General features: G+C 38.1%; 6 protein-coding genes across 10 annotated transcripts; 3 read left to right on the top strand and 3 right to left on the bottom strand.

Moving 5' to 3' along the window:
• Positions 1–8,894: 8,894 nt before the first annotated feature.
• LOC128858887 (uncharacterized) lies at positions 8,895–34,013 on the top strand. Its single transcript, XM_054095443.1, has 5 exons — positions 8,895–10,138; positions 18,191–18,782; positions 21,825–22,087; positions 33,032–33,859; positions 33,924–34,013. Exons 1-4 carry the CDS (start codon positions 9,064–9,066, stop codon positions 33,796–33,798), a joined length of 2,697 nt encoding a protein of 898 aa, XP_053951418.1. The 5' UTR covers positions 8,895–9,063; the 3' UTR covers positions 33,799–33,859; positions 33,924–34,013.
• Positions 34,014–39,112: 5,099 nt separating this feature from the next.
• Positions 39,113–41,614, top strand: LOC128858883 (histone deacetylase 8-like). Its single transcript, XM_054095437.1, has 4 exons — positions 39,113–39,328; positions 39,383–40,122; positions 40,176–40,555; positions 41,461–41,614. Exons 1-4 carry the CDS (start codon positions 39,248–39,250, stop codon positions 41,493–41,495), a joined length of 1,236 nt encoding a protein of 411 aa, XP_053951412.1. The 5' UTR covers positions 39,113–39,247; the 3' UTR covers positions 41,496–41,614.
• Positions 41,615–41,677: 63 nt separating this feature from the next.
• Positions 41,678–44,586, bottom strand: LOC128858884 (host cell factor-like). Of its 4 annotated transcripts, none has more exons than XM_054095438.1 (2): positions 44,257–44,586; positions 41,678–42,887 (listed from the first exon to the last, which is right to left on the bottom strand). In XM_054095438.1, the coding sequence occupies exons 1-2, from the start codon at positions 44,269–44,271 to the stop codon at positions 41,754–41,756; spliced, it is 1,149 nt and encodes a 382-aa protein (XP_053951413.1). In that variant the 5' UTR covers positions 44,272–44,586; the 3' UTR covers positions 41,678–41,753. The 4 variants fall into 4 exon arrangements, with proteins under 4 accessions (XP_053951413.1, XP_053951414.1, XP_053951415.1 ...); XM_054095439.1 differs by lacking the exon at positions 44,257–44,586 and adding an exon at positions 42,943–43,153; XM_054095440.1 differs by lacking the exon at positions 44,257–44,586 and adding an exon at positions 42,986–43,153.
• An 875-nt stretch (positions 44,587–45,461) lies between these two features.
• Positions 45,462–47,881, top strand: LOC128858882 (pH-sensitive chloride channel 2). The gene is made up of 3 exons (XM_054095436.1): positions 45,462–46,249; positions 46,332–46,838; positions 46,903–47,881. The coding sequence occupies exons 1-3, from the start codon at positions 45,826–45,828 to the stop codon at positions 47,466–47,468; spliced, it is 1,497 nt and encodes a 498-aa protein (XP_053951411.1). The 5' UTR covers positions 45,462–45,825; the 3' UTR covers positions 47,469–47,881.
• LOC128858885 (protein canopy 4) lies at positions 47,590–49,016 on the bottom strand. Its single transcript, XM_054095442.1, has 2 exons — positions 48,712–49,016; positions 47,590–48,642 (listed from the first exon to the last, which is right to left on the bottom strand). The coding sequence occupies exons 1-2, from the start codon at positions 48,882–48,884 to the stop codon at positions 48,096–48,098; spliced, it is 720 nt and encodes a 239-aa protein (XP_053951417.1). The 5' UTR covers positions 48,885–49,016; the 3' UTR covers positions 47,590–48,095.
• A 7,343-nt stretch (positions 49,017–56,359) lies between these two features.
• Positions 56,360–69,655, bottom strand: LOC128858881 (homeobox protein 5). 2 transcript variants are annotated; one of them, XM_054095433.1, is made up of 3 exons: positions 69,493–69,655; positions 57,379–58,024; positions 56,360–57,215 (listed from the first exon to the last, which is right to left on the bottom strand). In XM_054095433.1, the coding sequence occupies exons 1-3, from the start codon at positions 69,614–69,616 to the stop codon at positions 56,831–56,833; spliced, it is 1,155 nt and encodes a 384-aa protein (XP_053951408.1). In that variant the 5' UTR covers positions 69,617–69,655; the 3' UTR covers positions 56,360–56,830. The 2 variants fall into 2 exon arrangements, with proteins under 2 accessions (XP_053951408.1, XP_053951410.1); XM_054095435.1 differs by having other exon boundaries at positions 69,508–69,655.
• Positions 69,656–71,098: the final 1,443 nt, after the last annotated feature.

Raw genomic sequence — 71,098 nt, 5'->3', positions numbered from 1 at the left:
TCAGTCAAAAATAGGCAACAATCGCCATGTAAAAAATATATTTCATATAAAAAATGTAAAGTTAGTTGCAATATAATATGTGAACGCACCAAAATTTGGCGTAACCAATTTTGTTCCATCAACCAGTCTTGTTCAGTTAGCGCAGCTGCGGTGCGCAGTGTTGCATGTGGAAGCATCATATGTGGCTCAATCTCGCTGTTAGGGCAGTCAAGCGTTACGGACGCCAAATACATGCACAACCAGATTGCGGCTAAAAAAGGGTTCTGCATGATGTGTATGTGTATGAGTGTTTTTTTTTTGTTTTTTTTTTTTTTTGTTTTTCGTTTTTTGCTTTTTGTTTTTATAAGCATGGCGTCATTTGAACTCTGACACTCAGTGTTGCAATTTCCGCTGTGGCGCATATTTTTCAGCCGTCGGATATGCAACGAAAAACCAATCGAGTTCAAATCGCAAAATAAATGGCAAAAGTTTTACTAAAAATAATAACAGCGATTGCCACGCTACGAGTTAGCCGCTACTTTTGTCAGTTGTGGTGGATTTTTTTTTTTTTTTTGTTTTTGAGCTTTATATTTGATGGAGGCAAAGTATAAAGCACACATTTCATGGAAGAAAATGTATATGGAAAACGTGATTTAAAATATCGGCAATACCCTGTGGCCGCCAATGGGTGTTAGTTCGAAAGCTGTGGAATTGACAAAAATTGTTTGGCGTAGATATTTTCTCATAGTCTATGCTATGGCGATTGGCAATATCCACCCGTGGAGGAATTTTTGGCAAGTTAGTATAAAAAACTGGAAACGATATAAAATTTGCAGATTACATCTATTTGTGGAGAAAATGGATGTGGCTTATATTAGAAAAAAAACTCCACTCAAACTTGTTAAGGATACTTGCATCTTACCATATTTTTTGTTTTTATTAGCAGCCACGGATATTCATCAAATATTAGAGGTACAATAAGATAGCGGCTTAATCGATTCTCTAAAAACTAGCGTAGTTCTCTTCAGTAGAAGGAGGAGCGCTGATGGTTTAATTCTACCTGTGTTCCAAGGTGTTATGGAACATAGAGCATTTTCGGCGTTTTTTCTGGGGAATGAATGAAACGAAGTTTTTCTGAAGGTTTTGGTGGTTTATAGCAAAGTACTTTCTCAGTTTTCTTCAATTGATGATTTTAGGACTTTTTTGTTCATTTTGTAGTTGCATTGAAATCAATTTTAATTTTCTTAAATACATCTCCGCAGCAGAGGAGGAAGGATTATTTTAGTGGCCACACCACTCGACGCAGTAGACGACGGTCGCTGTGAATGCGAAGGCATTTTGAGCCCCACCTCACCCATCAAAAAATAAAAAAACAAAAACATAAAAAAAAATCACCAACCAAAAAATTAAACAAAAACTTAGTCACTGAACTAGAAAAACCGAGAAAATATTTTTCTATTGTATATACTCGTACAATCCAAACATTCAGAAAAATGTGGTTTCATCCATTCCCCAACTGGCTGCCGAACAGTGTTTTAGGAACCTCTAATGAGCCTATGCATTTAGGGATTAATCGGTTGAAAAATATCCCTTCCATGCAGAAAAACTCACCTTTTCAGGAGTATAAAGTAAGGACGCCAATATAAGTGACAGTTGTCAATCCGAAGAATTAAGCAAATTATAAAATTGTTTATTCAATCCCGAAATAGCGAGTTTGGCTTTGGAATTTTCCGGGAAATTTCCAAAACTTATATGAAAAATAACATTGCATCAGTGGCGCCAGCAAGAGGAAGCGGGCAATCACGGTAATAGCGCAGACACACCAAATTTAGCCAAGTCATCAACCATCTGTGTGATCCTTCTGGCAGAAAAATGTGAAACACAGATGGCGCTCCAAACCAGCAAGAAGGCGTTGCTCCTAAGCAACGACTGTTGGGCATTCCCACTATATAGGACTAGTAGCGGCGGACTAGTCACTTATCCTGCCAGAAAGCAAAATATATTAATGAAACCAACGCAAGACTGAGTCTTGTTGAGGCCCTATGCTCCCGAGTGGAGTGAACAAGAAAAAAAAAAGAAAAGAATATATAAAAAATGAAATGAACAACATATTTTTCACAATTAGAAATGAATAAATACTCATTCGCCCTCTTCTAAAATCATTAAATCGCTACGAACAAAGAAAGTTTCGTGCACAACAAAGAAAGGTCGAATCCCAGCTGGTAATGAGTATAATATGAGGATGCCAATAGATGAAAGTGATAATTAACAATTCCGAGTAATCGGTAATTTTTTCATGCAGTCCCGAAACATCGGGACTGGTTTCGTATTTCAATTCTCTCAAGGATGCAATTAAGTGATTATTGTCAATTCTGTGAATTCGTTAAATTTTTTAATTGAATCCCGAAAGAAATATTATAAGGAAAAGTCGGATCCGAAATGGTCAGTTATAATCCGTGGTACGAATATAATTAATAATTATCAATCTCGATTAATCGATTAAATTTTTCAGACAATCCCGAAGTATCGGGACTGAATATGAGGTGCCAATATACAATATGTAAGTCATAACTATCAATCCCGAGACATCGGTAATTTTTTTTGGCAATACCGAAATATCGGCACTGGTTTCGGGATTGCATATTCTCAAATTTATATAAAAGAAATAAAACGAACAATGGATTTTACACAATTAGCGTAATAAATAAACACTCATTTGCCCTCCTAAGAAATTATTAAATCTCTTAGATCAACGGAAGTGCCTTTTACCACAAAGAAAAGTCGAGTCCGAGATGGTCAAGAGTTTAATATAACGGTGCAAATAAGGGATAATTATAAATCCCGAATAATCGGTAATTTCTTTTATGTAGTCCCGAAATTTCGGGGATTGGTTTCGGGATTGAAATTTCCCAAATTTATATAAAAAATGCAATGAACAACGTGTGTTTCACAATTAAAATAAAAAAATCTTTAAATCTCAATTTATTATATAAGTACAACGGCAGTTCCATGTACCTCAAACAAAAGACGAATCCGATATGGTCATGTGAATACCAATTTATGTAAATAATTGGTCATTTTTTCATGTAGCCCAGAAATATCGGTGTTGGATCCGGGTTAGAATTATCTCAAAGTCGCAAATAAATGCTTGCTTTCAATCCCGAGTGATCGGTAACCTTTTTTATGCAATCTCGAAATAACGGAACGAACTTCGGGTTTGAATTATCTCGAGATTGCAAGTAAATGAGTATTCTGAATCCCGAGAATTCGTTAAATTTTTTCATTCAATACCGAAAAAAAATATATAATATTTATCACTCCTGAAAGTAAGCAGCCAAAGGTAAAGTTGGTACTACGAATTTAAATTTGTTTATCCAAAATTTTAACTGAACTCTCAAAAACTCCGCGAAAGCTACCACAATAAAATAGAAATGCAGCGCGGAAACTCAACTAGCAGTTGTAGCTTTTAGAATTTTTAGCGCCATTTATTTTTTTTTTTTTTCAAAAACACACATTTCACCGCATGCAATTAGGCGCCTGGCCGCATTTGAACAACTCCATAAAGCAGCAAAAACCCCAAACCATTTTTTATTTGCTGCTGTCTGCCCGAGCCAGAATGGAATCCTTTCGAATGTGCACTTGAACACCACTTTTAGTTGCCAGAACAATGCACAATATCAGTTGAAACTTTCACGACGCGACGACGTTGTTGTTGTTATGTCGCCGCATTATTGTTGTGCACCGAAATATATGCGACATATTTGCAACTTGTTTTGTTATAGTAGTTCAAGGACTTTACTTTTTGGTAAAGTGCAATTTCAGTGTAACAAAATACCTGCTGCTATCGCTGCGCCCGCTGCGCCTGCTGCTACTGCTGTCAACAACAGTCCAAGCATTTGGCACGAGTTGGCGGCGGTTAGCAACCACACAAGTGGTTGGCAACGCTAAACGTCGTCTACACACACAGCAATACCTACTCACCTCTTCGCTGTGTTCACGTACAAAGTTCGTCAACATTGTGGTGGAAATTTTTTTTATACAAACAATTTTGCTAACGCACAAAGGAACATAAAGCGAAAAAATATAAGCCAACATTTTTGGATTTAATTAAATGTGCATAACAAACTATAGAGTGAGCGCGCGTCTAAAAGCAGACTTGCACACAATCACAGTTACAAGCATTTGCTTTTGACTGGATTACATTTGCGCATACCTCGGCAAACATACGTACATACATACCTGCAAGTACGTGCACATTTGTATTACTATGTATGTGCGCCGTTGCGATGCGTGTCACGAAATGTTTGCTTTTCACTTAAATTCCATATACACAAATTAAATAGAGTTTGTGTAAAAAGAATGAGCGAATATATTTATTTATTTACTTGTTTATTTACTTTTTTCTTTTACTCATTTTTACGTGTTTGCTACTGAGCTGGGTCAGCGAAGGTTAGAAGGTCTGCTGTAGCTGGTTGTCAAGACAAAGTTGTAAGAAGAAATTGCTAGAGTGGAAGACATATTCAGTTACTGGAATCTGAAGAATTTTCAGGCTTTTGGCCCAGCCAGCGAGCGCAAATAAAGGGTTTTCCAATAAGAGGTGTTATTTTGATATTCAAAGAAAAATGCTATTTTGCAATATAAATGATCGGATGTGTATTTCATTATAAAGAGGAAGGTATGCCGTTAATAGTGGAAAATAACATCAGGCAAATGACCACCACGACCACGCTTACAGCAGAATATCCTTTTCATGAAATTTTCCATAACCGGATTGCAAAGTGGCTGCCCTATTTCCTCGATAGCCTCACGAGCTCCCTCTTTGAGGTTTTGAATCGACCCTGGGCTGTTGGCGTAGACCTTCTCTTTCATGTAGCCCCAAAGAAAAAAGTCACAGGGTGTTAAATCACAAGATCTCGGTGGCCAATTGTGATCACCTCTTCGAGAGATAACATGGTCCGGAAACTTTTCCCGTAAAGATCAATGGTTTCGTTGCTTGTGTGGCACGTAGCACCGTCTTGTTGAAAATAAACATTGTCCAGATCAATACCATCCAATTTCGGCCATAAAAAATCGTTAATCATCTATTTTCTATTCAAAATAACACCTGTTATTGGAAACCCCTTTATATATCAGCATTAATCTACGCTCATATAAATATGTACTTCGTGGTGTGGCCGGTGGCATCTTTGTAATAAAGTGCTTTGGTATATTGAAACCCTGTCTGACAGGTATGTATGCAGATTTTGAAGCATGTGCGCAGCGATATGTGACCCATGGAGTGAAATTGAGCTGAAGCGGCATAAATATGCGCAAAGAAAACTGTTCGTGGCATAACTTAAGAAAGTTGCAATTTATTTGGAATGCCTGAGTGCACAAACTCTTTACAGTATGGTATAAGCATTTTAGTGCTTGGCTTTATAAGTGGGCAGCAGGGTACAACATACTCGTGCCAATGACTGTTCAGCCAGAAATTGTACAACATATGAGGGGGAGCTTGACATCTAAGTAATGGAAAGATGCGCGAAACTGCGAGTGATTAGTCCATTTCCCGCTGACGAGCAATGGAGTGAAAGGAATGGAACAAAGGGTAACATCAAGGGGAGAAGAAAAAAAATCGCTTAGCACATGGGACTAAAATCTCCTTGATATAAAAAATTTGCAGAGCCGTAGTAGCAATTGTGCGTTTCTCTTGCATTTCTACTACCAAAGTTCTTGCACAATAAATGATCGACGAGAGCATCATCCACAAAATGTCTTACATTCAATCCGGTACACGTGAGAGTAACCAGCAATCAATGAATCGCAGACAATATCTGAATCTTAACATTACGCGAACTTTCGTCCATAGGCTGACCAAAGAGAAGCAAGCAGAAAGATTGTATGTAGTTTCAACTTTAGTGGCGAGCTCGAAGTTAGTGAATTCAGCCGCTGCATGGAGAAGGAAAGGAATTTTTTGTCCACCACTGCTGAACTCAGTCCACACAAGAAATGAATGTCAGAGTGAACGTTAGCCTATTCTTAACCGATAGAGGATGACTGTTTTATATAATAACTTACAGAATAAGCCAGCCGAAAACGAACCATAAAAATAACTGTCTGTCTTTTAATCTTAATGCTCATATAGCTCTTGAACCCAACGTCGCTTATATAGGACCACATGGCGGTGCGGTCAGCATTCAAAAGTTAAAAAAAGTCTCAAAAAAGAGTCCAAAAAATATATGAGGCTTGGCTGATAAAATCGTTAGTCACATCATAGATGATAGGTGTCGTGAAAGGTGGCCCAGTATTTAGTCCGTACGGCAGAATTCATTATTTTATAATTTTAACAAATTTGGCTTCACTAGGAAACTCAATCATTTTTTTTATTTTCTATTATCTAAAACTAGGGAAATGCTAAATCTAATAAGGTGATGAGAGGAACAAAACATTTTCTTCACTTTCTAAAGGAATGCTGTGAACTTTTTCGAGGACCACAGTCTTAGTGGGCAGCTGGGCCACATAGGCAGGGTTGGAACGAAAATCTGCACCGAAACTGGTAGCTCTGTCTTCACTGACATCTCCAAGATGGGATCGGAAGTCGAAGTAGATGTTTTTTTCTGAATCAGCCAATTTATCTATCTCCTAAAAATAACCTCATACTGATAGTGTTTTCCAGGCAGAAGTCTTTGCGATCCTGCAGGCAAGTAAAATACTTAGGGAACGCGGGAAAGAGGGAGATATGAACATTTACTTCAGCCAAGCTGCGATTACAGTAGTACAGAATGCTTACAGTACTGGGGATCCCACGCCATTCTATTTCCAAATTTATACGGGTGTTCACCGGTCACTGAGTGATCGGAACTCATGGTGATTGATCCTGTAGGCATTTGAAATGCTTAAAGAAAGTGGAAGCAAGGGAGATATTAACATTTTATCCGATAGTCAAGGCGAGAGCAAGCCTCTGACGACGCCATAGTGCAGATCCAAGCTAGTCAACTCCTGTAAGGAGTAACTCAAATCTCTCGGGAGTGCAGGTAACATTTCTCTGATATGGGTTCAAAGCATAGGAACATAGACGGAAATGAAATTGCTTATGAGCGTGTCAAGAAGGGGACTGAATTGGTCTCAAAGACCTCCTACCCGGTCATCGGCATCCCACTGACTGTCGTTAAAATGGAATTGCACAACATATTTCTCAACAGATGGAGCTCAATTTCTTCGTGCGCTAGTTCGAAAACCGTTTGACCCCAGTACAATAGACACAGGATGCAGAAACTTCTTGGGACTCCACGCCATTCAATTTCTCGTAACTGTGTTCAGCGGTCATTGAACCATCACTGGCAGTGAAGTTTACCATTTAACCCCTATTGCAGAAGCTCTGGGTACCTTTCAGAGAAGGAAACTGTTAAGCACTTTCTCTGTAAATGTCTGGGTTTGGCAGCTAGACGATTACGGTCACTGGATGCTCATTTCTTCGACAGCCTGGGGCAGTGCGCCAACCTAAATCCGAGCAATCTTCTCCATTACATCAACAGCTCTAGCTGGCTGTAGATATCGCCCTGTACGAAGTCTCATAATGATATTAGAACTGCGCTTTCGTGCTACTTGGGGAGTGCCAGAGTGGTACTTCAACCTTTTCACATAGTGGACGAAGCAGAAAAAATTAATCAAAAGATACAGGGCTTAGTAAAATCTATCCTCTGCACCATAATGGCTCTCTACAAACACCAAATAAACTCTTTTTAAGTGTAGCTGCTCACAACTAACATAAACTTGCTGACAAGCTTCAACAATACTATGTTTAAGTGAATTAGATCGATTTGAGTAGTCCGCTATATCTTTAATAAAAATCCAAGGACTAAGGAATGGATGTCCGTTCTACTTAAAATCTGTAACTAAAAGTATAAGGTATGGATTGGAAAGACCAAGATGGACTGTGGAATATCATATGTTTAATTCCTTTTTGAGCTTTTCTGGCTCCTTGAGGAATCTGACAAGTTGGTACAGAAGGCAATACATCTGACTAAAAAAAGGGCCTTCTTTTCTCTTCAACGAAATGTCGGGAAAAAGCAAAGCAGGTGCTCTAAATTGTCATTCTCCTCTCCAAAGAAGACACAAATTGTGTTTCACATGATGCCTATGATAATTGTATTTCCTTTTGACCCCAGGCATTATGTCCCGCGATCAATCCAACAAGTAATCCTAACTCATTCCTTCGCTGCTTGATAAGGAATTCTGCTGCCATCCCATCAGCCTTTTTTCAAGCCTCATAGTTATTATACCAGTGTAGAGCCATCACCAGCGGTCTCTGTTTCTTTTGTGAAGAAGATCTTGGACTCACCTAAAGACTGCTGCAAAACCTGAACTGATAATTGCCATTGGTCCCATTTGGCGAACCACAAATTCATAGTTCGCCAATTCATCAGCACGTCGAATATCATAGTATTTGGGCTCCCAAGTCTACATTTTTCATCTACGTGATGGAGCTTAACCAGCTTACATTCTTGGATATTTTGTGACACCCACGAAAGTTTTTCACTGGCGTTAGCTGCCAATTCAGATTCTACTCCGGCATCTGTGATACATCCTCTCAATTATCCATTCCACTGCACCGAGTATTGCTAAAATCTCTGTTTGGAAACCCTCAGATATAACATTTCATTTTCTCAATAATTTCTTCTCCAAATGTTAATCAGAGCCCACTGTGCTTTCTAATAAAGAACTTGCCGCGATCTCATCAAATCCAAAACCTGATCAAAACCTTTAGCAAATGCCTGACTCCAACAGCGCTGAGATCTTCCAACTCACTAAAGCCCTCGAGTAAATTCTTTGAAATTCCAATTTTCATGTTACTTGATTTTTTAACTTTAATATATTCTGTATTCTATATGTATACGCTAAACCCCATTTTTTCGGTTCTTTTTCTTTACTTGCAGCTTTATCACAGTGTAGAAATTGAAGCATCGACTCGAAAATTTGTCCGCCTTGAAATTGACAATTCCCTCTGCGCACACTTCAACCATGTCAACCTGCGCTCTTAACCACGCCTCTGCCACCACAGAGCCAACAATCATTGCATAACAGGCGCAGACCTATAGCCACAACATGAATATCGATCAACAGAAATTCCCACCACCACCATCGGCAAGTTTGCTGTGCGACAGCGGCTATACCAATGGCTATGCCACTCCTAGCAACAGCAGCATTACAACGACTTCGGCGGACACTTCTGCGTCGTCGCCCGCCTCACAGACGACTACCTACGTGAATATACCGATAATACCACACGGGCAGCTGAACGCATCCGCATCCTCCACATCATCCGCGTCACCGCCACTACCGCCGCCGCCTCCTTCCGCTATTTCAATGATGGGCGGCGGCAATGCATCCAACAGCGGTGGCACAAGCACCTTCAAAACTCCCCTGCTACCCATGCCCACACTCGAGGACATCGAAGGCGGCTTACTGGTTGCCACATCTACTAATACGCCCGCCCCAATGCCCGTCGGTATACTCAAATATCCGAATGCCGCCTCTGCGGCAGCAGCAGCATCGGTGGCAACAACACCGCTCAGTCTGCCGCCGTCTACGTTGAGTATGTGTGGTGGCGGCATGGGTCCAGGACCACCAACGCATTCGCAATCACACGTGCTATCGTTGCCCACTTCTGCTGCGACTGGCGGTTATGAGTATGTGAGTGGTGTTCCAACTAGCTATCAATCAGCGTCACATGCACCTAAGCAACAACAACTACCACCTGCCACACTTTCGCTGGCCAGCGATATGTTGCAGCATGCAACGACGCCCATAACGGTGCTTTCACTGCAGCATACAACGCAGCAATCATTACCACCGCCGCCACCCCCTTCAGCGGGTTTACTTAGTAGCAACAACAGCGTTACGCTTGGTATAACCTCGAGCGGTAATGCCAGCGGAGGACATGGCAATCACCCGACAAACCCCGCTGGTGGTATGAGCAACTCCATAGGTACAGCTAGCAGTGGTGCGGACTCGAAGCGTTCATCGAAATGTTGCGCTTGTTTTGGCGGCAGTGGGAATTCCTCAACGGCAACGAAGTCACAGCAGAAAAAGCGACGCAAACAGAAGGCACAAACGATTTGGTCGGCACTATTGACGAATCTAGGAATTTGCGCTCTGCTGCTGGCCTACACGTTGTTGGGTGAGTATGAGTGGAACACAGAAAATGGGAAATTAAGTTAAGATCATTGAAAACTAATCTGCGCGAACCGCACTTCTCTTAGACTGGTCATTATGGCCACCACTGTTTCTTTCTCAGAGATCTCACAGCCTCACTATAATTAGGGCTCGTTGTTGGTGCGCTCGAAGTATGTCGACTTCTCGCTCACGACCACATACAAATACTTCGATAATAGACTCGTTTGGGTTTCTGATCACCGAAATATTGCGATAAACTGCTAGGCAAATGAGTTAGGTACAATAGGGAGCCTCGAGGTGGTTTCTCCGCGTAATGAGAGGATTGTGACTTTGTTAAAAAACTTGTGCTCTAGTCCTGGTAATGTGGACTGCATCGGCACACGAACTACGTTAGTACACAAACGTGTAAAGTCGCGGGGATTCTTCTGGTTACAGGTATATTAAATCCGCTCGAGGGAACTTTTAAGGCTAAGGAAGCCGCAGCTCTCGAATTTTGAGGATGTTCTTTCCAAATATTGTCTCTTATCCACGCAGTGTGACTTGACTTCGAGTCTTTTGTGCAGCAGCTGTCAGGAGAATGAGGTAAAATCATCTCAGCACCTTCACTCGGCTGTTCTGCTCTCGCTGTGCTAAGATGTAGATCATTTTTTTTTTTTTTTTGGTAGATGAGGTAGCGTTCATAATGTCTTCACACTTACAGCAACCGTCGTACACTGTGTAGAATGCTATGGCCACTAGAACAAACCCTCCACCTCTTCTGGGGAGACTCCCTTCGGGAAACTACTTTATGCATTACTTCAGAAGGGCCCAGAATGGCGTCCATTAAATGGACCCACGTCTGGGTTCACCACACTTGTAGCCAGCTTTATGCTATAGGCTCGTCTTCTAATATCTCTGTGGGGTCATACCAGTGGTATGTGGGGCATGCTCCCAGGATCCTCTCAATGGGCGTGTGGGGGTTATACGCTATCGATAGTTTATTTTGCACCTGCAGCAAAACAGAAATGTCGGAAGAGGTTGCGGTAGTATTATACCGTCTTACACCGTCGTGAACACTAATTTTTTTCCTACACCTGCTTATATTTGTGGAGCAACATCAAAGCGCGCGGCGTAAATAAGAGGAGGAGCTCGGCCAAACACCCAAAAATGGTGAAGCAGTTAGGTATGTAGGTAGCTTGGGTGGCTATCGCAATGACACACTTAGATCTTTCATAGTTCCAATGGTATCACAATTCTTACCCTATGGGTTCCTTTTCAAACCATCCGGTAGCTTTCATGAACGAGCAAAGCTTCGTTAGTTTTAGATGCGCTATGTCCGCTACATCAGTTAAAAATGCCATATCAAAAGTGCGGAGCCTCCTCGTCGCTAAGCTTTCACACTCACATAAATAAAAGGTGTTTGACTGTTGTTCTTCTTCTGTATTAAGAAAGCTTCAACAGAAATCGAAGTACGGGAGGAGAAGTAACCTTCTAGCGTGGCTGCCTATTAGACAATAACCAGTTAATACCCGTATCATTTTTTGTATAGCTTTTCTGTTAAATCCTAACAAGCTTTTTGATCGACCGTTGTTCCATTTCGCCATGTCTGTCTACTTAGCTCGCATGTTGAGAGGTTTTGCCAAGTTGTATTTACCTTATTGATGGTTTCCCTATCTATAAGTAGTTTACAATCGGCCATAGGCATGGGTATCAGCGTCTTATCCACGTGAAGCAGTTAACACGACCGTATGTTGCCACCTTTCGGTCTTTTCCATATCGCTTAATTATAACTTCATATAATTATCACTTATTTTCTGCATTTCTCCCTCTTATTCTCATACTTCAATGGCATCACAAGGTTCGCAATTTATGTTTGCTGTTACACATAACTTAGCATAGCCTAGCAACAAAATACTACTCGAATCGGTTGAATAAATTTTTGATTTGTTGTAGTTTGAATACAAATTTTGTGATTTTTCAACACATTTTGGCTTCTCGACACGCCTCTTTTTTAAGTTTATGCATTTTATTTCACCACAAACTTTCGAGGAAAGATACGCTTCAGCTTCAAAATGCAATGAACCCTGTGCATGTCGGAACATTCCATACAAAGTTATAAACTTACATATAAACATATTTTGGAACTTAGCGTTATAAAGGCAGAGATATAGGTATTAGCAACCCTCATGGCTCTGCTGTACAGTTTTGAAAATTAGCTCTCTATTCAAAACTTCAGGTCATTTTATGCATTCAAGCAGTAAATTATTTATTCAAATGCTAAATTAAAATATGAAATTAAAAAAAAAGTATACGGCATCTGTATGGGTCAGCCTGTGAATTCGTCTCAGCCTCTAGAAGAAATTACATTATCATATCCCCAGCGTAAAAGTACTCGTATTAAAATACTTAGTATTTCACTTTCTTACCGCTACCGCGGGCAGATCGTTATTGCAGCCAGAGCACGTAGAAAATTCCACAAATAAAACCATATCAGTTCGTATAAATCTCTCTTTAAGTACATTCGAGTACAGCGAATGGCCAGCACAGTTACAATTTATTCGGCCACACTCTGCGCACAAATCATCGCTTTCGCATACAAATTACTACTAATTGAGTATATCGTTCAGCTGCAGGAGCACTTTCACAATTACAAGTTCTTGTAATTGAAGTAACTTTGGCAAACTTAAGTGCGCAGCATTGAACAACAGGACAGCTATTAAGAGGAATACGTGACACTTGAAGTACAATTAAAGTGACGCTACGAAGTGTAAAAAATGCTTAATATTTTAAATGATGAAAAGTTCCAAACAAAAAAATTGAAAAAAATGAGTGCGGCATGTTTGACATTAGAAGGGCAAGTCAAATGTTTGGCTTACAACTACTGCGGCAAGCAGACAACCAGTCAACCCGGTTCGCAAGCTGGTCAGCTAGTCAATCTTTTGAGCAGTCAGCTAAAGCATTCTACAGTGTGGCCAACATTTATCCCACCAGCAATAATGATTATGTTGTCTCAAGGACTTGTGCTCGCTTTCGCACGCTTGCCGCGTTAATTAACACTTACAAGGACTTTAAACTTTATATGTATGTATGTGTATGTGAAAGCGTCAACGCAAGGTTGCTTCTTTTACTACTTCTTCCATTTTTAGTACTTCAACCACCGTTAGTCTTTGATTGTGTGGTGTATATTTTACGGAGTACAGGCATGCTTTAAAACTTAAGTGCGCTAGTGCATGCAGTTTGTGTAGTTACATAAATACATATACTTGAACGCATACTTATACATAGTTGTGTGATTTTTCTTAGCCCAACTTACAACAATTTCACCAGCAACGTCAGTGATTTCTGTGCAACTGCCAGTTTGTCAAACCACTCCCGAACGCTTGGCTTTGCAAATATGATAGTTGCCAGTGGAGAGTATTGTGGCAACGTCGCCGCCACCGTCGCCTGCGTGGTAACCCATCTTCGTAGTCTATTGTCGGTAGCTTCGTTTACTTTACAAATACAAAATTGTCTATGTTTATTTGTATGTCAGGGCGTATAAGTAACTCATCAACGTTTATCTGCTTGACAGCAGCTGGCATTTGTTTGCTGGTGGTTGGCCTTTGAAGTACAGTGTTTGCAGGACAATTAATTTGTGAATATTATATAATAATAATTAAATAACAGTATGAGCTATGATTGATGGCTCAAAGCTTGACGATAAAGTTTGCTTTGATGTCTAATGTAAGAAGCCAAAAGTAAGCGTTTCGGCTGATGCGGATTCCAGGCTAAATTCTAGCCATCAATGAGGTAGCTGTCTGGTAGGTAAGGCAAAAATTTGACTACCTTTATAGAAGTTTAGCCGAAGTGCTTGGCCGAGCTCCTCCTCCTATTTGTGGCGCGCGACTTGATTTTGTTCCACAATTGAAGCGACCTATGTTGAGCGGTTTTTTATGACAGAAATACACTCGGAGGTTTGCCATTACATACCAAAGGGCGACCGCTATTAGAAAAAACTTTTTTCAATTTTGGTGTTTCACCGAGCTTCGAACCCTAGTTCTCTCTTAATTCCAAATGGTTGTCACGCACCAACCCATTCGTCTACGGCGATTGCCGCTATTAAATCTCTTAGTGGAATTGCCACTAATTCTATCATTGCTCGCAAATGGCGGGCGTCTCAAAATGAGTTGGCGGAATATTTCCGCAACCATTTGATATGAGTGCCAGGGAATTGTGAAGGCAGACAAATTAGCGAGAGCGGGCACTAACACTCGCTTCCCTCTGGGTATGAAGATTATACGTTTACCCCTCTCAACCTACAAACTGCGTGGTGCAAGTAGCTTTTTCACTACAGCATCACTCGAGATGGGTTGATAGTTTAACAACGCTACAAAAATAGTTCGGTCAAAATGAGACGTCAGGCGCTCATAGGTGTTATTTAACCGGTGAAAGAAAAACGTATCTATATTTGTTACTTTGATCACGGGCCATTGTCTTCTAGGTCGACGTGTTCAAAGAATGAATGTACCTCATTTTGACTATTGCAGAAGCTGTACGGAGGAAGAGTCTGTCAGACATCATCTCTGTTACATTCCCGCATGGCATGGCACTAGGTTTAGATACTTTGGCTCATTGATCTTGAATGATACTGATGACTTTAGGGATATACTCGTAAGTAAAGGTCAGCCAAATCAGTGAATTTGCACTTAAAATAAAATTGTTTAACGAGGAGTGGTAGATAAACTGCTACTATGGTATCTCAATGGATCGGCAATGATCTAAACTGGTTTAGAGGCCGACTACCACTTCTACCTACCTACCTACCTACCTACCTACATACCTACAATGGCCCATGACCGCACAAGAGCTCTAAGTCGAGAAGCAAGTGGTTTACTGCGTTTGCCAAGCAGTGAACTAATTACACCAAGCAATAAAATATATTACAAAAAAAAATAAATTAAAAAAATAAAAATAAAATTAAAATAAAAAAAAATTAGAAAATTAAAAAATTTAAAAAAGTCAGTCTACAAGTATTTTTTCTTATACAAAATTAATGGCCCTAGCGAAAAATGTATAATTTTTGCAAATGACGTCGCACGTCAGTCATCAAACTGGACAGCTGCAGTATACAAACAGACGAGCAATAGAGCGCGTAAAGATCAAACAAAAAGTTCCATCGTGCAAAATTTATTTTTTATTCAGTATTTTTACTGTATGATTCAAAAACGAAATTGGATGATTAATTTTGCGCCAACTTGTACAATACTTTTTATCCCGCTACAAGTGACCTAAAGATTCCGTGCGCATTTTCTTGCACAGTCGGACTGGGTGAGTTCTAAAACGGACTTATTGCTCTTACGAGGGTGGTTCAATAAGTACCCATGATAGAAATGAAGGCACCATTTTTTTTTTTTTAATTTATTTTTAAACATAGTCCCGTTTAGAAAGATACACTTCTCCCAACCATTTTTTTAACCCCTCCGACCATTTTTTAACCCCTCCAAAAAATAGGATTTGTCGAACTCTCCAAAATACGTCTCTGTCTCGGCGTTGACTTCCTGGTTTGAACTAAATTTTTTTCTCGCGAGCCTTTTCTTCATGTTAGGGAACAAGAAAAAGTGAAAGGGAGTCAAATCGGGTGAATACGGGGTACGGGACGACAGCAATTCATAACGCTATTCATGCAGTTTGGCGACGACAACTTCAGATGAAAGTGCTGGTGCGTTATCGCACTTTCTTTACCTTAACTTCTTTTTCGAAACGTTTGACGGTGTCTCCTACAATTTTTTGTGAAAGTGATACAATAACTTACCGAAATATTATCCACTAATCGTTCTTCCTTTTTTCTAAATAATCCATGAGAATAACGCCGTTCCCATTCCAAAAAATCGTCGCTCTTTGACTTTTCCAGCCGATGAGACTGTCTTCACCTTCTTTGGAGCAGATTCACGGGGAGAAATCCATTGTTTTGATTGTTGCTTAGTGTCAGGTGTGTAATGATCAATCCAGGTTTCATCAACGGTGACAATTCGACGCAAAAATTCCTTCGGACCTCGCTTAAATTGCTCCAAACACTGCTTCGAAGTGAACAGTCACATCCACTTGTTGTCCATTGTGAGCAATCGCGGCACCCATCGGCCTGACAATTTCTTCATCGCCAACTTATCATACAAAATATTAATTGCTGTTCCGGTCGACACACCTATGGCCTCTATTATTTCGCGCACTTTCGTTCGTCGATCAGCGAGAATCACGTCGTGGACTTTTTGGATGATTTCCTCGGTAAACACATCTGCCGGGCATCCTGGTCGCTTCTCATGAAAAACGGATGTTCATCATCATCATTGTTGGCTGGACAACCCTGGTCGGGTCTTCGCCTGCTGCATCTCAGTTTCGTGCCTGTGTCCTCCATGCCCGAAATCCCAATAAGCGTGCGTCTTCTACACCGTCAATCCATATAAGCGGCGGGCGGCCCCTTCTTCTCTGTCTGTGGCATTTACCGAAGATTATTTGTTGAGGTGGGTAATCCATGTTAGCCCGCAATATGTAACCTGCCCATCTCAATGTGTGTATGATGATTGTAGTTATCACAGATGGGTTCATATATATCGCCTTATCGCCCAAAATGAATGTTCGCCCACGTTTAAATTCGTTACATCAATATCTGACTGTGGGGAAGATGGCGAAGCGTCTCCTTAAACAGCATCAAACTTTGCTTTTATCTCATCGCATTTTTCCCCATCCAAAAACATAAAGCGAATTACCGAATGGCATCCCGAGTGTTTGGTAACACAAAATTTACGTTTGAATATTCGAATTTCGTGTCCAACTTAGGTTAGGTTAGGTTGAAGCGGTTGTCCTATGGGACACACTCAGGCTCATAGCCCATTGGGATGCCGCGTGGGAAGCTTTGCCTGTTTCTCCTAAAACCAGTATGTGCTTTCCAAAAAATTAGAATATATCTGATTTCTGCAGAGCTGAGGTCTTTTAATTCATTAAAAAATTGTCTGCCTAGAATAGTCTGAGGAGAAATCTCCGTCTAGATAGAGTAGGACAATGGCACAGAAGGTGCACGATTGTCGCTTCTTCTTCCTCATCAAAACAACTTCTACAGAAGTCATGTGCTTTCACACCCATCCTTTGGGTGCTCCGTTATGACCGAAATCAGTGTGCTAAATCTGTGTTTATTTTGACTTTGCAGAGATTCTGCGCGTTAAGCATTGAGAGTCGGCCACAGTTGACGAGCGATTTTGCAGGGGGCTTCTTTACGACATCTATCGTTTGCGTTCCTTCCGATTTCTGCAAGGATGAGTAGCTTACATGTTTGTTAGGGTATACCTATGTCATTGCCTATGTACGCATCTATCAATTTGGTGGTGAGTCTCGTTAGTTCATCGGCTCTGCAGTTACCCTAAATGTCGAGATGGCCAGGAACCCATATTATACTGAAGCGAAATGACTCAGCCATCTCGGCATTTCATGGCTACCTTGGGAGTTGTCGACTGTTTTGTAAGGGATTTTGTGTCCAACTTAGCTTTTTGTTAAGTAAATCATATCTATCGCCTCTTAAAAAGCTTAGCAAATATTTAGCACACAATTTCATAGTCTGCAGCCCACTGTACGCTACAAAGACCCTCTTTAACAAGCATTAGAGCTTACTCGCACACAATTAAAGCCAACTACAAAATAATACAATAGTTGTTGGTGCGAGTAAGCAAGAATAAACCTGAGTTGCAAAAACAACAACAACAATAGTGACATCAGCAAAGACTACTACTACTTATACCAACCATTGGAGTGAATATCCCACTGCGTGCACTTAACCTACACACCACCACTTTACTTAACGCTTCCGTTTGGTGTCTCATTATCGTTGGGAATAGCTAAAGTCGCACGAACCCCTTACATTTCTTCACGATGGCATACTTACCCTGACACTTGGCGTTGGGTTGGTGGAAAAGTGGGAAAAGTGAGAAAATTTGTGTGCATACCTTAGTTATGCATACCGGGAATTCATCTTCATTTCCCGTATCATCAACAACAATAAAACACAACACTATTTTTCACATCTGCCTCTATTTTCTATTATCATTCCCAGGTTCATTCATATTTCTAACAATCGAGAGCGAAGACTCAACTTTCCTGCAACATCACTATCACCATCATAGTCATCATACACTGCTGCAGCGTCAACGTCAGCAACAGCAACAACAACAACACCAACAACAACAGCAGCAGCAACAACAGCAACGTACACTTGCCTCAACCAAACGTGGCAGTGGCGGTAATGTGGAAAATATTTATCACACTTCACCCGAACAAACGCATCTGGACAATGGCACCGCGTTATCGTCACTAACCGCATTCTCTTCGCTCGCCTCCTCCGCCGCTACCACTTCCTCGGCATCCGCATCTGCATCATTATCGGGCGCTGCTTATTCTGCTGCATCAAATGCTGGTGCTTCCATCGCAAATGCTATGCTGGAGGGCATTGTACCGTTGAGCGTTGAGCGCAGCGACACTGGCAGTACTGGGGACTTTAGCTACGGCGATGAGTTAGGCGGCGATGGCATCATCTCGGCTCAACTGGCGCTGTCGGCGGACACGCAGGAAGTGCGACAACGCACCATTGAGAATATCTGGGATATAACGGTGTCACTGAATATACTCTACAAGGAGAATTGGACAAAGTAAGTGAAGATGGAAGATTTATGATTTACGATTTACAATGAGTAGTTGGAAAATGTTGAGTGATATGTGTTTGATTTAGTAGGTATTTTGCTTATCGTAGTACTTGAAAAAATTCGCTATTTCATGTAGTTTAAAAAATTTTAAATTGGTTTTAGCTGAAAGCTACACTAATACCTAAAGTTCTGTTGACAATTTGTAAGCTGAAATCGACGAAACGGCAAAACCAATTATGACAAGATTTCTGTTGGTAAATATGAATAAAACTCACGGCTGATAGAATTACACGGTTTGCTCTTTGACTATGGTGAAAAAAAAAATTGTGGGAGGAACTTGGGCGCCCACGTCACTTGGGAGATTCGGCAGCCGAACTCCGACCGCTCATTTCACATGTATTCACACACTCGTTCAATCAGTCGTTGCTCAGACGGAAACAAAGTGTCATTGGTTGATTTTTTTTTCGTATGTTTTTTTACTGCACGATCAATTGTTTTTCTCAAACATCTGAAGTGACATACAGAAAAAGAAGTGGTCGCCCTCGTGTGGTTCGAGCTAGTGCAGCCATAAAAACGGTGCGAGACATAATTCGCAAAAATCTCCTAAGAGAGCAGAAAATGATGTCCAGTGAAATGAGTGTATCGACCAGATCCATGTCAAGACTAATTAAAGATGATCTCCACATAAAAGGCTCCCGTAGCTCAACTGGTCATCTTTTGACAACGCGCATGAAGAAAATTAGACTCGACAGATGCAAGCAGCTTCTTTGGGGGCAGGAAAATATTCTTGTCACAGATGAGAACATTTTCACTGTCGAAGAAGTTTTTAATAAGCAAAACGACAAAATCTGTGCTAAAACTTCTACGCAAAAAATATTGTTCCAAGGTTTCGGCGTGCCCGCCATCCAGCCTCCATAATGGTTTGGTGGGGAGTGTCTTGTAAAGATGTTATTTCTCTTCATTTCTACGAAAAAGGGGTTAAGACCAGGAGGATGTCTTAGAAAATGTGGTGAAGCAGTTGAGCTGTAGTCTCTTCAACGGACAGCTTTGGTCCTCAAAGGACAGCAAGATTCCGCTCCAGGCCATAAGGCAAAAACCACCCAGCAGTGGCTAAGAAACAATATTTGTGGGTTCATAGCCGCCATTGGGTTACAGTTTGTGATGAGAATTTGAGAAAATGGTCTCTCACAGAAATTTGAAGAGTCTCAAACAACCTTTGGTTTAAGAAACGATGTCAATATCCATGGAAATCGGGAAAAATATTAAGATTTTCGTGCACTTGGCCGTTTTAATAATACGTCCAAATATCGAGCTTTCCATAACTAAAAATATTTTTCTCTGAAAATCGCCCCACAAAAGAATTTAAAATTGCTTAAGAATTGTATCAACAGAATCAACGAAGCTGAGGTGAGCCAATATGAGGTGTTTTTTTAGATGCATGAGAACTATCGATATCGATAACTATGGTTTGACAGCTGAGAATGGCAAACTTCCTCTGTTCAGTAAAGTTTAGCAAGTCATTATGAATCATAATTGAATTTTTGGTAGATTAACCTTCTGCTAGCCTCTTCCTAGCTGGCTTTGTAAAATCCCCTCACACTTCCAAGGCTTCTTTGCATCGAGTTTACAAGTGCCAGACAAGGGCTGACCAGACAAGGGACCTGTGGGTTGGGTACGTAATGCTGTATGATACAATATTCTGTATTTCAAAATTCTGTAAAAAATATTCTGTATTGCCGAAATGCTGTATTGACGAAATTCTGTATTGACGAAATTTTGTATTGACAAAATTCTGTATTGACGAAATGCTGTATTGACGAAATTTTGTATTAACGAAATGCTGTAAGTAAATGGTACGAAAAGAATTTTGATATACAGCATTTTGTAGGGATCCCGGGACCTGTGAGGTAGTTTCCCAACGAAGAAAGAGGAGTGGGATCCCCTCGACAGCCTGCGCTCTACTCATAGAACAACGGGCTTTGCTTCAACTCAGCGAACGCTGGACAGGTACACAAACTTGTAAGATCGCGAAATTCTTCTGGCCACATGTAAATCGGAGGCGTTCGAGGGATCTTCTGAAGATGACAAAATCTCAGCTCTCAAACTTCATGGGTGTCCTCACACGGCACCATCCACGAGGCATATATTCCGTGAGACTTGGAATTTTTTTGAGTACTTTTTGCGTCACCTGTGTTGAGGTTGAGGTGGAATCAACACCTTCCAGCACCTTCTCCTTAGCTGTTCTGCTCTCGCGGGACTAAGATTTAAGCGTCTTGGTTCTCACTTCCTTCCTACGCTTGCTGATATAATTAGCACGCCCTGATATTTCAAATTTGCTGAAGCTCATCAGCAGCATAAAGCGGCTAACACAACCGCACATCAGTCAACGCTCGTAATCCACAAATATTCAACCCCTCCATCTTCTTCCCACCCTATCCTCTTTGTCCTTTCATCCTAATGGTTTCCTTCACCTCTTTCCGCTTGCAATGGTGTCACAAAGGATGAACCTGAGTTCCACGTCCAAGTGGGCCCACTTTCTGGGCAACCATTGTAACCTAACCTAAGTTTACAAGTAACTCTAGTTGGGTTCTGTTGATAGTTTTGACCTAAAACAAATTTCTAATTAGTATTTTTTTTTTTTTTCTTTAAAAAAGTATTTTCTTTTTCAATTTTTTTTTTTTTTTTGAAGAAGAAATGAGATAAAGAAAAGCTCCAGGAAATTGTCTATTCAGTGTAGGGCTTCATATAAGGAGGCTCTGTCTAGTTCTGTCTTAAACACTGGTTCTGTCTTAAACACTGCAAAATTTTTGTTTTCTTTTTCTTTTATGGAATGAGAAATTCCTAAATATTTATTCGATAACTGAAGCAAAAAGTTGAACAAATCAGCAGTTAGCTGCGCCTACCACTTTGCATTTAAACATCTACATTAAATTTTTTCAACAAATAAATACTTTTCCTACACATAATTAATTACCCTGCTGCTGTAACCTGAATTCTGTTCTTGTTTCTTTCTCTTTTTTTTTACTTCACTTACCTGCACACTTTTAGGCTAGCCGCTCTGGAAATTGCCAAATTTCAAGACCAATTAATCAAGAGACTGAATGAGGATGCGCTGCTCCAATTATCACACGAAATGGATGGCGGCCTCAGCGGTGGTGGCGGAAGTGGTGCGGCAATGGCAGGTAATAGTCCAGCCACAGAAGCTGTCCTACTACATACACATGGCGGTCAATATGGACATGGCCATGGGTCGCACGAATGGAATTTCGCCAAAGCGTTTCTCTACTCACTCACAGTGCTAACGACAATTGGTAAGTGTTTGCTGTTGAACTCTGAATACAGAAAGCTTAAGGAAGTAATTTTTAAAGTACTGAATTTTTAATTTATTTTTTTGTATGAAAACGTGTTATAAATCTCTGGAGGAATTATTGGGCAAAAGCTAACTTCTATTGAATTAGAGATGAAGCGCTAACAGAAACCATAAATCGCATGAAACAGGTAGACACTTGGATATCATTCCTAATACCCATTCAGCTGGACTATATAACTAATTCGCCGTTAGCAGCTTTCGATTCGTCGCTTCTCTGCTCGATAAGGTCTGCGCGCTGAGTGAAAAATTAAAATGGGAAATAAATCAAAATAAAGTAAACAGAGGCGAACTTAGGTGAATTTGCTTTCATTTACTTAGCGTGTGAATAAATTGCTTTAAAATTTCAATTTCAAAAAGTCGAGCCAAGAAACACCATGATATTTGGTAACTCCTAAAACACTCAGGCTAAAAGCCCATTGTATTTAAAGCTCTGGAAAGTAAAATGGTAGATGGTTAAGGAAAAAAGGAGAGAAGTAAGAGAAGAAAAAAGAAAGGACATATTAACCTGCTTAGGTCGGTGCTTCCAAGTGCGTATATAAGTATATACTCGTGCATGGGGATATGGCACGAATTTTGCTTCACGCGAATACAAGACAGGCACAGTTCTGTATACATTCTGTTTTGTCATTGTATTTTTCCTCGCACATGCCAAGGAATTCACAATTCATTGCTTTGCTAACTGTCAATAAAATTGTTCAGTGCTGCCAAGTATGTAATGCAGCAAGCGATTTGTTGTTTTATTCGAGTAGCCTTTTACAATTCAAGTACTTTTTCTACTCAATTGTCACATTTCGAGTTAAGTTAAGTAACGAAAAATCCTAGAAAGGTAATAAGAGTCGACCAAATTTTATTGACTTTCATTGCCCGAAATCAGTACTTACAGCTTTTCAAAAAGTCTTTGATATACCGAATCCAAATCTGATCTGTTCTCGAGATATTTTGGCTTAATGTAGAGGCATGAATTTCACCCAGATTTAGAAGCGCTGTTCACAGGAAACAAAAAAAAAATATTTTTTAACCATTTTTTATAATTTGTTTATTGATTATTAATTATTACATTAAAAACTAGCTAAAAAAAAAATAACAATTTTGACAAAATTAGGCTCAGTCAAAGTAAGCGGTCCAAAAAAAGGTGTCCTAGCGTGCATGACTCCAACCCTCCTGGTGATCTGAAAAATAATTACTAATTATTGTAGATGCTGCTATCGAATGAGCCTTGGACAAGTTAAAAATAAAATTGTTCACATTATGGCGCCTGTTTGAAAAAAAAGTTTTTGCATATTTTTTCAACAATTCCCATTTTTTTAATACTGAATGAAAAATTATACTTTCGAGCTAGAGTCATCCGATGAAAGAATGTACCTGTATAAAGAACATCCTCCCCAAATTTGAAGTAAATCGGTCCATTAGAACTCGACCGCCAGCTCGAAAAAAGTAGTTTTGAGAAAAACGCGTTCAAAGTTTTCAGACAAAACGGAGCGGAACCGATGACATGTCACCAAAAAGGCTATAACTCATGAAATAATAGGAATTTTAAAAAATCCTCTTAAAAACATATCTAAACTTTGAAAATATGCAAAAAAAATTCTACACTAGAATACTCCCTCAAAAAGGCAAAAGTTACTATTTGTGGCTACATTTGACTTTATTTAAAATTATAAGATTTTGTTTTAAATCTGAAGAGTGTCTAAAAAAACCACCCTTTTACCTATGAGGCCCATTAAGCGTAAGCGTAAACAAGTTAATTTGTGTCTAAGAGCGAAGCTGGTGGAATTTATTTACATACTGGTACTTTGAGTTTTTTTTTTTTGTGAGTAAATTTTTTTTGGAGAGCAAATCCTGTTTTTTAGCAAATTTTGCTTTTTTTGTGAGCAAATTTGGTTTTTGGTGAATAATTTTTTTGTTTGTGAGCAAATTTTGTTCTTTTAGTGAGCAAATTTTTTTTTTTTTAACAAATTTTCTTTCTGAGCGAATTTGGTTTTGGGAGAACAAATTTTTTGTTTTTGTTTTGTTTTTGTTGTGAGCAAATTTTGTTTTCTGGTGAACAAATTTTATTTGTTTTTTTGTGAGCAAATTTTGTGTTTTGGTTAGCAAATTCTTTTTTGTTTTTAGGAAATTTTTTTTTTGTTTTGTTTTTATTCTTGTGAGCAAATTTTGGTTTTTTCGTGAAAAAAAATTTTGTTAATTGTGAGCAAATTTTGTTTTTTGGTGAGCAAACTCTATTGTTTTTAGCTTTTTTTATGAACAAATTTGGTTTTTCGTGAACAAATTTTTTTTTTTTTTGTGTGAGCAAATTGTTTTTCATGAGCAAATTTTGTTTTTGGTGAACAAATTTTTTTTTCATGAGCAAATTTTGTGTTTTGGTTAACAAATTTTGTTTATTTCTTTGTGAGCAAATTTTGTTTTTTGGTTAGCAAATTCTTTCTTTTTTTATCAAATTTTGTTTTGTTCTTTTTTATTCTTGTGAGCAAATTTTGTTTTTTGGTGAAATTTTTTTTTGTTTTTTTTTTTGAGAGAATTTTGTTCTTTTATTAAGCACATTTTTTCTTTTTTTTTAACAAATTTATGTTTTTTGTGTGAGCAAATTTGGTTTTTGGTGAATAAATTTTTTTGTTAATTGTGAGCAAATTTTGTTTTTTGGTGAGCAAATTCTTTCTGTTTTTTTGGCATTTTTTGTGGTTTTTCGTGAACAAAATTGTTTTTTTTTGTGAGCAATTTTTTTTTTCATGAGCAAATTTTGTTTTTTGGTTAGCAAATTCTTTCGTTTTTTTAGCAAATTTTGTTTTTGTGAGCAAATTTGATTTCTGGTGATCAAATTTTTGTTGTTGTTATTTTGTGAGCAAATTTTGTGTTTTGACATTCAAAATAATATCTTATACTAAAAATATACCAAACTTTTTTTTAATTTTTTATTTAATTCTTAATTTAATTGTTCACTGTTAACACCTGGACGAGCTGAGGCTACTCTGAGTTCAGTTGCAAATGTGGTATGTCAAAGACATTTGAAAAAGTGAAGTCACGTTCTTAGTTCAAGATTTGTGTCAACCTGTATAATTTAATGCCAATGAATACCTTCATGAAATGAGTACACAACTGAATACTAAAATGACAGCTCAAAGTACCCCTACAAAAATCACACGCCATAAGTCGCCAAATAGCATAAACTGCAAAGGCAAGAACATTGACAATGCCCGATCCGATGACTCGTATGATAATCGGGAGGAGGATGCCTTGGTGAAATGCTTTCATCTGTTAAAAAGCTTTTTTCCACAGGAGTTTTACTTTATTTTATTATCTATGCAGGTTCAAGCTTGTCCACTGTTGACCTTCTTATTTTGCAATGCAAAACTCTACATCCACCCCAGAAGAACCTGCTCCTTCCTACAACCAGCAATCTTGATGAAGTTTATCTATAATACTATAAATATACTCGTACTTATACTCGTATATATAGATAAAGCATCAACACTCTTAAGCAGTAAATATGTGCGCAAGCACCATTTATACACCCACGCCCACACGCACAGCATGAAGTATCGTAAATTTTCATTTATGCCAATGACAATAATAGCCAATAATGGAGCGCAGTCAGACTCAAGTTAAAATAGAATGTATGTTTATGTTGAAGTATGTGTGTGTAAGTACATACATATGCACACACATATTCACTGTACACATTATACTGCTAGCCAAATAGAGAAGGCATTCGAGAAAACAATAAAGCCGACGACAATGTTGAAGTTGAAGACCAGAAAGGACACACGCAACAAGCAATAAAGAATCTTCATAATATATTTGCAAATTGCCAATATCAGCAGAAAATTTCCATTTCTTCCTTTTTTTCAATTTGCAAATTTTCCACTCTCCCAAAACAGAACAAAACATACACACACACACATTTGGCAGCACACGCTTACGAATACGCAATATTGCTTGTTATAGCATAAAAGGCTCTACATCTGCATACATTATGCCATTTGCTATGCTGACATTCGAGATATCGAAATGAAAGCAAAAACAAAAAAATTATTTCATCAATTCTTTTACGCAATGCTTTCTGGCAATTCCACAGCTTAAGGTGCAGTATTTTTTTGCCTTTTTGTTTCCCCCCCCCCCCCCCCCCCCCTGCCCCCCTTTTTTTGTGGTGGTATTTGCGCTACTGCAATCATTTTATTGCAGCGCTTACTGATACACTGTACATATTGACTGCTTGTCGTTGTAGTTGTAAGTAATTTGCTAATAAATAAAAATGCAAAGCATATGCAAAGGCGCAGCAGCACAGGCATTGTGACTTTGTAGTTCATGGCTTTTGTGTCAAGCTTTACAGCAATAAAAAAATGTGCAAAAAAAGTTGCACGAAAATAGTTCGAAACATTGCGATGGGAAATAAGAATAACAACAACAACAATTGGGTAATACTCGGAATAGTTTGTGAATTTGCTGCTTTAGTTTCTTTGCATTTCGTGATTACTTCTACTTTCGTTGGGTGTAAACCCAAGGCAATTAAAAAAAGCAGCTTTCGTATTAGTAGATGGGTAAATATCAGACGTATCTATAACTATGTTCATATGCATGTGTGAGTGTGTGAGTGTGCGTGAAGAGGTTTAGAAAGCATTTCGAATTAGAATAAAAATCATGCAAATTAAGTTGTTGAGAGTCGCGATAATAACGAGCGACCCAGATTAAAATAGAAATGCGTTGCTTTAAAAAAAGCTTTTACTTGTATTTGATTAATTAAGTTAACATACAAATAAATACAACCCACTGCCAGAAAATCCTGCCCTAACCTAATTAAAAATATTATAAGTATACCTACAATTTTTAGCCAGAATCTGATATTAGCGTTAAAAAGGGGCGAATACTCGTATATGAAGCAACTGCCCAAAATTACATTTTTTTGGAATCACTTAAAGAGTGTTAGTAAAACCGCGTTCATGCAGGGAAACCTTCGTTGCTCCAATTCTTTACCTGTGATGCTCGGGCTCTATCAACACTCTTTGTGTTTTGCTGTTCTCAATGTTGTTGACTGTAAACCAAAAACGAAACAGTTGCAAGCAACGGAGTTGCCGCATCTGAACACGAACGACGCTCATCACCTGAAGTGAATTTGCATAGTTAAAGCAACTAAAGTCTGCCTGTATGAACGCGGTGTAATGAAACGCTTTTGAAAGAGAGTTGGAAACATTGAAAACAATACCAGTTTTATGAGGGATAACCATACACGCTCAAGAAAAAATCGGCACAATAAAATCAGCCAATATCAAACCATGGATCTCTGGTACTCCTTGGAGCATCATTCAGCACAAAAATGAACTCAGAAGGCAACTCCCTACGGTCAGTCTACAGAGAGCCGCCTAACCAACCAACAGAGTAGTAGTAACCAGCCAATCAGATTCTGAATGGTGCTTTACCGACCTCCAATGATGACCAGTTCCGTAGATGGAAAGAACACTTTGAAGTAATTAGCAACATCGCTCTTAACAGCGAATCTAGCTTCGAAGTGATCAGCACAAAAACCAGCAGCAAAATAACACACATCCTTTCCTAGTCTAGTGGAGATCAACAACCTGAATCTCAATAAAGCTGCGGGCGAAAATGACATACAGCCCGAACTATTGATCGTCGACCCGCAAATTTCAGCGGAAATTCCGCATCCCCACATCACCGCCGCCTGGGACAATGAAAAGCTACTTCCGTCCTGGACAAAAGGCACCAGCATCGTGAAGCTGCCCAAGAAACGCGATTTGCGTGACTGCAGCAACTGGGGAGGAATAACCCTGCTCAACGCCATCTACAAAATTCTAGTCCCGACCACACAAGGCAGGCTCCAATGTATCGAACGCTCCTTAAGAGACGAACAAGCTTGATTTCGCCCTCACCGAAGCTGTGTTGCAAAGTTAACAATCTCCGCATCATAGGAGAATAATCAATTGAGTGGCACTCCCCGCTCTACATGCGTCGACTTTAAAAAAGCATTCGAAGACACAATCAAACGAGATTCAGTATAGCTGACGTTGAGTAGAAAGGGTGTACGAGAGAACACGAGAACTCCGAACTGAGAGTGCTTTACAACAGCAACATCAGCGGTCCCTTCACCACTAGCGCAAGCGTAAGACAAAGTTGTCTCATGTAGCCCCTTCTCTTCGCCGTCGTCCTAGACGACGTTATGAGCCAATTGGCTCGGCACAAAAGAGCCTTCGTTTGGAATTTCACCAGACATCTTGAGGAAAACGGAAAACGGTAAAAAGGCACGACAAGGTTATTTTGCAACATGACAACGCTCGGCCGCATGTTGCTCAACCTGTCAAAAAATACCTTGGATCGCTTGGCTGGGAAGTGTTACCCCACCCGCCGTATAGTCCAGACATAGCTCCCTCCGATTATCATTTGTTCCAGCATATGAGTCTCGATTTGGCGGACCAGCGGTTCTCCTCGTACGAGGCTACCAAAATATGGGTTGAGTCATGGATAGCCAAGCAGCGGCCAGAATTTTGCAGAAACGGCATCCGGAAATTGCCCGAAAGATGGGCGAAAGTTGTAGCTAGCGATGGCCAATACTTCAAATAAAATATTTTGTACCGTTTTTTCACAATAAAGCCCCAAATCTTCGAAAAAAACCTTTAAAACTAATTCAACCTCCCAATAATTTTTTTGAAACAAATTTTTTTCAATAAAGTAATAGGACTATGAATAAGTTCGTGCGGTTTTTTTTCGAAATTTGAAACTTTATTGACGTAAAATGGTTACAAATTTAATATTCAAAATATTGTCCATCGCTTACTACTACTTTTTCCCATCTTTCTGGCAATTCACGGATTCCCTTTGTGAAAAATTCGGTCGGTTTTGCCGCAATCCACGAATCGATCCATTTTTTGACTTCATCGTAATTACGGAAGTGCTGGTCAGCCAGGCCATGTTGCATCGATCGGAAGAGATAGTAATCGGATGGCGCAAGGTCTGGACTATACGGCGGGTGGGGTAGGACATCCCATTTGAGCGTTTCTAAGTATGTTTTGACCACTTGTGCAACATGTGGCCGAGCATTGTCATGTTGCAAAATAACTTTGTCGTGTCTATCGGCGTATTGCGGCCGTTTTTCTCGCAGTGCTCGGCTCAAACGCATCAATTGTCGTCGGTAGACATCCCCCGTAATCGTTTCATTCGGTTTCAGTAGCTCATAATACACAACACCCAGCTGGTCCCACCAGATACACAGCATAACCTTCAGGCCATGAATATTCTGCGCCGACGTCGATGTTGAAGCATGGCCAGGGTATCCATACGTTGCCCGACGTTTTGGATTGTCGTAATGGACCCACTTTTCATCGCCAGTCACAATTCGATGCAAAAAACCCTTTCTTTTGTGCCGTTGAAGCAGTTGTTCGCATGCCATAAAACGGCGTTCAACGTCTCTTGGCTTCAATTCATACGGCACCCAATGGCCTACCTTTCGGAACATTCCCATGGCTTTTAAACGTTTGGAAATGGTTGATTGATCAACTCCCAAAGTTTTTGCAACCTCTTCTTGCGTTTGAGCCGGATCTTGATCGAGCAATTCCTCCAATTCGGTATCCATGAACTTTGGCGGCGCACCCTCGCGTTCTTCGTCTTCCAAGCCAAAATCACCACTTTTAAAGCGTGCAAACCACTTCTGGCACGTTCGCTCAGATAGAGCATGCTCACCATAAACTTCCACCAAGATACGATGACTTTCGGCTGCTTTTTTCTTCATATTAAAATAATGAAGAAGAATTCCCCGCAAAAACACATTATTTGGCACGAAATTCGACATTTTCAAGTGTGGTAAAAATATTGTTGTTTACGCTTCAAATAAAAAACTTATACTGACGTTTGTGCCTTACGACAGTAGCTCTCCAATGAATGTTTGGAAATGTGGATCGATGGAATAATAATCAAGTTACGCCATCTGTTGTAAAACCGCACGAACTTATAAATAGACCTATTATATTTGTTCCTAAAATATAAAAAACAATACAAAACTGTTAAAAAAATCGACGATTTTTGGCTTAAAATCTCGATACCAAAATTTTCAACATTGCATAAATCTCAATCTTACTTCTTATTTGAGTAAACCTAAAAAAAAAATTAAATTTATAAATAAATCATTAACAAAAATCTATTTTTTTTTTTCAAAAATAAATTTTTTTTTCAAATATAAATTTTTTTTCTCCCCAAATGTATTGTAATTAAAAGAAAAATTTTTTCAAAAAAGCAGTTTTACTGATACCAAAATTTTCAACATCCAAACCAAAATTTTCAAGCTTGAATAAATTTTAAAGTTATTAAATCTTTTTCAAAATTTTTTCAGAGTACTTCTTATTTGAGTATAACCTACAACTCAATAAATTTTTAGAAATATTTAAGACCATATCCAAAATACTTGGATCACTTGACATGGAATCGCGCTTTTACTGAAAAAGTCAGGAAACTCAGATATGGAATAACCATCCAGATCTACCGAAAATTAATGAAAAAAGGTCTAAGAATTTTTTTTTAATTTGTTTCTTCTTTTTTCAAGGTGGTGCAAAATTAATCATCCATTCTTTGACGAATTCATCTCTTTTTTTCCAAAGTTGTGGAAAATTAATCATCCAATTTTGTTTTTAAATAACTTTTATTCACTTTTTTTTGAGTGATGGAAATCTTTATTATGACCTTTAAGAAAGATTAGAATTCATATTAGCAAAAAGCGCTGGAGCTATTCGCTAGCTTACAAAAAATATGGAACTGAAAAACTCTTCTTAGTGCTCTCTATCCTTCCAATAAAATTGTGTCGTTCCATTATGAAGCGTACGCCTACCCCAACATACGCACTTATACATCTACACCATTTTTTTATCGCATACTTTGACTCTTTTCATACATTATTAGCATTTTATATTTTTTATTTGCAATAAAAGCGTCACTTCATAAGAGTTAAAGTCAAAACGAAAGCCAATAAGCGGCATGGAAGTTAAAATAATATTTGCTTTTATTTGCGAAAGAAAAAGATAAGCGAGTTTTTCATCTACATACTTAATTTTACACTCCTTTTTGGAAATTCAATCAGTCCATATTGTAAATTTTTACTGTTATTGATGTCATTTAAAACAACACAAATGGCACATCTTATGACGTTGCTTAAGCATTCGAGCGCAACATTTCTGTCATTTCATGAATATCTTATTGTTTTATTACTTCTGACATGCGGAGGCAGTGACATTTCCATGAATAAATGAGGGTAATGAAAAAATACTTAATATAAGATAAGCGTTCAATTTGGGAAACAACCGGCAGTTTGTTTGTATTTTCATTCGGTTGAAGGTGCGTGTATGTATGTATGTATATGAGTTGCGAATTTGCTTTCAAATGAAAGAGCGAATTAGTGTGCATGGAAATAAAGGCTCTGGGTTTGACTTTCAGCGAGTGGTAGAGGACATAAGCATTACTCTAAACGAACTATACACTGCGATTGACTTGAGCGTAATCACGGAAACCAATAGAAGCTGGCCTCTGACTACTAACTGCAGGGTATCCAAAGCACTCTGGCCAAAACTGAATCTTAAAAGCACAACATGTTTGCTTGAATTCAACAATGGGTCACTGCGCTATTGGCACTTTAGCCAGTAGAATGGGTATACACAATTACTTCTGCAGGTTCTAAGCCTAAATTAGGGGATGGAAATCAAATGCAGGTAGCGCAATGGGCCTTAGGAGCACCGAGTGTCTTGTGTTAAACAAGCAACCTGACTAACCTAACCTAACCTTCTGTCCCAGCGAAATTGCCCTTTTTTCTTGGTGTGTCAATTACTTCTAATTTCAGTGATCGCTCCATAACTTTTTCAACAGTTTATTAGTTCAATTTTCAGAACTTGCTTTTCTTCTCTTAATTTTTTGAATATAAGAAATTTTTCTTTTGTATAAGTAAATGACATATAGTTTTGACACTGACAGCTACCTCGCGCTCATATAAGTGCTAGGAGTTCAGTTTCAAGCCTTCGCAATACGAAATGGATTCTTTTGCGCTTAGCAACGTTTCGAAATATTTGAAACATAATCCAAACCGAAACGAAGTTTCAGAAGATGCGCATTTTCATCTAAAATGCTACCTAAAACGCTATTTCATTGATGGAACTATAAACCAACCCATCAAGCAATTGAAGTTTTATACAAAATAGTCGGTGATTCGGGACTGAGATTAACTCCTTTAAACCTTTTTTGTGTTATCGCTAAATAACGGTGGTATAAAAATAATCTAAAAACGTTCCACAATCTTGTAAGAATATCTGCTGAACCGTTCATAAGATAGAGCCACACAAAGGAGGGATGGATGACTTAGTTCCATTCCTTAATTAATCGGAATATTTCTTTTTCTTCTTCTTAGCGTCACTATCCTTGGTGAACCATTGCTTCATTCACAACCTTTTGCCATCCGTCTCTATCTAAGGCTACTTCCTTCCACCGCCGCACGTTCAACCTTGCAAGGTCATCTTCAACGTCTTCGAGCGTTCTCTTTCTGGGGCGGCCTCCAACAAGGCGCAATTCAGCTGCCTTTCGAGTTGTTTTCTCTTTGGGAATTCTAAACACGTGTCCAACCCATCTTATCCTCTTAGATTTTATAAATCTTATCACAGTTTTGTTTTTTGCTAAAAGTTCCAGCTCATGATTATATCTTATTCGAAAGGTACCATCCTGCAGTCTTATTGGTCCATACATTTTTCTTATTTACTCTTTCAGATAATTTAAATACTCCTGGAAAGTATTGCACTCAATTTTCTATAGTACTTTTAAAATTAAGCAGTACATCATATTTCTTAACAAAAGTTTTAAAACCACCCGCATTTAATCCCTACATTTTTCCATTTCCTCTCGTATCTCCACGCAGGTTATGGCAATATTGCACCGCGCACTACACTCGGCCGCTTGGTTACACTCGTCTATGCCATTTTCGGCATACCGCTCACACTCGTCTATCTCTCCAGCACCGGCGGCATTTTGGCGAAAGTGGCACGTGAAGTATTCTCGAAAGCGTTATGCTGCTGCCTCTGCTCGAATTGTGGTTATTGTTGTTACGATGAAAAGCGTATGGCTGAAAAGGAGCGTCGCATGAAACGTAAACGACAGCAGGAGGAGTTGCGCAAACAACAACAGGCGGCCTTACAGGAACCCTACTATGTGCACGATACATTTCAAGCGTCCGAGAAACAATCAAATCTACCCACAGGCACGCAGATGCTGCCACCCGACATTGATTCGCTAAGTGCGAGTGAATCGCGCGGTTCCATGCATGGACTGAGTATATTGGCGCCTATTTTGTTGTGCCTTTCGATGATGGTCATTTACATTTTAATCGGTGCGGTGGTATTGTATCGTTTGGAGGATTGGCCCATACTTGATGGCATTTACTTTTGTTTTATGAGTTTGTCCACAATCGGTTTTGGTGATATGCTACCGGGCTTGCGACGTGAATCCACTACAACAACATGGTTTTGCTCCATATACATCATGTCCGGCATGGCATTGACGGCGATGTGTTTCAATGTAATACACGAGGAGATTGTCCATCGGATCAAAATCGTGGTGGAGTTCAAGAAAGGCGCCAATGTATTGGATACGATGAGTGAAGAGCAAGGCTACTATATGCCACCTTGACAATATGAAAAGGGCACAAGTTTGTACAAGCGCAATCCCACCGAAGAGACGCTAGTATCAGGTAAGAGGAAGTCTCGAATAAAGTACCATATTTTTTAAAAAGGAGTTTTTTTCTATCTTCGTAGGCACACCAACTTCACTCGCCTATGGCGCTCAGCTAGACACAGATATAAATCAAATGCATACGTTGAAAGACTATGTCAATCATGAGCTCGTGCCCATACTTACTATGGATCCGAATAGCTCTTCAGTGGCCTCAACCCATCTACTAAAGGGCGGTGGTGGTGGTGCCAATGCACTGCCTTTAAATAATTTGTCACCCTATACAAGCGTGTCAGTTACTGCTACCACGCCGTCTAATCTGCTGCCAACTGGCATGGGACTATCAACCGTGAATGCGCCGCTATTGGACAATTCTTCGCAGTCTTGCTTGGAAACAACTGTAGGCGGCAGTGGTCCACAGACGGCCATGGGTGTTTACACTCTAAACGAAGAACCGGAAGTGGATGCTTAAAATGAAACGAAGTATAGTTAATGGAACCAAATTGAAGACAATTTTAGAATTAGTAATTTTGGGATAACATTAGAAATACGCATTTAATCGTAGGTTCTTAGGCATAGAAACTTAGAAACTTATTTTGTAAATAGTCAAGTTTTAGCGTAGATAAAAAGTAAAGTTAAATAGAAAATTGTTTTAAGAATGATGGCAAACTACGCATCGAATTGTCGACACAACAGATACAAGAAACTGGGGGTTCTTCCTATACAATCCTTGCCAAGGCGAATTTATTACAGATGATGGCATCCGCATATAAGTAAAAAGATACATGTATTTTGTTTTTGCTTTTTAAATTCCATCACAACAAAATCAGCATGCTCTCCTCCACACTCACGTCATTTCGGTTGCGCTCCAGGAACGCTAAAAACTTAACTTAACTTTTTCCAAGCCCAGTACACTTTATGTTTTTGTTCTTGTAACATTTCACTTTAGATAGTATTTGATTCATCAACATACATTCTCATTGTACACAAATGGCAAATAAACACACAGATCTAAGAAAAAATCAAATAATTTTGACGTTATTCATATCCACGGCGAAAAATGCAGCTGTACGGATGCCATCACCTGTAATAAATCCGCCTTCATCCTTGCCTATCTTTTCGATTTAGTAGTAATGCAAGGCGAATTGAGTATCTAAGGTGGCACCATTAAAAAACAGCTACCTTATTTTTCGCGATTTTGAAAAGTCTGACGTCAGCTCCCTTCACAATACAAAACAAACAAAGGTAGGAGAAATTATTATAATATTGTGATTTGTGAGATTTAATCTAAACAAACTAATGAAAACGAAGTACTGTGGGTTGAATTGTAAAAGCAAAAATTGATGTAACGCCTTCAAATGCAGTTTTTTTGCATTTTTAGCAGAAGACGCCGTGGCAACAAGAAAGTGTCTGTATGTGCGTATAATTTTTGTGTTTCACCATTTCCTTTGCTTCCGGCTACTTTTTCCTTCACAAACTAGTAATTACCCCTCCTTTTGCTCGTTTATTCATGTGCTCTGACGGCACGGCGAATTCGAAAAGCGCAACCATGCATTTTATCATCCGTGGTTTGTTAGTTCTGTGCATTGTACAAATCAATAAGTAAAAACACTCTCAGCTGGTTGTCACAAAATGCCCACAGCTGAGCTCACCTGATTCCAACACGATCTTTTCTGTAACATGGTTGCGTAAAAAAATTATTGAATTTCTTAGAAAAATTCTAAAAAAGATCATACAAATTTAGATATTCTGAATAAAAACGCAATATTATAGCAAACAAATTCATTGAAAATAATTTGTATTCTAAGTTTTCCAAGTCAAAGATATTATTTTACATTTTTTGTTGTTGTCGATATTCTATTGTTTTAAAGGTCACCATAAGTTTCAAATTTGGCATAACAACCCCACCAATCTACTCAAGCAAAATGACCAAACACTTACACCATCACATACCTAGGTGTCTGTCAAGCTCACACCAAGGGTACCGTCAAAAAAAGTACGAAGAAGAAGAGGTCACACGGTTTTGTGGCACGGTTTTCATTATGACATTTGTGTGACGTCATAATTGTACACGAAATGCCAACAAAATGGAAATTACTCATAATGACTGATATTTCCACTAAATGGTTGCCTTTCTCATAAAGCATTTCATAGTGAAATTCAGGCTAAAGGAATACTGTAAGTCTGAGAGCCGTTTCGTATCTGACCAACTCAGCTAGCAAGAGCCAATAAATGATTCATAACCCTAAAGTGATTATCGAATCAGTCGTTGGTTTTAGGTGAGTTTTTGTTTTTATGGGCGTTATGGTAGGGCAATACCCACAAGTGGCACTCTGAAATCAGGATAAACCTGTTTTTCGTGGAGGGAAGAACTGGGTTAAATAGAAATCTACTTCACCAGGCGTTCCCTTGAGCCCGCACTTCAAATCTGAAATCCAAAGATATGTCCAACGGCCCTCTGTGGAATTGTCCCATCTTTGTTGCCAGACCTGCATGCTGATAGCTCTTGTAGCAGAACCTTCGATTTTGCTTTCGAAAAGCTTTGTTGCCTCTTCTGCCAATATAGCGATTGGATACGTTCCGACGAAAACTAATGCTGCATCTTCCGATACTGTTTTGAATGCGCTGCATACCCTAAGTGCACATAGTCGACCATTCGGTAGAAGCCACGACTGTACAACCTCTGCGGTTTTATTGTGGTTTTGTCGCAAATATCGCTTAAATGTTTCGCTGTACCAATTATGGCGATGTCGTCCGCAAAGGTGATTATTTTGATTCTCTTTGGTATCTTGAGGCAGAGGAACCCGTCGTATATATTGTTCCAAGTGTATATTGTTCTAGTGATGAAGGTTCTGCTGTGATAAAGAGGAGTCTATCACCAACTGTGAGGCATAAAGACACAGAATCCTGGGCTCGTACCTACTGTAGGAGGAAGAGCTACAAATGCTTCCTCCTATGGAGCTGGTTCGATTCCTCGGTATACTAAATAATTATAATTAAGTAATTAGGGGTGTACAATTAATCAATCTAGACGCAGTGCATAAAGGCCTTATCCTAACCCGTACAACCATTACCATTACCAAGTAAAAAGTAAATAGAACAAAGTGTACTAATTTGATTTTCAGACGCGTTTTAATTTTTTTTCTTGAAAAAACAGGTGTTGATTAGATGAACTCTTCTTGCGATAACTGAAAGTGAAAAATAGTAGTGCAGTCGTAAAATTACCTTTATTTTTGGTTGATGTAAAATTCCAGCTTATTGGGTGTGACGCCAATTCTGCGGCTTAAAGCGAAAAGCTCGTTTCACTAAACAAAACTTTATATGCATTTTAAATAACTGTTGCGCGATGCTTTCATTTCATGGTGTAAACTAAGTACTATGATACTTTGCCGTAAGATGCATACGAAATTTCACGCATATTTCACGGCAATGCATTTTGTATGGATTTTAACAGCCATTTCACGTGAAACGCGAACTTAGGGCTATGCTTTGTGTGGAAATCAACAATTCGTGTTTGAGGAACCAACGATTCTGTGTAGAAATTCGCTCTTAAGTTTGCAAAAGGACATATATGTAATAATAACAACAACAAATATCGGTAGTCAAGGTATTTCTTTAGCGGTGCATAGACGTTGAATAAATTCTTTCAAAAATACATAAAATACGAGTATACACATAAATATATACATAGAAACAAAATATCAAAGAAAAACTAAAAGATTGTAAAGAAAAACGAAAAGATTGTAAATACCTTTAGAACGTCATTTCTTCGCTGTCAGTCTGTACTTATGTAATTAGTATAAAAACATATTGCATATAATTAAAAATGGTGTCCTCGGTGGTTCCGCAAAAATAAATTTAGCAAAATACAATTGCCCATTTTTGTACGGTTCTTGAAAAGTCAAACGAACATATTTTGTAGTAAAACTATAATTCTTTCAGACAGAAACAAAATTAAATAAACTACTAAACTACTTTCGCATACTCATAGATTCTAAATCTTTTTGTACATGTCAGCATAAGTAAATAACTAACTGTAATTTTAGTTGTAAGCAAAATACAAGTACATTCTTAGATATAAAAATCAACATTTAAAATGTTAGTGAATTAACGAACGTTAGTAAATTCATATGTACGAGTATTAGTTGCATTGAAGTAATTTTTAAATTGTGGTACTTAGTAATGTTAAGTGTAACTTGGGTATGTAGTTTAACGTAAAATTGTAAATTTATAATACAAAAGCACTAATTATAGAAAAATAAATTTATTAATTGTTATATGATTTGATATTTGATTTGAATTTAGCGCCGGCGCAAAAAGTAAGTATTAACTTGGGGAATAAGTTCGTATCGTTTTAACGAAGACTTTTATTTAAACAAAAAACAGGAATTATATCAATAAGTTAATCGATTATACACTCGCCGTTACTATTTACAACCTCTTCCTAACTCTCGACCAATTTGTTAATGCCGTTCCGCCAAAAATCGCCTAGTCTGGTGTCAAGGAAGTTGTTGAACCAGTTTTTAAGGACCTCTTTGTTAGCATATGGTTTGACAGGGAGCGAAAAAGATGGTAATCGGTCGGTGCAAGGGCAAGAGAATACGACGGGTGCTGAAGGACTACCCATTCGAGCTCTTGGAGTGCGGCTTTGACGACTTGTGCAACATGGGGACTGGTGTTGTCGTGAGGGAGTATGGTTTAGTATTTTCTTTTAGTAAATAATCTAAGGTTTTCTGAACGAGAAGTATATTTATAAACAATTTAAGGCCGAAATTTTGGTCAAATATCGATTTATTTTTTTTTTTTTTTGAGAAACCGGCTTTTAGTTAAAAAAATTTATTTTGCTTATTCGTTCGATTAATTACTAGGTTTAACATTACTTTAACGAAATCTGTTTGGTTTTTTGAGAGGAGCTGCCAGAGATCAGCTGTAGCTCCTTTCCAAATAAACATTTTTACTAATACTAAGCCTTAAAATACAGTTAAAAGATAACATAATGTGTGTACAAATTTGTAGATCAATAAATTTAAAAGTTTTCTCAGAAAAAGTTCTGGAAAATTCGCTTTTTTTCGGCCTTCTGTATATAAGCCCTTAAATTACTTGTGCTGGTAAGGCAGTGTGGCCTAATGAGCTATAGCCATAATCGTGGCGAATTTTACTAAATAACTTTGTTGTTGCTTTCGCATGCAAAATTTTACATAATGCAACACTGACTAGTGACGTGCCGGGTCGGCTATTTTTGGTACTCGTGTATTTTAATACTCATTAAAAAACGAATAGGCTCAGAGCCTCGGATCGAGTATTCGAATTCGGTACCTGTTAGAACTGGCAGTACTTAAGAACGATTGTTCGTGTATATTCGCGCCTATTTCAAATATATAAGATTTTTTTGTGTCTAAAACAAGAAATGCGGCAGAGACAAGTTATATATGTGCACAACGAGAATTTAACACAGCAAGCTGATAAGAATCCTGCCGTTCGAGGTAGAGTAAGTACCCCGATAGGGTTAACACACTACGCTAACAATGCACCTTCTTCATAGGCTTCACTAACACACCGCCTGATCGCCTCTTATGGCTTGCTCAAGCATATGCAACGGCTGGAACCAAAGGTTTGTAAACTCGCAGATCTACGAATGTTCCACAATCATGACTACGTACAGCAACTATTAGAAAAGGCGACGCCTAGCTATGAAAAGGCGCGTACAGCACCCATGCCTCAGGCGACATTAAACGCTAGCGCTGTAGAGGAAGATCGGTTAAGCGACGATGATGATGACTACAGCTTGGATACTACACACACACATCTGGAGTACGGTTTAGGCTTTGATTGCCCCAGCTGGAGAGGAATGTGGGAATATGCTTGCACAATTGCCGGCGCCACCATGAGCGCATGTGCAGCATTATGCAAATATGGTGCTCAGAAAAACGGTGCACAAACTGTGATAATTAATTGGACAGGCGGTTGGCATCATGCTCAACGCGATCGCGCTGCTGGTTATTGCTACGTCAATGACATAGTGTTAGGCATACTCGTGCTGCGGAAACATTTCAAGCGTGTGCTTTATGTCGATTTGGATGTACATCACGGCGATGGTGTGCAGGAAGCGTTCGAGGTGACGCAACGCGTTTTCACGTTTTCCATGCATCGCTACGAATGCGGTTTCTATCCAGGTACTGGTGGCTGTGATGATTGTGGATTTGCCGGCGGCAAAGGATACACTGCGAATTTTCCCTATCGTGATGGAATTGCTGGCGGAAATTTCTGCAAATATTTTAAGCGGTGAGTTCAAGCACTTGAAAATTACAATTTTTACTTTTGTAGTTTCTTTGCAGCGTTTTTAGCAAAATTCTTGCGTACTTTTCGCCAGAGGCTTGCGTAGTACAATGTGGTGCTGATGTTATTGTGGGTGATCCGCTTGGTGGTACCAATGTAACTCCGACAGATATAATTGCCTGCGTCCAATTTGTATTGCAGCAGAAGCTGCCAACTGTACTGTTGGGTGGCGGTGGCTATAATTTTGGAAATGCCAGTCGATTTTGGACGCAGCTCACCGCAAGTTGTTGCGCCATACAACTGCCAGAGGACATACCTGATGACAACAGAGATTTTCTCCAATATGGCCCGGATTATAGTGTGCAAATCAAGGCATCCAGTGTAATGAAGGACCATAATAATGCGGAGTGTTTGGAAAAGAGCGCACAAGCAATTGAAGGTGTGTTGCATTTTTTTTTATTTTACTTTATTTTATTTGATTTTTTTTGTTAATTATTATTTTTATTATTATTTTATATTTTTTATATATACAATTATTTTTTTATAATTATACAACAAATTTTTTTATATATTTTTTTTATATTATTATTTTTTTATTACATTTTTTATTATTCTTTTATTATATTTTTATTTTTTTTTGTAATAATTGTTTTTTAATTATTACTTTTTATTATTTTTGTATTGTTATCTTTTTATTATTATTTTTAGTATTTTTTTATTATTTTTTGCTGTATTATTATTTTTTATTTTTTGCATTACTTTTTTTATTTATTTATTTTTTTATTTTTATTTATTTTATTATATTAATTTTTTATTTTATACAATTTTTTTTTAATTTTTTATTTTATACAATTTTTTTTTAACAATTTTTTTATTTTATTTTTATTATTTCTTCTTTCTATTATTATTTTTTTTTTTGTAAGCATTTTTTTTTAAGCATGCCTTTTTCACCATTTTTCGAAGTTTTCAAGTTGTATATCAACTGCCACATGTCACATTCATTAAAGGTGGTGGCACTATACCAACAAAAATGTTTTGTACATTTCGTTGTCAAAGCAAAGTATTGAGAAACTAGAAAACAAATAATGAATTTGCCTTATTTCATTCTGAGCTGACAGCCACAGGGACACGGCGAAAGAAATAAACATCAGCTGATTTACCGATACCACCTTTAATAGTTTCGCCTTGAACTGTCAATCGTATCTGAACCTAAACAGAAACTAGATTTATTTGTAACGGATTTAAGTCGCAATTTCATAAATTTATTGCCCAAATATGTTTATTTGTTTATGGAATTTTACATATTCATTCACAAAGTCTTGTTTGTTGTTTATACATTTGCAGAAAATTTTCGGAAATATGGCGTAACCGCTGTGTGAAACGAGGTGTCGCCGTGTCTCAACAATTTGCGAAATTTTAATCTACTGATTGTGGCTGTGTATCTTTATTTATTCCATATATACATATATAAGCAATAAAAATTTACCTTTTAAATGGAAATTAATAGTATGGCTTAAAACTAATTATTTTATATACGCATGGTCCGTTGTAATTTGGAAAAATGCAGATTTTGCGTTTTCATGGTATACTCCACGCTCGAATTTTCATCACTTCTCGCTTCCCCGCTGTCGATCAAGTTATGGCAATACTGCGCGCCCGCCACCGCCAACTCCACCGCTGCTCTTAAAACGTTTGTTAGGCGACGCACTTCCCAATTCCGGCTTAATGCGTGTTGGAGATTGTATGCTACCAGCTCCACCAGCCAAACCGCTTCCCGGGGATGCACCGCTCTGTACCGGATCCTGCAGCCACCTAACCTGAGTAGCCGGTCCATAACCTTTATCATTGCGCGCAGCAATGCGAAAAATTATAGCCGGCTTATTTGAACAATCAACGTGCGCCGTAGCCAATGATGAATGCGCTACTGTACATTGATTAGCTGCGCCCACATATACGCGTACAAATGCAAGTTGTGCCGGTAGACGCGCGCCTGCGCCTATTGGTTTGCCATCTTTGTCTTTGCCCGGTTTAACTGCCAAATATACGGAATATTCGATAATTTCATTCGAATTCACACAGCTCGGTGGTGGTTCCCACGTAAGGTGAGCACCTTCGGATGATTTTGATATTTTAATAGCAGATGGTGCACCCGGGAAACCGGGCAAACAGGTTTTAAAACTCGATATCTCACTCCAATCGCTGGCACCACACGTGTTGATAGCACGCAAACGAAAACGATAAGCAGTACCTGGCTCCAGATTAACGCGTTGAATTGTTGAAAGATCTGGTAAGTCTCTGGATGTCAATTTCAACCCAGACGATGACCAAATACTGTTGTCTATGTACGAAGAAACTGTTGCATTGAGTCCAGTATAAATGCCCACCGTATGCCATTTGGCATCTTCTTCGTCAATGGGAGGTCCTCCCGTAGTAGTTGCTGTGACGTTACTTTCTCCTGGGAGTCCGCTCCCAGTTGATGGGGGCGGCGGTGGCATGTCTGTAGTCGAGGAGACACCATTATGCTGATCGCTTGATTGGCTGTTATCGTTTGCATTAGCACTGTCGTTCTTCTCGTCAGTTGATGAGGTGCGTAATTCATCGGTAGCAGCACTTTCGTTATTCCCATCATTATTTCCGTTGACTCCTGTATTTGAAACGCCACCCGCAGGCGCTGAAGACTCACTAGGCTCATCTGTTTCCATAAGAGTCGACGTATCTGTTGGAGTTTCAGACTCATTAGCGGATATTGATGTTTCCATTGGTTCCATTATCTGCAATTTAATACAAGTAAATTTGATGATATTGTGATTTCAACCACTTCCGTACTTGCGTCTCAAGGTTTTATATATTAAATCGAAGATCGCAATACCAAAGTATAACCCTTGTTCAAACTCTATAATCAATGAAAAATATTAATTGTTCAAACTAGCACAAATAAACATTTTCACTCATATTAAAAAATCGAAATTTCAGCAAACTTTACACAAATGGGATTTTGTTAGTAGACGCAATCAGCTGTGGCGTGGTGTTGACGGTTGCCAAGTGTGAATAAAGGATTGCCACAAGGAAATGAAAAGTGTGAATAATCCTATGTCTACACAAACACTTTTAAACCAATTGGACAGATAACATCTCATATAGGAAAGAGGAAACTATTGTTTTCATTACAAAAATAAAGTGTGTTTTGCTCCAATGATTAAAAAAAACCATTTGAATGATGGATTTTTTAAAATGAGGTCTAAATGGTCCTAATGTATTTCTCAAATATAAGGTGTGAAGCCAGAGAAGAGGCACTTACTACTGTGTATTTTAAACGATAGTTTTTTAAAACGATAAAGAGTTAATTTTGAAAATATTATAATTCCCATGACTCGTTAAGTGAAAGTTAGAGTATGCGTGCTGTGTAAGGGGCTTTCGGACAGGGGTCGTATCGTCATCGGCAATACGATGAAAACGAATTTATTTTATTGTATTATCTTTTCCATTGGAGGCAAAATGAAAGAAACAGGAGGCACCGAAAGAAACAGGATGATTACAAATTTGAGACATTTCACAAGAAGTCTAAAATTGTTTTTAAGGAGCTTGTAAAAATTGTAGCCGGCTTCACTCTTTAGCCTAGCCTAAACTTCAACAAAAGTTATCCCTTATCTCTTCAGCTACTCTATTATAGAATACTGCGTAATTTTTTTTCGCATTACTATCTGTCGATAATTATGAACAAAACTTTTGTAAACTATATAATTTTTTAGGAAAGTTCATAGACCAATTTTTAATTGCAGACAAAAACCTTTTAAATAAGATTATTCCGTTGTTAAAAAAAAAACATGCCTCAGGTGCATTTTCTCGCATACGCTACGATGACGATACGGCCCGTGTGCCAAGGCCCTAAGGTTATATTGTATATATTAGGACTATTCAGATCGAATACCTTAATTTCCCGAAAGCCGAAATTATTATATTACTGTTTAATTTAAAAATTCATATATTCATTAATTGATTTGCAAACAAGTAACTTTGCACACAACCGATTTTTTATTTTCTTGACAAATGTCACTTTTTCTGTCGAATTCGCAAAAAACTGTGCTTAAAAACTATCGTAATTTCTAGATGTGGCAACTCGTATCTTCTAGCAACTTCTACCTTGTAATCTGTCATTCTTGATTTTGCTTCAGTAGGCCTCTTCTATTCGCCATTTCTCCGCTCGCTATCCTATGCTCGATTAATTTGACGAAAAATTTGCATGCGAAAGCAACAACAAAGTTATCGAGTAAGATTCGCTGCTAGCAAGTATGCAAGGTGGATTTATTACGTATTAATAATTAAAATACTGCAAACTAAAATGATTTCTTTCATATCCACAAGATCTTACAATTCACACGTAATAAATCCACCTTGCACATAAGCTACATACGACATCTTCAATGAACTGTGGGAAATGTGGCGACTTTTTATTTTGTGACTATTTCCAGCGTACGTTTAACAAGCAAATCACATTGCAAATGAACAGCTGATTTTGACGTGATGCTTGGACCAAACGCAACAACGCATATGTGGTTGCTGTCACCTATAATAAATTCGCCTTGCAAGTATGGCTATAGCTCATTAGACGCACTGCCTTACCAGCCATGTAATTTAAGGCAGCTCTCTTCCCACATTGCCGACATATGTTTATTTGTTGCAGTTGCTTCATTTCTTGGCGAAATGAAGAGGCCTAGTATTTTATTCGCTCGGCATTGCCAGCATTTTCGCGAACATTCGCGATTAGTCACAATATGTTATCTTCCTCATTTTTTCCTCTACCTATGAAAGAACACTATTAGGAACTACTACCGCTACTACTTACTTAAGCCATTTATTAATAAATCTTGGGCATTTTGGAGACATTTTCACTTGCATTCGGAATTTGAATATCACAATGAAAAGTAAATAATACATTCGCAGGATTCACAGCAAATATAAAATTAAATAAAATAGCTAAATTGATACAAATAAAAAAGATCTGGCCACGCCAGTAAAATATTACGATGATTTTACAAAAACTGACGTGAACATTTTATTAGGAACTACGAGCCAAGGTGGATTTAATAAGGTGACAGCATTCACCCAGCTGAATTTTTCGCCGTAGGTATGGCTTACGTCAAAATGATATGCTTTGTTCGTATGTATTGGTATGTTTACATTTGCTTGCTGATTTTGACATGATGCTTGCACCAAACGCAACAACAAATACATGTAGGGTTTTACTTATATGTGTTTGCTGTCACCTGTAATAAATTCGCCTTGCTACGAGCACAGGAGTGATTCGTTGGTAAGAGTGTGTGGAAACACTTTGTGTAGAATTGGTAGCACTTACCAATATTACAGTTTGAAGATCACTGTTCACAAGTTTTACTTTATATACTAAAAGAAAGTTACGAAAAACTTGTTAAATTTGAAAATTCAGCAATTCATTCAATTTTATGCATCTAATAACTTACGTATTACCTCTTTATTTTTTATGGCAACCATTGTACATTTTCGTTTTTATAATTGTATTGAATTACAGTACTTTTTACAACAATAATTCAGCAGAATTGCCGTTATTTGCATATCCACATGTATACACGTATTATCGGCATTGACTCGTCGGTGAAAGAACATTGCTAATTAAATAGTATTAAGTTGTTTTTGAGATTTGATAGCAGCAACATTTAAACGCAACATCGCACAATGGGCACCCGCATGGTTCTGCAAATAGTTGTCTTTCTTGTGCTTATTACTTTAACTTACACCATCCCTGCTGATAAGGACTGTCCACCCTTAAATGATGCTGATAATCTCTCACAGACACAGTTAATTCAGCGTCTCACTCACGGATGTCGTTATGATCGCCTGGAGCGACCAGATAGTGGTGCCCCCCTACCAATAGATGTGTATGTGCGCGCGTACATATATTTTATGCAAAACTTGGAGGCTCATGATTTGCAATTTAAAATACATGTTCTGCTGCAGTTGCGCTTTCTCGATCCACGCCTAACTTTTCGTAAAGTGGCACCAAAAAGAAGACAGCCGATTTTGGGCGAGAAACAGTTACGTGATACGCTTTGGATGCCGCATATTTTTCTGGCAAATGAGAGGGATTCGAGCCTACTGGGTAATATAATTGATTTAACAGATTTTTTAGTGCATATTGCTAGAGACGTGTTTGAATATATTTTTCCAATACACCGCCGTAGGCACCAACGAAAAGGACATACTAACTTCAATTTCACCTGATGGCACGGTAATTATCTCGTCCCGTATTAAAGCTACCCTGTACTGCTGGATGAATCTGCAGAAATTTCCTTTTGATGAACAGCAATGCAGTACCATATTAGAGAGTTGGATGTACAATACCTCCGAGCTTGTGCTGCATTGGGAACAAAAGCGGCCGATAACTATTGATCCAGCATTGCATCTTACTGAATACATTTTAAACGGTGTCTGGTCCAATGAAACTGTTGTCAATGCAGACTTGAATGATTTGAGGCATGGTGCCTTTGCTGGGAATTACAGCTCACTGAGTTTTTCGGTGCATTTAATGCGTGAAGTAGGTTTCTACGTCATGGACTATTTCCTGCCCTCAATATTGATTGTGGCCATATCGTGGGTATCATTCTGGTTACAAGCTGATCAAGCGGCGCCACGCATCATGCTTGGCACTAGCACAATGCTAACATTTATAACACTTGCTTCAGCTCAAGGTGTTTATATGATACGACGATATAGTAATTTTGCTCTATGTATTTCAATTTTTTCTCTTCATAGGTAAAACTTTACCAAAAGTTAGTTATATAAAAGTCTCCGAAGTGTGGTTTCTTGGTTGCACACTTTTTATTTTCGGTAGTCTAATCGAATTTGCTTTCGTTAATACCATTTGGCGTCGCAAACGCAATGTGGATGTAAAGAAATTGAATAGCAAACATATACTGAAGTCAACGTTGTCGCCACGTCCTTCACGGCGTGCCTCGGTGCGTTCACGTTCCTTTTGTGCGCCAACTGCTACTGGTCAAGGATCCAATGAAGCGTTGTCATTTAATAATTACCTAACCGTACACAATATACCTATTCATACCATACACGAAAATGAAGCACTGGATACCTCGTCGAAAGATACTAGTTTTACCGGCACAACCGCAAATACGGGCGATTCGAGTTGTAGCAAGCGCGATTTGATAAATATGGAAATGGGCGAAGAGCAACAAAATAACGGTTGGACCACGCTTACACCACAAGAAATATCCATGTGGATCGATCGAAAGGCGCGTTGTGCATTTCCATTAGCTTTTCTTATCTTCAACGTATTCTTTTGGACGTTTGTCTATGTGGTTTAGTGTAATAGAAAGTGAGAGCACACCAACGTGGTCATTCATAAATGCTTAGCAATGCGGTTATGCGAATCATTTTTTAAAACTAATAATAAGTGGCTAATATTTATTTTATAATAAGCGAACCTTGGTGAAAAATTATATTAACTTTATTGCAAATTCAAATAATGTGATATTTTAAAGCTCGTTGATACAAAATGTGATTTATTAATTCTATGTAAAAATGTGGAATTTATGTTCCTCAAAATTAAAGCCGAAAATGTAGTATATGGCAGCCTGGCCTGAAAAATTGCATGACTTATATGTAAAACCGGCCAAAGCTCACGCAGCCTTTGTTTTAGAAACTCGTTGCGGAGCCCCAATAAGCTTAATCGATTGCTGTCACAAAATAAAACATAATTTTACCTTTATCTACTTAATTTAACATGCACATATTTATTATGCTTTAGGAATCTTAAGTTTTACTAAAAAATAAATGCTATGAGAGGAAAAGTACTCAATGCATTGTTGGCGAATTATGTTCGTGGAAGTGTTGATGTAGCCAACAACTACATGCTTAGCTTTTAAGACTAATTTCAGTAAGTAAAATAAAATTAATAGGAAGTGTAAACTAAATTTCTAAATTGTATTCCCTCAAAGCTCTTCTTTGTTCGCATCGATTTTACTTGTATCACCTTTTATGTTCGTTGACTGCTTCTTAGACTTCTTTTGGTTATTTTTGTTCGTATTTTCTTTATCATCAATTTGTTTGCCACTTTCAACAGTCGGCAATGTTTCTGTCAAACATTTTCGATTATCTTGGGCCAGCACCGCATCCTCGCAAAGATGTACAATTAACGGCTTTTCATCTTGATGCTTAAAATACCAATCGGAAATAACATCCTCATAGTTTTCAGCCATTTCTTCGCACTGCGCCTTCATTTGCGTCACTTCTACCGGTGGCTTGTCCCACAACTCGTAGGGTATACCTAAATCCACTTTAACTCCCTTGTCGACGAGTCCATGCAGAGTTTGAAACGTTTGCGACATACCTTTGGCAAAGCGTGTGCTATCGGTGCGTTCCTTATGTAAATTATACTCCAAAACACGTTCGCAAACATTCTCCAGTGATTCGAGTAAACGCAGTTCACTGCGCCGATATGCGGTGCGTTTCTTCGGCTTCACATCGTCGAGTGAGTAACTGGTAGAAAATCATGCATAAAATATGTTCAAATTTACTTTAGCTCTATATTTCTTTGCAGCAGCTCACCCCATTTCGATAACATCGTGTGATTTGCCAGTTTCCTTGAGGCGTTCCTGCAATTCTGTGGCAAGAATTTTGCAGGCTTCGCAACGATTGGCATAGCGCACACCCTCTTCCTCTTCCGGCCCAGCGTACGCTAAACACACCAACAACGGCACTATTAAGATTAGAGGCCTCATCAGCTTTGCGACGTCTTCAATTAATCAACTGATTACAAATTAATTGGTTACAGCTGGAACTAATAGATACAAAGCGATTCTGATAATACAAAAGCGTTCTGAGAATGATGGCAAAAACAAAAACTGACGTGTTGTTTACCGGGTGAATGGACGTTGCCATACGGAAAGAATGTGGTTTGCCTGCTAAGTTAATTTTGAGTGGTTTGAAACTTCGGTGAGAGGTGCACTGCAAAGAATGTTAATGGAGAGACGTCTCACAGGCTACGAATAGTGTGAATAAAATACATACCTACAAAAAATAGGCAAGAACAAACTTTCATTTTTCAAGGAATATAGCAATAAAAATATATTCCAATGCCTTGCAAATTGCAATCGGCTATTTGTCAATTTGATATCCTACAGAAGCCAAAAACTGTGCAGAGTCAATATACTTAGTGAGAATCCATTGCACACAGCTCTGTTAAGAATTTCGACGCAGCCACATGGGGTGAGGTGAAATGGTGCTCACAGTCATCAACGTAAACGCAGGCCCGTGTCAGCTGATACGATGAAACTAATTAGAGCCCCATGCAAATGAAAAATCACCACCCTTCTGTTCCATAGTACCGTAGATTTAATCATTTGATTTTAGAAATTTTCGTAGAATCGTGTCAACTGATTTTTTCTCTCACCACTCAGTGTTGCCAAACTGTAGATATCGAAACCATTTACAAAATAAACTTAGAAAAATTTAAGTTTTTATTAAAATAACTTAAAAATAATGTTAATTACAGATAAATGAACTATTTGCATTTGCTGTTTTGTGGCTTTGGTTTATTAAACAATGAGAAATTGTAACTGATAACGCGGATGTGCGAAAAAGTGTGTATGCAAAAATATCAATGGCAGCATTGTGTCGGTACAACCAAACACAAGCACACACAAACCGATGTATTGTGTAAATATGTAACTAAAAGAACGGGATGAGTTCTGTTCAATTTTGTGTATTCTACGGGCTGCGACAATGGACTACGATACGTTGGCGAGTGTGAGCACCAAAATAGTCTTTACCGTTCCTCTTAATTTTTAACAATTCACATAATACGTTGTCCGTGAGATCGTGAGAACGTTCTCTGGTGAGACTTCGCTATCCAATTAACTACTCTGTTTTACTTGTGGTAAGGCAGTTCAGTTAAGTTGAATCTTGGTTATGGCTGCACTGTTTTATCAGCACAGAAACTTGTAGTTCGATTATTTAACGCGGCTTAATTTAAGCGCATACTCATGATGCAACATAATTTTACAGGACTATTTTTACGCTTGGTGGAGTACTTGTGTTTGGGTGGAGCATCCGTGTCTTTTTGCGCGTTGTTTATAATTGCCGATAGGGGTTGTTCGACGCATTTTTTTTTGAGATATGCGATAAAATGGGATGGTAAAATGAAATTATGTAAAAAATGCTTCAATATAAATCGGTTTCAGATGGCTTTTGTTTTCTTAAAAACAATTTAATTTTTATTTATTTTTTATTTTTTATTTTTAAAAGCTTACATGGTAATAAAATTATAAGTAAACTTAAGGGGGGGGGGGGGGGGGGGGGGTTTCATGTAAATTTATTTATCCAATTAGTATACTGTAAACTCATATTTCAAAAATATTTACAAAAAGTTTCACAAGAAAATATACAAAATTGCGCCGTTGACAGCAGATCTACGCAGACGTCTCGAAAAAAAGGCAATTTGCCGTGGACAGTTTTTCTCAGCATTGGATCATCTGAAATCAAAAAATCAAAGAGTTTTCATTAGGTAATTAATTGTCCGAGGTAACCCTGTCGAGTTTTTATTAAAAAAAAATTTTTTTTCAATTTTTTTTAACATTTGAAGTAGAAGTTCGATTTTTAGACGATAAATCGCATAATATTGTTTATTGTAAAATAAATAAAAATTGAAAAAACAAAAAAACCTCCCAGGGTTACCTCGGTAATTATGTAGAGAAAGTGCGTACAAAATTTCAGGAAGATCGGCCGAGTAGATTCAGAGAAAAAGTGTCCACCGACTTGAAAAACGTCGTTTTCCAGAAAATCGATTTAAAGTTCGACCATAGCAGGTAGCCGAGTCGGAGCGGCCAACGGTTATAATGCTCTAACTTTGTGATTTTTGCACCGATTGACTTAAAATTTGGACACAACATTCTTGAGATTATGTACATTCATTTTCTCAAATAAACCAAAATCGATTTTTTTTTACCCTAAAAACCCTACCCCCCCCCCTTAAGCAAACGCAGCGCTATCAGCAGAGGCTTTTGGGCTGGCTGGTGATGTGTGTTGGATCAGATACGACGGAGTAGGTCGGTGTCGTTCAGAAATTTGTAAATTTTTTTAATGTTTTCTTCAGTGGCTTCTTTTAAAGGTAAAAGAGGATCTGTGTTGCTGAAGTGGTGATGCCTTTGAGAAGCAAGTTCTGGGTAGGATACCAGTAGATGATGTACACTGACTGTTGCTTGGCAGAAGGGGCAGGTGTTGGATGTATTACCCTGTAATAGGTGTACGCTAGTAATTAATGTGTGTCCAATACGGAGTCGTGTGTATGGGGTAATGTGGTTGGTGGGTACCGATGATGGATAGGCAGGTTTTGATCGTTTGGGCTTAATGTTCGAATAATGGTGTTTATAATACGACCATTCCACGAAGTAACTTAGTTTGCCTCTGTTCATGAATAAGTCGGTATACTATATGTCGCTAGGTAGGATGACTTCTGATGTAACTGTTGGTGTAATGGACATGTCTTTGGCAATTGTATCTGCCAGTGTGTTACCCTGGATGCCGGAGTGCCCAGGTATTCACATAATTTTGATGCTACTCCGATGGGTAATTAGTATGTTTTTAATGCTGACGATGATTTTGCTTGATTTTTTGTGGTTTTTGATGGCTTGGAAGCAGGACAAACTGTCAGAGCAAATTATATGTTTACCCTTACTTTTGGCGCAGTATTGAACGGCTTGTAATATGGCGGTTGCTTCAGCGGTGAAAATAGAGCAGAATGAAAATAGAAGGCCGTACGCGATAACTTCCTGATTTTCCTTTACCACTGCGTAAGAAGTGTGGGATCCTTTTGACCCGTCAGTAAAAACCAATTGCCACCCGTTAAATTTGTAGTCTGCGATAGATTGGGAGAACTTGGCCCTGTAAACGGCGCTTGGAGTATTATCTTTCCGTAAATTAACTAGGTCGTTGATAAAAGATTTTTTGCTAACCGCCCACGGTGGGTGATTAGTGTACCGCAGAGTGTGTAGTTTAGGGCGCAGGTGTGTATTGATGAGGGTATTTTAGGTGTAGATACGCGTGAGGTTGCAGATTGAAAGTCTTTGCCAATAAGAAGGTTGAGGCTTAGGCGGCTCTAGTAGGCTTTGGATAGAGCCTGAATATTTTGTCCTCCATGTTGACGTATGGAGACGGAAGGCCCGATTTGGCAAGCATGGCCTTTATGGGCGATGTCGGAAAGGCGCGTATGGATCTGCGCACTGCGGCATGGTAGGGGGCAGCAAGCACCTTTAGATTTTGTTTGGCGTGTAATCCATAAACAGCTAGACCGTAATTAATGGTTGATAGGATGAGGGCTTTTACCACCTTAATCAGAAGGGTTGAGCTAATAGCGAGCGTTTGCTTGATAAGTATTTAATAATATTTAACTTAACATATAGTTTTTCCCTAACATATTTACAGTGCAGTTGGAAGGAATACTTGGGATCGAATATAACACCAAGAAACTTAAGATTATCTGTATTTACAATATTTACGCCATTTAGGGTAAGGGAAGAAGGAGGACACTCCCGTTTTTTACATACATGAAACATTTTGGTTTTACTAGGATAAATTGATGGGCTTGAGGATAGAGGCCAAGTGGATAAAAGCTGTAGGATTTTGGAAAAGGTTCGCATTACTTCCGCTTGATCCTTGGATTTGGAGAATAGCAGTACAGCGTCTGCGTATATTTGGTGTTGGATTGTTGGAAACTTGCTCAAAATGGTACTATATAATTTCGTTAAAGGCTATAATGAACAAAATGACCGGTAAAGGGGATCCCTGTGGAGTGCCATTATCGAGTGGGAAAATAGGAGAGCGGGTGTTGGATATAAGGACGCGTAATTTTCTGTTCCAGAGAAATGATTTTATGAAATTGTACAATTTGGGACCGACCTTCCATTTGTCGAGTTGTCTGAGTACAACCTGAATTCCAATCCGATCAAATGCTTTTTGAAAGTCGAGTGAAAGCAAGGAGATGTGGTTTTTGCTGGAAAGCGCGTTTGAAATAAAATGGTCAAGCATCTGTTGTGCCTAGTCCCTTTTTGAAAGCGACTTGATTTGGGTGGATGCGTTTGTTTGAGTGGGCATACCAGGTTAATATGGTAGCGATTATCTTTTCCATTAATTTGCCTAGGCAGGGAAGGAGTGAAATTGGGCGATAGCTGTTGACGTCGCAAGGTGATTTTCCGTGTTTTAGGAGAGGAATTACTGCGCTTGTTTTCCATACGTGGGTAGTGACCTGTGGTGAGGATATTGTTGTAATGCTTGATTAAACAGTGAAGGAGGGAAAGAGGGAGATGCTTAATCATGGGAGAGGATATTTTGTCGATGCTGGGAGTCAGGCCTTTTGTTGCGGACAGGACAAGTTTGAGCTCAAGGAGAGATATGTCGGCTTCTAAGAGTCTGGCAGAGTAGGAGAGGTTAGGAGTGGTACTTTTTTGGGGAATTAGCGAGTGTTTAGGTATAATAAATTCGGGAGGCAAAGTGTGGTCTGAAGAGGCATTAGAAAAGTGGCTGGCAAATTCTTGAGCTATAACCCAAGGATATAGAAGATTGCCGTGAGAGGAATTAAGGGAGTTGATTTGGGATTGCAAGGCACACCAGTGAGCTTTTTTATGTCTGCCCATATTCTCTTAGGGTCAGATGACACAGAAATGCTGCTGGTGAACTTTCGAAAACAGTGCAGCTTTGCTTCCTTAATTACACGACGAAATTGTGCGTTCAATTTTCTGTATTGAATGAGATTTGAAGTGGATCGATTGCGTTTAAAATAGTGCCAAGCGTGTTGCTGGGCTTACCTAAGGGAGGCAATTTCTTTGTTCCACCATAATGGGGCTGGTTTTACTGGTTTTGTTGAGGACAGGGGTACGGAGGTGTGGGCCGCACATCGAATCGCTTTAAGGAGGTTAGAGGTTGATGTTGAAAGACAGTGGGAAGGAGTTGGAATAGGACTCGCAACCAAGTTCGAATTTGTTCCAATCCGCTCTATCTGTTTTAAATTTGATTCTAGGGGAAAAAGGAACAGTGGGTCGGGACGTGTGAATTTTGATAAGTATAGGGAAGTGATCGCTGCCGTGAAGGTCATCTATGAGGGACCATGATGAGTTGTTGGAGAAGGAGGGAGATGACAGGGTAAGGTCAATATGGGTAAAGGTTGAGTGAGTTGAGAAGTGGGTGGGAGAGCCGTCATTGAGTACAATACAGTCTGAAGTAATGAAGTAAGGGTTGCGTCTTCTATAGCGCGCCCTCTCTGATTAGAGGAGGTAGAACCCCAGAAGGGGCTCCAAGCATTAAAATCGCCTGTAAGGATAAAGAGTTGAGGAGGGGAGAGAAAAAGGTTGTAAAAATCAGCGGTCGTTACTGATTGACTAGGAGGAGAGCAAGCGCAAGTTATTATATTATGAATCTGGAAGAAGTTTGTAGTTCTATGGATAGTGAGGAAATATTGGATGTGGTGGGAAAGTAGCGGTGGGGTAGGTTACGCTTAACAAGAATAGCGATTCCTTGTTTATTGGTGTTGATGTGGGGAAGGTTATGGAAGTGCCCTACGTAAGTTTTGGGAGTGGGGGCATAGGAATTATGGGCGAGGTGGGTCTCATTCAGAAGTATGACTGAGGGTGTATACGTCTTTATTAGGATTTCAAGTTCTATGTAGCTATTGTTGTACCCGTTTATATTCCACTGTAATAATGTTAACATAGGATATGTAATATGTATGTGTGTGTTAATGTATTATTACTAAGTATTAATGTTGTGACTTATCTAAATAATTGTTGTGCATGAATTAGTTGGTGTTTGTAGACTTACTGGTGTTGTTGTATTGTTAGTCTGCTGGGATTTGGGTATGTTGTTGGATGTTGTTTTCTTGGCTGCGCTGATATTTGCTGTTGCATTTTTGTTTGTATCTTCTTCGTTGGCTTTTTGTGCCGTATTTGTTTGCGAGTTATTTGGTTTGTTTACTGTTGTTGTTTCGACCGCTGTTGTGTTTTTTACAATTTGTGCAAAGGATGGAGACGTTATATTTGTTTAGGAGGGTTGAATTTGGTATGCGTTAGGGTTGCTATTATAAATTTTCCACGCTTCTCTAATAGTGCATCGCCGCTCTATTTTTATCTTATTAACGGACTTGTGTTTCAAAAAAGTGGGACAGCAAGGATCGTTGGACGAATGTGTCTCTGCTTGACAATTCTCACGAAAGAGTCTTGGGCTTGGGTGATGTGGCGGTGGAGTGGCGCACTGGCTACATACCTCAATGTTGCGACATCTGTTTTTTGTGTGCCCTAGCCTTTGGCAGGTTTTGCATCGCATCGGATTAGGGATGTGTTCCAGCACACGGACCCTTTCCCAACCTAATTTAATGAATCCGGGTCTCCGGACAAAATCGAACGTCACAATTGCAGCACCCGTAGAAATTAGTTTGTCCCCATCTTTACGCATGATTTTTTTAACTTCGATCACTTTTTGGTCAATCAATCCTTCAGTGAATTCTTCTTCAGAGAGGTTGATGAGGTTTCTCGAAAAAATTCTGCCTTGCGTTGTGTTTAAACCTTGTGGGATATAATCTTTACAGGTATGATGCCTATGTGGGTTGCTTTAAGGAACTTTTCGGCTGATTTGGTATTTTCGACTTTGAGAAGCAGGTCACCTGATCTTAATTCCGTAACATGGCGTCAAATGTACACTATTGCAATGTGTTGGTTATTTGTGTTTGTGGCTTTGTGGTTATTATCTATTTTTTTTTGTTGTTTTTGTTTGTTTAGTTTTTTTTTGTTTCTTTGTTGTTTTGTTTATTTGTGAGGTGTTTGAACTTTTAACTAACTGCAACTGTGAGGAAAGCGGTAGCTGTAAATAAATAGTCAATCGCAAAAAAAAGCGTGAAACGGGACGTGTTAACCCGGCGGTTGGCCACTATCGATTGAACACTTTAATTATTTTCTGCGCTCGCTTAATTTTTAAGGTACAATTTTTAAACAATTTTCAGAAAATTTAGAAGTCTCGAAAACCTAGGGCTGACAGTTTTTCCTCTTAAAACCTTACCTGCTTGCATATGTGCATATGTACGAGTATATGTTAAAATAAAAAAAAATTATATTTTTTCTGTAAAATTTTTTTATTTAATTTTTGTTTAAATACTTAATTTTTAATACATTTTATACCCAAAATTTTTAATTATATTTTTTTCAATCCATGGCAATCATATTAATGCAAATATACCATATTTCTTTTTTTTGTCAATTTGACCATACATATCTTAAGAAAAAAACTTAAATTATTTTTTGGCAGAATACTGTGCTGTGCTTTCAAAAAGAAAATTGCGCGTGTTGAGTATATTAATTTTTTACATAATTTTTTTTTGTTTGTTTTTGCTTTAAAAGTTATATTTCCTAATCCTTAAAATTTCATCAGTTCAACTACTTTCAGAATCTCACCACCTTTTTCATTTCAGTGCGACTATTATTACACATTCCTACATGTACTGCAGATGTATGTATGTGCATGCTTAACTACTATTTTTGTTTCTTAATTATTAATAATATGTGTATTGAAAATGATTTTAATTAATAAATTCGTTATTTTTTTATAAAACAAATTCACTTCGTATTGTTGCAGACTGCGCCAACAGCTTCATTTGTTACTGATTAGATTGCAGCGTTGCAATTCGTTGCTATAGATCACAAGACATGCGCTCCAATTTCAATTGGTGTTGCTGCTGCTGTTGTTGTTGATGTTGCAGAGCAGTTGCGATGGGCAAACAAAAATTCATATTCGTGTTGTTGTTGTTGCCACTGCTGTTACTATTATTTGCATTACAAATACTGCCAAAATCAATTGGCGAGCATTGCTCATCTAAATCGTCAACTATCTTTATGGTCTCATTGCTATTGTTGTTGCTATTGGAAATGCTGTTATTGGTTCTGAGAGTAGCCGCATTGTTGCTTGCCGCCGCTTGATATCCAGCGAATGAGCGCACCTGTAGAAATAGGCCACTATTGAGTAGACGAGCTTGGTGCTCCTGAGCTTTGGCGCGCAGGCAGGCGATCGAGTTGTTTCTGGAAAGAGAGCGAGATAGAGAAGGTGAGCGGATATTTTTTAAATAAAATGCATCAGAAGCTTCAAAACAAATAAAGAAAATAATACAATTCTAAACTTGTGAAACGTTGTAAGGTTTTGAAAAGCTCCAAAAAAAAAACAATATGCAACAATGAAACTCACCTGAAAGTGTCCGGATCATGCTCGAGCGTCGCATACGGTCCCACAGCACCAGCCACATGCGCATGATGATGCAGTCCGCTCGTATTGCCAACAGCGCTGCTTCCACCACCGCCACCGCCACCAGCACTTCCACTGCCAGTGACAGCACCACTGGCCGCAGCTGCAGCCGCTGCCGCTGCCACTGCCGTATTCATAATCATGTGAAAATCCTTACTTGTAGCCGCACCAGCGCTAGCATTGGCCGCATCCAATAGTGGATGGTACGAGGGTTGAGCAGTTGGTGGTGCTAGTGCCGCAGCCGCTGCTGCTGCTTGCTGATGATACAAATGACGCTGATGTTGTTGTAAAGGTGACAATTGTAGTGCCAGCGCTGCCGTTGTAGCGTGGCTTGTTGGGGGGGAGGGACTACTTAAGTCGATGTGCGGTGACGATGATGAAGCGGTTGTAGCTGTGGGTGTAGTCGCACTGGAGGATGTCTGTTGGCGTTCGTGCGTCGGTCCGGGACTGACAACATTCAATGATTCAGTGGAAGAACTTAAGCGACGCGTATCATCGTTGGACTTCGAGCCGGCCGAGTCTTCGTGATCGCTAACGCCAGAATCATCTTTCAATGCCTGTTGGGCCTCTATTGATTTGCGATGCATGCCTGGTGTTGGGTGGGAAAAGCAAAAAGAAAAATATGTGAATTTGGTGAGAGAAATAGAGCGTTTAGTTGTGATAGTAAATGAAGGGGGATTGCGTTAAGGTATTCATATTTCATCAATTTAAGGGCTCAAGTTGAATTTAAAAGCCGATCCAAATACCAGTTTGGTTTTGTATTAATTTTGATTCTTATACAAAGTTTAGTTTAGTTTTGTATGGCACCACCGTGGTTAGTTTGTTTGTGCGTGAATTACCCTCAGTGAGGGTACCTGGGATATCAAAGAGTGACTTTAAATTCCTGTTATTTTTTTATTTATTTCTCCATTTTTGAAATGATTTGTTTTTACTATTTTTATATATTTACTTTTTTCTTTTTTTAATTTTTTTTTTTAATTTATGTATTTTTTATTTTTATTTTTATCATTTAAAATAATTTGGCAGCATCGACAAACTCTCGAGAGGCTTTCTGCCATGAAAAAGCTACTCATAAAAAACTATCTACCGATGATGACTGACTGCCTGACGAGTCACCGCCTTAAGCAGGGTTTTGCAACCTGCTACAATAACAACAACTACTTAGTGGCTACCATTTTAAATCCATAGCAGAATTTTTTTTTGTTTTTTTATTTTATTTTATAAAGGTTTACATAACAATAAAATTATTATATAAACTGATAGTAGTGCAGCGCTAGCATCGGAGGCTTTCGGTTGGCAGGTTGATTATGGCTCGATTAGATGCGACGAAGTAGATCAGTTTCTTTGTGGTAGTGATATAATGTAGTTATGTTGGCTTCGGGTCGATATTGCGTAAGTGATGATGTTTAGCCGATGTAAGACTAGGGCATTAAGACAGAAGGTGATTTGTACTCAGAGTGGAGTTGCAAGAAGGGCATAGGTTGGGTGGAACGCCTTAAAGTATATGGGAGTGTGTAAGTATTGTGTGGCCTAGCCGAAGGCGTGTGTATGGTGTGACCAACCTGGTTTTACACGCTTAGGATTAACCAAGGAGTAGGGATGGTTATAGTTACTCCACTCGCGTAGAAGATCACTTTGCCTTTGGTGTTTTATGAAACTGTAGATGTCATGTTTAAAGATAATATTGGTTGTAATGGTAGGTGTGAATCTCATTTGTTTTGCAATTTGGTCAGCATGTGTATTATAGAAGAATTTAAACGTAAATCTTTGAGTGAACTGAAGACTGTTTTGGAAATCGAAAGCTGCTACGGGAAATTTGAACGGATCTGAAGTCCTCGAACGGATGACAAGTTTTGCGAGAATAAGTACAGAATGGACACGAAAAATATAGGTCGGGCGAAAATCATTATAACATAAAATTTGTATAAGTTATCAAAACAATTTCTATTTTTTTTGTTTTTTTAAACAAAAACCTTACATCAATCGTAGTCTTTAGTGGAGAATCAAAGAATATACATATGTACATAAATCTCTTCGCTTTCAGATGAGAAAGAGGAATGAGAGAATTTATTAAACAACAAAACGCATTTACATCCAGAGACCGTTAATGTATCATTGTTGTACCATTAACGTTCTCTGGATGTAAATGCGTTTTGTTGTTTAATAAATTCTCTCATTTCTATTTCTCATCTGAAAGCGTTAATGATACATTAACGTTCTCTGTTACATCTGTCTACACATGAGTGTGTAAAACAAATTTTAATAAGCTGATGCAAGGAACACTGCAAGGTAAGCAGTTGTTTGTGTGCCTAACATCAACTCTCTTTGTTGTAAACAAAATGGCGCAATTTTGATTTCACTTCTCTCATTAGGTGATGGACATTAGTTTTTGTTACGGTATCTGCCGCTCTCTGCCGAATCATTTTAAATTCCTGCTCAGTTTTAATGTCTTGTTTTGTGTTTAGCAAAATTGAGAATAATTTTACATTATTGGAAGACACTCGACCGATAAGACCACGTACAGCCCGAAGTGAAGAGAATATTGAGGCTGTAAATGAGAGTTTTGACGAAGACCCAGAAGAATCGATTCGGCGTCGATCTCAACAACTTGGCCTATCTTACGGCACTACTTCAGCGATTTTACGCAAAGATCTTGAATGTGTAAAATACAGCTATAGGCCAAGATTTAAAGCCGCCCGATCTTCCAAAGCGTTATAATTTCAGTCGTTGGGCTCTTGAAAAACTTGCCGCAGATTTGCATTTTGGGTTCCGAATTTTGTTCAGCGATGAGGCTCATTTTTGGCTTAATGGATACACCAATAAGCAAAATTTACGTATTTGGGCTGAAAAGCAACCACAAGCCATTCAAAAACAGCCATTATATCCATTGAAAACAACCGTTTGGTGCGGTCTTTGGGCGGGAGGAAACCTCGGGCTATATTTCTTGAAAGATAGTAACAGTGAATGCCGAACGCTATTGCGTTATGATAAACGACTTTTTGATGCCGGAAATTGAAGCTCGTGCTCTCCACAACTGTTCCGTTTTTTTTCAACAAGACAGGGTGCTACTTGCCATATAGCCCGTGAAACAATGGATTTACTGCATCTTCGTTTCGGTGTGCAATTTATCTCTCGCCTCGGACCAGTGGATTGGCCACAAAAATCGTGTGATATCTCACCTTCGAACTCTTATTTGTGGGGGTATGTAAGGTCTAAATGTGTGTGGAAAAATTAGCTTCGTTTGTGGCATTGAAAGCCAACATTACTAAAGTTATTCACGAGATACGGACCGAAGGGCTTCAGCGAGTCATTCAAAATTAGTTTTTAAATGTGGGCGAATTACGGCGCAGTTCCGACCAACATTTGAAAGAGATTGTCTTTAAAAAATAAATGTCATGAATGGTTTTGCACAAAAATAATAAAGATTACCAAATCAATTTGAAATTTCGTTGTTTTATTTCAATTTAATTTTTAATATTTTTAATTTAATTTCAATCCGATACCTCTAAATTGATCATCCTTTACATATGCAAGAAAATACACAACCATTCAATTGATTCCCCTAATCTACTCCTCCTATACTAAGCTGCTCTAATTCAACAAACTCAACACAGGCAGAGCAACCACATGCGAGTACGCCCACCAGACTAGCCAAGAGTCTTAACTGCATTGTTAATGTCTTTTTATTAATTTATAATTAGAAAGAGAAATGTCAATATAACGTTCCCCTTCAGTGCATTGCCTACCGTTCCCCTCCCCCTCCACCTTCGATTGTCACATGACAACTTGAAAGCAATTTTAATTGAAATTATCAAAGCGATTAAGGACATAAATTAAAGACAGCAGAAAATTAAAAATTGCTAGCAGATTTCAAAAAGAAACGAAAAAGCAATCGGAATGAAGTGAATAGCTTTGAAATACGAATGGGCCCGATATTGTGGGAATGTAGTGAGCGGCGGGTGGCTGGTGGATTGGATGTTTTGACAGCAGTTAATAAATAAAAGGAGACGAATTGAAAATTGCCATTTTAAATCCACGCTAAGCCACTTGAAATTAACAAAAACTCACGCATACTCACTCATACAAACAACGCTTTTATGCGCATGTGTGTGCGTGTGTGTATGTGTTATGAGTGCAAACATTTGAAAATTTATCGGTGGATTATATACATACACATATATATATGCGTGTGTGTATGTCTGTATGTATTTATATGGAATCGCCGACTCACAATCAGTTGTTTGTGAGTGAAGTAGGCTTTCTATTGAAATGTGAGGGGCGTAGTACAAAATATGAGACAGCCATATGCCATGCATTGACGGGCTTAAGCAGGCAAACAGCCTAAGCACGCGGCACTGCAGCATAAACGGGAGTTAGGGGTGTAATTGCAAGTGGCTAGGTCGCGGGAATAGTGAGAACGCAAGCATACCAAATTGCGAGGCGAATAGATAAAAACACAACTAATAGGATCAGCAGGGTATTAACGCGAAAACAATGGGCATTGGCCACAGTATGAATGGGATGTTGCCAGGAAAAAGTTATGAAGTTTTAAACTTTATGAGCCAACTGATTACTGACCAGTCTTTTTTCACACCCCTGAATAAGCCGCAGTGGTCAAGTGGTTTTATATTTATTTATTTATTCGTATAACTGAGCTACGTTGAGATCCTGAGCATAAAAATGCCAGAAGACACATATCTCGTGTGATAGGCGGACGATATAGCGGGACACCGCGGACGCCAGGAGGAAGCTGAATCAAGTCAGTTAAGGACCCAATTTCGGCTTGCGATCCATGGCCTGGAGCTGGCCAAACAAAGGACCGAAGCAGCGAAGATCACAGGAACGTTGAGTAGATTAATGGCGAACACCGATAGACCAACCTAGAGTAAAAGAAGGCTTTATGGCGACCACAAACGCAATACTCCTGCACAGCAGTGAAGTATGGGCGGATGTGTTAAACTGCAAAGCTAAGCGCAAAGCACTGAAGGCTGTACAACGGACAGCGGCACTCAGATTTACTTCAGCTACCGCACAGTTTCAGGCGTAGCAGTTTTTGTGATCAGCGGAGTGATACCCGTCGACCTCATGGGTTCAATGGAACTTCGGGGCAATGGGCTACTTCATGACTCAGTTCTTCTCGGACCACGGATACTCACGGAAATACCTATACCGCATGGGTAAGGTAAGCCGCACGATAACACCGAATACACGTTCTTTAGTTGCGACAGATGACTTGTGGAAAGAGCAATGAGCTCGCCAAGATGCCCGGTTAAAAGATACGCTGAAGGCGTATTACGGAGAAAAAAGACAGACCTCGACGCAGTACAACAAAACGAAGCTTCACAAACAGAGTCATAAGAAGTCGAGTCTATTGCATAATGCTGCTTGTAGGACCCAGACATAGTTGAATAGAATTGGTTCTTATGGATGCCATTCTGGGCCCTCCCGAAGTAATGCTGAAAATAGTTCCGGGAAGGGAGTCTCCCAAGAAAAGGAGGAGGTGTTGTTTTAGTGGCCACACACTCGAAGCAGTAGATGATGGCCGGAGTAAGTGCGAAGGCATTTCGAAACCTACCTCACCCACCAAAAAAAAAATTATTTTATTTAATTTTTATAATTTAACTTAATTACATTTATTTGATATCATTTAATAGAATTTTATTTTATTTTTAGAATTTTAAGTTAATTTATTTTATTTAGTTTGGAATAATTAAATTTTATTTTTACCATTAAATTAAATTTTACTTTTATAAAATAATTTAATTTCTTTTGTTATATTTTTATAATTTAATAAAATTTTATATAAGTAATTTAACTTGGCTTTACTTGTATTTATTTTTACAATTTAGTTTTAATTAACTTATTTTATTTTGTTAATTTGTTTGATGTTACTTAGTTTAATTTAATTTTCTTGTTACAATTTAATTTAATTTTATTTTATTTATATAATTTAATTTTATTTTATTTACATAAAATAATTTAATTTATTTTGTTTTATTTTTATATGTAAATTAAATTTTCTACTTTTATAAAATAATTTAATTTATTTTATTTTATTTTTATAATTTATGTGATATTTTTTAATTAAATTAAATTAAATTTCATTTGTTTTATTTTTATAATTTAATAAATATTTTAATTTTGTTTAACTTGGCTTTACTTATATTTATTTTTACAATTTAATTCAAATTAATTTATTTTATTTTGCTTATTTATTTATATACTTTGTTTGATGTTTCTTAATTTAATTTTGTTTTTATAAATTAATTAATTAATTAATTTTTTTTAAATTAGTTTAATTTATTGTATTTTATTTTTTTTTAACCAAATTAAATTTTATTTTTATAATTTAATTTAATTTAGTTTTTTGATAGTTTATTTTATTTATATCAATTTAATTTATTTCAATTTGCTTATTTATTTTTATAATTTCTTTGATACGAGGGCGGATCAATAAGTCCGTGACTTTTTGTATTTCTGACCTCTTTACTGAAAAAGAAATACTGCTCGTGTCAACAGGCATCTGTCAGTTGACTCCTGTCAAAATTTGAACTTGCTGCGCCAGTTAGTTTGTGTTTTACAGCTACCTTTATCAGAGTACCCAGTAATGAATTTCGTGTGCTTATTAAGCCGATTCACCCTTAGAAACCCACTGTTTCGACTGTTGTTTGGTCTCTGGTGTGTGGTGATGGATCCATGTTTCGTCCACGGTTACAAAACGGCGCAAAAACTCCTCCATATTGCGATTAAACAACGCCAAAACTTCTTGTGAAGTTGTTACACGATTACGTTTGTGGTCGACTGTGAATTACTGGGTAGTCTGATAAAGGTAGCTGTAAAACACAAACTAACTAACGCAGCAAGTTCAAATTTTGACAGGAGTCAACTGACAGATGCCTGTTGACACGAGCAGTATTTCTTTTTCAGTAAAGAGGTCAGAAATACAAAAAGTCTCGGACTTATTGATCCACCCTCGTATTATTTAATTACGTTTAATTCAATTTTGTTTGATTTTTATAATTGAATTTATTTTTATAATTTTATTTAATTTATTTTATTTTATGTTTATATCTCTACTAAACTTTATTTTCATATTTTATTTTAATTTATTTTTCTTTATTTTTATAATTTATGTGGTATTGCATTATTTAATTTAGTTTATTTTATTTGTCTGATGTTATTTAATTTAATTTTTATAATTTAATTTAATTTCCCTTTTTTATAATTTAATTTTATTATATTTTATTTATTTTAAGTTGTCTTTATTTAAGTTTATTTTAGTTTATTAGTTTATTTTAGTTTTATTTAGTTTATTTAATTTAAATTTTTTTTAATAAATTTTATTTTTATAATTCAATAAAACTAACTTTATTTTTATAATTTATGTGGTATTAACGGCGGCCGCCGTAGCCGAATGGGTTGGTGCGTGATTACCATTCGGAATTCACCGAGAGGTCGTTAGTTCGAATCTCGGTGAAGGCAAAATTAATAAAAACATTTTTCTAATAGCGGTCGCCCCTCGGCAGGCAATGGCAAACCTCCGAGTGTATTTCTGCCATGAAAAAGCTCCTCATAAAAATATCTGCCGTTCGGAGTCGGCTTGAAACTGTAGGGCCCTCCATTTGTGGAACAACATCAAGACGCACACCACAAATAGGAGGAGGAGCTCGGCCAAACACCTAACAGAAGTGTACGCGCCAATTATTTATTTTTATTTTATTATGTGGTATTAACTCTTTAAATTTATTTTATATTTTTCTAGTTTAATTTAATTATTGTATTTCATTTTATTTTATCTTATTTTATTTTATTTTATTTGTTTTTTTGAGCTTAATCCATCTTTGCATTTTCCAAGTTCTTGGTGGAGGATCTTTGCTATATTGTTATGTCCCATGATATATTCACGGGGGGCAAGGACGCTGCATCCAACAAATACATGGTCGATTGTTTCGCCATAAATGCCGCACCTTCGGCACCAATCTTCTATTGGCTCGCCATGTAGCGACCTTCGGAAATTCCTTGTTGGGATAACTCGGTCTTGGATAGCGGTTGCGAAACCTTCTGTTTCAGAAAATAGCTTTCCTCTTTTCAACCATAAATTGGATGACTGTGCGTCGATCCATTCCATTTCGAGATCATGCGGATGGGCACCGTGTATTGTTTTTGCCTTCCATGCTGCGATCATTTCTGCTGGGGATTTAACCCCTCAGGAACTGAGAAATCCTGCTCCATCAGACTTAGCGGGGTAAAGCCGTTATCTGCCATAGCTATAGCTTTAAATAGATGAGACTCGCTGCTTAGAAAATATGTACGTAGCTTTAAAGTTTGCGAGAAGTGTAGGCGCGCTATATTAATGATTCCTCTCCCACCAACGTTTCGAGGAAGCGATATTCTTTCCACAGCGCTTTGAGGGAAATGGCTTTGGAACTTTGTAAAAGTGGTGCGTATCAGCGTTTCAATCCGAAGGATGTCTGTCTGAGACCATTTAATTACTCCAAACGAGTATGTCAAGAGAGGTATGGCCCAGGTATTAATTGCTTTGCATTTATTTCCACTGTTCAGACTAGTTTTTAATACGGCTTTCAATCGTGCCTCAAATTTGTTAATGAGGTTTTTCTTTACTAGCGTGTGGTTGATTCCTTTAAGTTGCAGAAATCCTAAATATTTATAAGATTCGCTACTATGCAAGTTGTCTATAATAATATTTTAATTTATTGCGTAGTTTTCTTCGGTTTCATCAAGCTGACCTCTAATTAGATGTATTATTTTGCACTTATCTGTCCCAAATTCCATTCCTACGTCATCACTGAAAGCTTTAGTGACATCTATCAGCTCATGAAGCTTATGCTTTTTGTTTGCGTAAAGTTTCAAGTCATCAACAAATAGAAGATGGTTGAACGTATGCTCTCTTTTTTCTGTTTTAAGTATAAAGCCATTTTGTTTAAGTGTGAGAAGCCTGCTAAGCGGGTTGAGGCCAATGCAGAACCATAGGGGGCTTAAGGCACCCCCTTGGAATATACCACGTTTGATTGAAATCTGTTTTGAAACAGTTCCATTTAGAACCAGTTTTGTATTCCACTTGCTCATTATGCGGCCCAAGAGAGCAACAGTAGCAGCATCGATTTTGTATATTCTTAATATTTCTAATAGGTAATCATGCGGCATTGAATCAAAAGCTTTTTTGTAGTCAATAAACGCGACGCTTAAATTCCGCCTTCTTCTCCGAGCTACTCCTGTGATTACAGTGTCTATAATAAGCTGATCTTTACAGCCCATTGTGCGCTTCCTGCAACCTTTCTGTTCTTCACATAAAATGCCGTTAATTTCACAATGTTCATATATTCGGTTAGCGATAATTTTCGTCAAGAGTTTGTATGTCGTGCTCAAGCAAGTAATTGGGCGGTATTTTGCTGGATCAGCAGATGGTGCGTCCTTTGGAAGAAGATAGGTTACTCCGGCAGTGAGAAATTCTGGAATAGCAGCTATATTTTTCAGTACCTCGTTGTAGCACCTTGCGAGTGCTTCGTGCATTACTGAGAGCTTTTTAAGCCAGCTGTTGTGTAGCTGGTCTAGGCCAGGGGATTTCCAGTTAGCTGAAGTACATATATTATTCTTTATTTCTTCCACTGTTATGTGGTAGAAGTGCATTGGTGCTACGTTATCCGCTTTTTCTTTTTCTTTGGCTAACCAATTCGCATCAGTATTGAAGTGTTTTGCTTGTGCCCATATTTTCTCCCAAAACTGTTCTAAATCTTGTTGTTGTGGATATAATGTCTGAGATTCTGCATTGCTGTTTTGTTGCAGATTTCTATAAAAGCTCTTTTGATTTTTGTGGAAAAGCTGGTTTTCCTTCCCTATTGCCGGAGATTACACATCCCGGATAAAATTTTCAAGGGATTGTGCTCTGGTGGAGCGTAGTCCAAGTTCTACACCCATGCGATTACTATTGCTTAAATATTTAAAAATCTACGAACTATTGCACATGTGTCCAGTATGGTCGACTTCTGCATGTCTTCTAAGAGGTGTTGGTAGTCATACTTCTTCAAGTTTTTTATTAAATGCTTAGGTACTAATCCAGTGGACGATATAATTATTGGAATTATATTCACTTCCCTCGCTTTGTACATCTGTTTCAGTTCTATGGCCAAAGCTGCATACTTCGATACTTTGGTGGAGTATGTGCTTTGGATGTTTCCATTAAGGGGCACCGCTATATCGATTATTTCGATCGTTTTATTTGTCTTGTCGAACAAGATGATGTCAGGTTTGTTGGCAGCTGCTGTTTGATCTGTGGATATAAATCTGTCCCAGTACAGTTTAAAATTTGCATTTTCCAATATTGCCTTTGGTTCATATTTAAAATACAAGACTTCTGCTTGTAAGAGACCGTGTTTTATCGCAAGTTGTTTGTGGAGGATCTTTGCTATATTGTTATGTCTCATGACATATTCACGGGGGGCAAGTGCGCTACATCCATTTTATTTTTATTTTATTTTATTTTATGTATATGATATTATTTAATAAATTTTTTTTATTCTTCGAATTTTAAATTAATTTATCTGATTTTATGAAACATTTAATTTAATTTTAATTTCCCTAATTTTATTTTTATTATTTAGTTGATTTTAATTTATTTGATATTATGTAATTCAGTTCAAGTTTTTTTTTAATTATTTAATTTAAATTATTTTATTTTCTAACTTACATTCATTTATACAATTTGATTTAGTTTTATAATTTATGTGATATTACTTAGTTAAATACATTTTTATTTGAATAATTAATTTTATTTTATTTAATACAATTTTATTTTGATTTTATAGCTTAGTTAAATTTTATTGATCTAATTTATTTTATTTTATTTTAATAATTTAATTTAATTTATTTATTTTAAAATAATTTAATTTAATTTCTTATTATTTTACTTATTTTATTTGTATAATATAATTTAATTTAATTATTTTACATGGTTTTCATTTAATTTTTATTATTTCTTATATTTTTCTAACGTAATTTAGTTTATTAGTTTTAATTCAATTTCATTTTATTTTCATTATTTTTTTAATTTTGTTTTTATAATTAAATTAAATTAAATTAAATTAAATTTTTTATTACGCTATCCCATACTGTAAGTCTGGCAATGCTACAAAGCCTTCCACTAACCCATAGTAATACATTCAGGATGCACAAGTGTTGTTGTTGCTGTTTCGTTTATTATCGTTCTTTTGCCTTTATTAAGCGATTATTAACAATAAAAGGATCAAGTTGGCGTATAATGAGTACAATGAGCAGGAATCGCAGAAGCACGTACCTGCCGCCACATACAACGCATAGGACCAGAAAGGGGAAAGGCGAGTGGGAGAAGGGAATCAAACAGATAATAAAGCTCTGCCTAGTTGTGGTGAGCAGTGCATTTTTAGTGAGTGTCGCAGAGTTTTCACCCCTCCATTGCACTGCACTACTACACGCAGCACCTTTCAATAAGCAGCAATCTAATACTCGTACAAACATTCATTGTTCTTGCTTGCTGCTGTTGTTGTTCCTCTTGGGCTTGCTTGTTGCTTTTCACCCTTCATCGCTGCCACAGCCAGTTAGTTGAGACAAACAATTGTCTATTGAATATTTTATGCGACCAAGTGAATATCTGTGGCTAATCCGCAAAGTCATTTTCAGGAAATTCAATAGATACGACAGAGATGTTGTGCAACGCTTAAATTCATAAGTAGGGGGATGGGCCGCTGTTAATATTATGAACATATGACGCAAATCGTCGACGACATGAATTCGTCATGCACTTCAAATATGTTCACAATTTTTGAAAATTGTTGTTGTTTTGAGTATGAGAGGATGGAAATTTTATGATGTGAAACAAAAAAATTGAAAATAATTATAAAATTATTTACTGAGCAATTTGGCTTATCTACGAGTACAAATGCAAAAAAAATAGTATAATAATAAAATAGTTTGACTACTTCTAAATTAGCTACTAAACTCATTAGCTATCAAATATTGTTTGTATATAATAAAAAAGTAAATTTGATAAATTTTTGCATTTACTTTCCGTCTCCATACCTAGTAGCCATGGTGCCACTGAGTCGTTCTCTTTTGCCGATTTTATAATGGTCTCCGGCAGAGGCAACGAATGGCGCACCATCGCTCCATACAATCCGTACTCGGCCATAATTGTGCTGCGTCCCCAGCATTTCTCTGTTTTGCGCCACTTGGCACGACGATTTTGAAACCAAACCTGAAAGTGAAAAAAATGTGAAACAAGTGTTGGAGTTAGTTGCGCTTTTGAAAAGAATAGTTCGAAAATATTTCGTAAAATATTATTCGAGTATAATAATAATTTCGTTAGGTATCGAGTATTTTCTGAAATGTGCATATGCAGGGTGCTTCATACAGAGTTTGGGATGTCATGTAATTTCGTATGAATAATAAACCATTTTTTTTTTATTGGAAAGTTTAAAACTTGCCGTTAAACATAGAAAATAATTTCATGCAAAACATTTTCATGGCTTTTACTTATACTTTAGCGCATTCTCGCGTAGTCTCATCAATGGCAATTCCCATGCCATATATAAATTTTGAATAGTCTATGGATTGTTGATGTAACTTTTACACAAAAAAATAGTCATATAAATGTATAGTCAGATCGCTGCTTCAGCTGATTATTAATTTTTCGAGGTCCCATATTGAGTTTCGGGAACGATTAGCTAAATTTCGGGCCGATTACGAATGTTATTTTAGCTAAAAGTATGAAGAAAAAAGATAGTTCGAATTCCATATGTCCGATGGAGTAGTCCATGGGGTGTAGAAGCAAACTCATTAAAATAACCTTGAAGATCAAGGACTCGTACATATATGGTTGTCAAAAAAGTCTTGCGGTATTTTTATTGAATTTTCAATTGTTCATAAAATTGGTTATAATAATGCGATTTAAGTCAAATATGCGCCGTTTTGTTCGATGACGAGTTCCCAACGAGATGCCAACTTCATAATGCCCCTCTTATAGAAGCTCGCTTCCCTATTGTCAAAAAACTCGGAGTGCCAATTTTCACAGGACTCTCTTGTGGACAACTTCCGACTACCAAGCTCGTTCGCCATGGACAGAAGTAGGTGGTAATCACTTGGTGCGAGATCCGGACTATACGGTGGATGCAAAAGAACCTCCCATCCGAGCTCCCGGAGCTTCTGGCGCGTCACCAAAGATGTGTGTGGCCTGGCGTTGTCCTGATGGAAGACAATTCGGCCTCTGTTGATCAAAGATGGCCTCTTCTGCATGAGTGCTGCATTCAAGCGGTCCAGTTGTTGGCAGTACAGGTCTGAATTGAGCGTTTGGCCATAGGGGAGCAGCTCATAGTGGATGATTCCCTGCCAATCCCACCAAACACACAGAAGAACCTTCCTGGCCGTCAATCCAGGCTTGTCCACCGTCTGGGCAGCTTCACCGCTTTTCGACCACGACCGTTTGCGCTTCACGTTGTCGTAAGTGACCCACTTTTCATCGCCAGTCACCATCCGCTTCAAAAACGGGTCGATTTTGTTGCGATTCAGAAGCGATTCGCATGCATCCATACGGGCAAAAATGTTTTTTTGCGTCAAGTCTTGTGGCACCCATACATCGAACTTCTTTTTGAATCCAAGCTTCTTCAAATGGTTT

The sequence above is a fragment of the Anastrepha ludens genome, chromosome 3 (genome assembly GCF_028408465.1).
Source record: "Anastrepha ludens isolate Willacy chromosome 3, idAnaLude1.1, whole genome shotgun sequence".
NCBI lineage: Eukaryota > Metazoa > Arthropoda > Insecta > Diptera > Tephritidae > Anastrepha > Anastrepha ludens.
The sequence above is the reverse complement of the archived record's forward strand: the minus strand, read 5'-3'. Positions and strand labels throughout refer to the sequence as shown.

Coding starts and splice junctions, on each gene's coding strand:
- LOC128858885 (XM_054095442.1), bottom strand. CDS start 48,884: ATGAGGCCTCTAATCTTAATAGTGCCGTTGTTGGTGTGTTTAGCGTAC. Junction 48,643..48,711: donor CACGATGTTATCGAAATGGG/GTGAGCTGCTGC, acceptor ATTTTCTACCAG/TTACTCACTCGACGATGTGA.
- LOC128858887 (XM_054095443.1), top strand. CDS start 9,064: ATGAATATCGATCAACAGAAATTCCCACCACCACCATCGGCAAGTTTG. Junction 10,139..18,190: donor GCTGGCCTACACGTTGTTGG/GTGAGTATGAGT, acceptor TATCATTCCCAG/GTTCATTCATATTTCTAACA. Junction 22,088..33,031: donor CACAGTGCTAACGACAATTG/GTAAGTGTTTGC, acceptor ATCTCCACGCAG/GTTATGGCAATATTGCACCG.
- LOC128858883 (XM_054095437.1), top strand. CDS start 39,248: ATGCGGCAGAGACAAGTTATATATGTGCACAACGAGAATTTAACACAG. Junction 39,329..39,382: donor ATCCTGCCGTTCGAGGTAGA/GTAAGTACCCCG, acceptor CCTTCTTCATAG/GCTTCACTAACACACCGCCT. Junction 40,556..41,460: donor GAGCGCACAAGCAATTGAAG/GTGTGTTGCATT, acceptor ATACATTTGCAG/AAAATTTTCGGAAATATGGC.
- LOC128858882 (XM_054095436.1), top strand. CDS start 45,826: ATGGGCACCCGCATGGTTCTGCAAATAGTTGTCTTTCTTGTGCTTATT. Junction 46,250..46,331: donor GAGGGATTCGAGCCTACTGG/GTAATATAATTG, acceptor ACACCGCCGTAG/GCACCAACGAAAAGGACATA. Junction 46,839..46,902: donor AACACTTGCTTCAGCTCAAG/GTGTTTATATGA, acceptor TTCTCTTCATAG/GTAAAACTTTACCAAAAGTT.
- LOC128858881 (XM_054095433.1), bottom strand. CDS start 69,616: ATGGCCGAGTACGGATTGTATGGAGCGATGGTGCGCCATTCGTTGCCT. Junction 58,025..69,492: donor ACTAGGTATGGAGACGGAAA/GTAAATGCAAAA, acceptor ACCCAACACCAG/GCATGCATCGCAAATCAATA. Junction 57,216..57,378: donor CATGATCCGGACACTTTCAG/GTGAGTTTCATT, acceptor CTCTCTTTCCAG/AAACAACTCGATCGCCTGCC.